Below are 72,089 nucleotides of genomic sequence, written 5' to 3' on the forward strand. Positions count from 1 at the left end.
TTGAATGCATAATACCACAGAATAAAGGTCATATTTGCTACAAATGTGTGTGTTTCTTTTTAGAATGCATTTTGTGTTTTGTGATTTTTATTTTATTTGTGATCATTTATTACTAGTTGCAGTTTACAGTAGGGACTTTAGGAATTTTGACCATATCGCTCTACACTATACACTCTAAAAAGTAACTCAGATTGATTTAATACATGGACAAGTTAAAAATTGTAATTAGTTAATTTAGATAAACCTTCTAAGTTGCAAACTTTATTTTATTAAGTTGTGATCAAATAATAATTTTGTTGATTAGATCAAATTAATTTTGTATATAATTTAGACTTTACAAGTTTAGGTTCCCTCTCCTACCCACACAACGTGCCTGGACTAGTTCTGAGTAGAGACGGTGTGTTAGGAGGCTGAACAACCTTGATAAAAGCAACATTTCATGCTAATGTTACCCACTGTCACAGCCACAATTTAAAAAAAATAAATAAAAATTGTTAATTCACTTGTATAGCTGTGTTGTTCACAATTGAGGTTTGATGTTTCTGTGAGAGGATCCAAGAAGTAAGCAAACTATTTCTTTTATTTTGTCTGCCTGTTTAAAATCTGGAGAAAGATATTGTAGTCATGTGATTGCGGTTTAACCGTGTAACCACCTAATGTTACCCCACTGTCACAACCACAATTAATGTTTTGTTTTGTTTTTGTTGTATAGCGGTGTTGTTCCACTGAGGGCAAAGTGGGGTTTGATGTTTCTGTGAGAGGAATCAGAGAGAGAAGCAAACTATTTCTTTTATTTTGTCTGCCTGTTTAAAATCTGGAGAAAGAGATTTTAGTCATGTGTTTGTAATAGCCATGTAACTGTAATGATGTAATCTTAAAAGACTTTGGACAATCTAATCAGATTTACATTTTGTAAAATTTCCCATTGTTTTCAAAGATCTAAAAAGTGTGGAACGAGCTTTGTCGTTTGAAGCCATTCTGAAGTCATTCTGAGTCATCGGAGGGCATTTCACGACTTATGGGAAACTGAGGGAGGGAAGCACAATTATTCACAAAAACTAATACAGAGCGTGAACAGAATGTGAATAGGTGAAGTATTCCTTTAAGCTACATTTCCTAAATAAATTGTGTAAATTTACTCCACTATTATTACCTCTAACTGTCGTTGTTACTCGTTACTACCCAATAAAATCAGGAGAAGAAGAGTTGGTAATTATACGGAGCTTTTCTAGTCATGATGAGCTGCTTTTACACCATCGTTCATACCCATTCACAAGCAGCAACATGAGGTTAAGAGTCTTGCTCAAGGACAAATATAGACTCGCAGAGCCAATAATTGAACCCACAACCTTCCAGTTGAAAGACCACTCACTCTACCACTGAGTTACAATGACTTTTGATAGTACAGTAAATGTCATATACTGTAAGACTTTTACTTAAGTAATATGATAAAAAGTGACTTCAGCTTCTATCAAAGTCATTTTCTGGCAAGTATCCCTTTTAAATACTTTACTTCTACCAAGTTAATTAATTAATAATAAACAGAAGAGGAGTTAGACCTTAAAAAAAACACCAACTAATAAACATGAGCAATAATACAGAATTAAAGAATACTGGACTGTTAAACATAAAGCCACAAATGTATTTAAACTAATGATCCTCATATTGATTTATTCTGCATAACAGAAGAAGAATATGTTAGTTTAAATTAAATGATGCTCTGCACTCTTAAAGAATACACACTTCCAGTTGTTGTTATCAAAGCAGAACGTGCCCCCACATTTTTAAATCCCATCCCCACTCACTGTTGAGACTCACAGTTGAATTCAGGGGGAACATTTGAGCCACTGCTGTGTGTGGAGGTAGATTTAAAAAAACACGTCTCATCTGTGTCCCCCTGAAGCCTTTCATGTGGGGGACTGCAGAGCTCTCTGAACTCTGCCGAGCTGAATAGGGACCACAGTGTCTGGAACTGGCCGCCACTTGCCTGCCAATCAATTTGTTTAACTCCCCAGGCAAGGGCAGTGATTGGTGGACCCTGCCCACACACTCCCTTCCTGCCAACAAAGCTGCCCATTTGCCCTCACAGCAGGAGCCCGGCCCTAATATTGGGGCCCATGCATTTAGAGACCCAGTTATAGGAATTTGGAGCTAATGGGATGAAGGGACGACCATCAGTGAATTAAAGCAGTGAACAAATCGAGTGGAATGCACATTCAGGGTGTCACTCATCGCCCTCCGTCCTGCACCGCTCACAGCAACACTGGACCACTGACAGTGTGTGGCTTCAACATTTGAACATTTTTGAAATAACAAATGAGTAGAAGGTGTTTGATGGTCCACCGAGTTAATGTAGCCTTTCTAATATAGTTTCATGTTAGCTTTTGATGCTGCCCCATCAAAACATAATTCCCAAGAGACAGAGTTGGTTTTACAGAGCAATTTAAGACCTGAACATTTGTTACACATGTTTCAAGCCCATGCCGAGCACTGGATAAGAAGAAGAGGCAGTAGATGACATTAAAAGTGTTATGAGTGGACATAATAACGTTAATTATATGTTAAGGATAATTCAATGAGATATTTGAACCGGAGCCATTTTTTCATAAACCTTTGTCAAGGTACATTTATGCACTCATGACTACAAAACAGGAAACTTGTACAACAGGAAGGACTACACATAACCAGTGAACATCTTTAGAAATTCAGCCAAATCCCTGACAATATTTTGTGATCATTATAATTAATCTGCTCATTATATGCATTTAACTTTGATGCATGTTCATGACCCGACGAGACTTAATCAGATTGTGGTGACAAACATTCTGGTAATATTCTATGGATTAATAAAATCAAGCCAATTATAATCTAACCCTCCAAACATATTGACACCAGTGGATTTGAGAGGATTTGTGGGACAGAACCATTGCTTTTACATCTGTGGGCCATTTGACACCTTTAGGTCTCCTCTTAATCACAAAGCTGATTGTTTTCACTCCACAAAAAAAAAATATTTGAAAGAAGTTGCTAATCAGCTTCTCTTGCAGAGTCTGTTTCGGTCAGACATAATCTCCCGGAGTCTGATTGAACTACCTAATCCCTGGATGAGGATATGCTCCCCCCCCCCCCCCAGCCTCTGTTGGATATCTGTGTTGGTGGTTGGTGATGTGACCCCACCTCTCTCGCCTCTGGCATAGCTTCTCTACTGTATGAGTCTGCCCCGGGGGCTAAACAATATGCCCCTATTTTTTTAATTAATCATAACCTAAATCTGTGTCTCTGGGAACAGATCTGAACTGTGACTGATGATGCTGATGATGCTGAGATGCCTGATAATTGGTCTGCTGTTTGTCTTTCCTTTTGGTCTATCACTCCTTCCTTCTTTCCTACTTCATTCCCCTCGTCTTACTCTTTCCCAGTTACCTGGCCCTCTGTGGACTTCCCTCCTTCAATATCGACCCATTTTCTACATTAGCCCTAACCTTATCTTACCTATTTTATTTCTTGTCCTTTGTAATTTCACTCTCCTCCCCTCTTCTATCACTCTCCTCCCCTCTTCTTGTCCATTTTCTGCAATAAAGCATCTGATGAGGAAATGATCTGGGGTCAGTGTTTCTAGTGTCCACTGGGAACAGTGAGCAGGCACATTGCATAACAAATCCCAGATAAGTGTAAAGTGCAGAGCGCTGCACTGTCAGTGTGCAGCCGTTAGAGATGCAGTGATGTGGAATTGACTGACAGCTGGGCTGCTCAAGGCATTAATGGAGGATCAATGACACATATCAACAGACAAGTCTAAACTGCTGGGAGGGGGCAGGGTGTGTGTGTGTGTGCGTGTGTGTGCGTGTGTGTGCGTGTGCGTGTGCGTGTGTGTGCGTGTGCGTGTGTGCGGGTATTACTAATGTTGTGGGGACCTAAAACTGTTTACACAGTCACATTATGGGGACTTGTCTTTCTTGTGGGGACAAAAATCAAGTCCCCACAATGTAAATGACTACATTTTAAGGTGAAGACATGTTTTAAGGTTAGGTTGAGGTTAGGGTCAGGGTTAGGATTAGGATTAGGCCAGTAGTAATTGTGGTTAAGGCTTAGAGTAAGTCTCCAGGAAATGATTGTAAGTCAATGCAATGTCCCCTCAAGTCATGAATGTCCAACATGCGCGCGCGTGTGTGTGTGTGTGTGTGTGTTACCCTTAAGGACCTTTTCTGGCATAAACACTGACCTTGTCAGGACCAGTAGTCCACATGGAGACCATGACCTGCTAATAAGGCCAAAACCTAATTTCTGAGGAACTTGTTGAGTTTAGGGCTAACATTTGAAATATGCTTAGGTTAAGGTGGGTGTGCTGTCCAAATAAATAGGGGTCAATGCAAACACTTACTTAGAATCAGTAGCCATCATGAGGACCAAAAGTGTTTGGTCTCCATAAGTGATGAACTAATGATTTGTTCATTTCTTAACATGCTTCTGGCTGACCGCATCATGTTAAAGAAAACACACGTAGCAGCATCGTCGTGTGTGGTTTGATGCCAAAGAGGATTTCATAAGATCATGTTCTAGTAGAGACAGTATAAGTTTTGACTTTCTGAGGGTCTGTTTGTCTTGCAGAACTGTTGCAGACCTCTTTACTGATATGGCAAAAACATATTGAATATGTTTAATGTGAGCAGCTGATGTGCATGACGACCTACAACATACATTTGTTTGGGGCTGGATCAAAATATCTGTCACTCCTCTCCCCGAACATAGATTTGTAACAGTGTGCAAATACTTTACTTGTTTTGAATTATGGTTTATTCATGTGGTCCTAAACGTGCAAGAGCTTCCACTTTTACTGTTTAAACCATATCAACCCCCCTCCTCTGACTGTACACTGTGCATTGTTTGTTAATGCTACATTTTATTTATTGTATTTTTTTAAATAAAGACACGAATACACTGAATAATGACACTTTCATTTATGTGTATTCTGTGTCAGTGCCATGACAAATACATCCAGACCTAGTTTCATTCAGTTCATGCACTTAGAGCAACCTCTTCTGGCTACTGAGGAGATTTCATTCTATTGTCCCATCAGTCAAAACTACCTATGTTGCACCATCAATCATTTAACTTATGGAGGCTGGAAAAAAAACAAAAACAGCAGTATCAAAACTCATCTGCAAGGAGGCTGCTGCTGGTTCCTTTTTTTCACTGCTGAAATGGACTGAACAGTGTGTTCATGTGCATTAAATTTCTCTAAAAAGAGAAAATAACTGGTCATTCAAATGTAGCTCGAGAGTAACTTGGAGATACCGTACGTGCCTGTTAAGATATATCATATGAACATGTGTATTAGGAGGTGGTGATGTGACTACACTCGGTTATTTTCAGTCAAATTCAAGTATTATTATACATTTTGTTCATGGCAACCAAAATTGTTTACAGGATCAATCAGAGGAGGCTGAGGAGACCAAGGTTAATACATTTTAAAAGTGAAATGTCTTGTGGTTGGAAAATAACCGTAGAAGCAGCTCACAAAATGTATATATCCAGTTAAATGAGTAAATTCAAGGTATTTCCTGTTTTTATGGGAATATGGTTGGTGGGTTTGCTGCTGTCTTTTGTTAAAGGATGAAGTTGACTGGGTTAAATACTGTCAGACCACACTGACTGAAGACAATGGACCATCTGTGATGAAGAACAATGGTATTGTCACCACAGTTTAGACAAAACACACACACACACACACACACATAGACCGTCGGAGGAAAGAGAGTGTGTGTGTGGGGGGGGGATGGAAGAGAGGTAGATTGTGCCATTGACAGTTTAAGACAAAGAGTAAACCAACACATCATGATTTAGGAAAGACTTGAGTCATTCTTCATTAGACTGTATGGCTCCCTCTAGTGATCACAATAGTATACAACAACATGAAATGCATGATTAGATTAGATTAGATTAGATTAGATTAGATTAGATTAGATTAGATTGGATTAAATCAGTGTTAATCCGAGCCTCTTTGATTCCACCTTCAGAATAAACTCTCACATACTGAAAACCAGGTACATACAAGTCAACTACTTTTACATATTCAACTGAAAGAAATGTAGATTTTGGAGGAGGAAAAACTCCATAAAGAAGATTTCTAACAGAGGGAAAAGATGAGGAGTGACAGAGGAGGGATCCCTCTCCCAGGATGGACAGACATGCAGACATGCATGTGTCACATGTACAGAAACATGTTCAGCACATTACAAAAACATCAAATAGTAACAGATAAATCACACACATGTAAAATGTAGAAGATTGCAGTATTTATGACAGAAACTAATAGACGAGATGCAAAGTGGCAATACATGTTCACAAGGTTGTGGGCGGTCCACTAGCTCACAGGTCCATCCCAGGAAAATGGAAACACACTGGTGCAGGTTTTGTCAGATTGTGGTCTCATCAGAATCATTTTTTGCAACCCAAGATGCTGCCATACAGAATGAAACCAGCAACTGCTGTTGAGGACTGGAAGAGGACAGACTACAAACAAAATATCAAACTCCTGAGAATAAAACCATCTCTCTGCAATTTGACTTCTTGACAAACAGGCCACACATTGTGAGAATCTGTGGCCAACACAATTGCCAGCAATTTCATTTTATTAGCACTTTGTCAATTGGGTATGTTCACAAGCTAAGACCCACAATAACCCCAGTTTTACATTCAACCTCTACTCCACCCCAAGCCACGCTAAGGTTCTAAAGGGCACTAAAATACCTCCCCAAAACAACTGTGACAGCCTCGTCCGCAACTACAGCCCCACAGGTTAATGCAGCTGCCAAGAAGGACAAGCGACGTCCAATACAGAACAATGCCTGTTTCAGAGTGTATGCAGGACTAGATTTAGGAAAATAACAACTCTTTGATCTATTAGACACCAACAGCAGTGCATTCCCCATACTCTGTCACAGTCAGGGAGGAAAGTGAGTCATATTGTAGCGGAGTCTCTCGGTGGGAAGACCAAGACGAGATTCCAACTCCTCCCAACGTTTTCCTCACTTCAGACCTGTGGCCTATAAGATGCCTCCTCTTGACACCGATGCTCATATTCTTATACATTCTGAGCTTGCATAAGGTACATGAACAGTGTAATGGGCCTCACAGCTCACCGTACGCCCAGAACCTTGACCTTGGCTGGGTCATAGTTGGTGATAGGGCTCATGGATCACTGGGTGGCACCGCAGCCCTTTCGTTCACCTCACAAACCACTCCCTAATAACAGAGTGCTGGCCTCACAGATACGCTCCTTTCTCCAGGGTTCATTCAAAAGTAAACCTGACATTTGTTTTATTTTTTTATTTCACCTTTATTTAGCGGGGCCACACGGTGGTATAGTGCTTAGCACTCTCGCCTTGCAGCGAGAAGACCTGGGTTCGAGCCCCGGTTGGAACAAGGGCCTTTCTGCATGGAGTTTGCATGTTCTCCCCGTGTGTGCGTGGGTTCTCTCCGGTTTCTCCGGCTTCCTCCCACAGTCCAAAAACATGCAATGTGGGGATTAGGTAAATTGGACACTCTAAATTGACCATGTGAGTGTGAGAGTGAATGGTTGTTTGTCTGGCTCTATATGTGGCCCCGCGATGGACTGGCAAACTGTCCAGGGTGTACCCCGATGTAGCTGAGATTGGCACAGCACCCCCCGCGACCCTCTGGCAGAGGATAAAGCGGTAGATGATGACTGACCTTTATTTAGCCAGGAAAAACCGCATTGAGATCAAAAATCTCTTTTTCAAGCATGTCCTGGCCACGACAGGCAGCAGCCACAGAACATTGACAGCTGTGTCTGCCTCCGAGTTGTCCAGGGTGAGACCAAGCCTTTAAGGTTCAAATCTTTCTGCTGTCTTGTTGTATAAAGACATACATTAAATTATAAAATAATTTTCTCCATGTGAGGTCTTCTCTTTTTGTTTAGATGTCTTCCAGTACGGCAAAAATTGTAGTTGCACATAGCTGATTTATTCCTTTGTTTGTTTTTTATTCATCCATCTCTAAGAGTGGCACAGCATATCATTGGATTAGTATTTGTTGCAGCCATGTTCTATGAACATAATTTAAGTTATACATTCTAATTTTGTTACGTGACAGTTATTTTCTAAATTCATACGCTGTGTTGCAAATGTGATGTAGAAAAGGCAATATTGACCAGTGACTGATGGCATTTAAAATAACTCTGGGTCTCATGATTTAACAGAGGAGTCTAATCTGCAAGTCTATACTGAAGTTCAGACTGAGTCAGACTGAGTCTGCGCTCTGGCCTTGCAGGAAGTACAAACTAATCTTGTGAGGAATGATTCAGTTCACTAAAAATAACATACTTTTCTTTTGGCCAGGCCGTGTATATTCTGTGTGTGTGTACTTTCTGTACCATTTCTGGCACAAACACTGACCTTGCCAAGACCAGTGGTCCTCAAGGAGACCAAAACCTGGTTCTAATGAGACAGAACCTCATTTCTGAGGAACTGATTACATTTTGGGCTAAGCACCAGATTCAGGTTAGGTTAAGGTAAGGGTTAGAAATGAACTGGTTATGATTAAGGGTTAGGGATAAGCCTGAATCTATCCAAATAAATGAAAGTCAATGTGACGTCAGAGTAGCTGCACAAACCTGTGTGTTTGTGCGTGCATGCGTGTGTGTCTGCTGTGACTAGTGATGGTGATGGGGGAAGGGGTGAGAGATGTGTGAGGAGGAGAGAAGCAGAATGACGGTTGGAGCAAAAGGAAGGAAAAGCAATGGAAAGGAGGGAAGGAGAGAAAAGGAAGGACATTCTGCTGCTTTGACTCTGACTCACCCCCCCTCCCTCTCCATCCTCACATTGGTGCATTCTGACTGTACCTATCTATCACCACACACACACACACACGTTCACAGATGCAGCTCCGCCTCCTCTGCAGTATAGACCCAGCTAGCAAGGGTAGCAATGGAGGAGCCTGCAGTGCAGCAGGAAAAAATAGAGGGATTGTGGGAAGGAGGACATGATGAAGGGAAAGCAGGCTGGAAGAATGACTGCTCCCTCTCCTCCCTTCTGAAGCATTCCTGTTTTCTCTGCTGGTCGTCTCCCAGGGATACTGATGTCGTGGAAACTGATGAGAGAGTCCTCGCCAAAGTGGCAGAGATCAGAGTAAGAAGACCGCAGCATCTAGCACTGGTGTGTGTGTGTTTGCATGTGTCTTATGTAACTGTAATGGTTTCTGTTCATTTCATTAGCCTGGGTGTGTTTGTGTTGGAAATGACATTGTAAATAATGTGACTGTAAATTGTGTGTGTGTGTGTGTGTGTGTGTGGACTGGTTCCCATGATGCTGAAATGATATGTCATGATGTCTGTGGGTCAACGTGACTGAATTACAACCAGGTGAAACTTTGAAGTCCTCTGGTGAACTGTCTGGTATTTGTTGTGTGATTTATGTTATTCTTGTTGTTTTCGAGGGAATTGTTAAGTTGTGTTTCACCAGTGACCATTTCTTTCTCTCTAGTACAATATAATGATCAGCATCTAAAGGCAGCTTCTGCATCAAATAATTGTCATATCACAAACAGGGACTGCTGCTGCACGGTACAAAACCTATATGTCATATATATCTATATCTACTATCTATATATATAGATAGATATATAATTAGAAATATATTCAGGCATTAAGGGGTTAACAAGGCTCCTCGCCATATTAAGCCAGAGCAGTGCAGAAAGATTAGATTTTACAATGCAAAGAAAAACAGGGATAATCAGAGTGAGAGTAGTGGGATAATCATCACACAAACATGAAACCAAGTGAAGTACCTAACAGTGGCTCAGTGGTCGTACAAGCTGTCTTTCATTTGGGAGGTTGTGGGTTTAATTCCCGGCTCTGCTAGTCTACATGCTGATGTGTCTTTGGGCACTTAGACACTTAGTCCCACTTTGCGTCTGATGGCTGTGCCAGCAGTGTGTGATGCTGCACATAAATGGGTGAATGGGTGAAAGCTATAGTGTTAAAGCAACGTTGAGTCATCAAGACTAGAAAAGCGCTGTATAAAGACAGAGCATTTACTTGTGTGGCACTTTTCTATTCTGTATGAAGTGTAGCGGAACCGGGACTCAAACCCAAAACCTTCCATTTGAAGGACGAGCTTGCCCACTGGTCTACTGTTGCCTGTGTGTTTTTTTGTGACTAGACATATCATTTGAATGATTGTGTAATGTGTTCCAAACATCATTATTACTCATGCAGTGTGAATTCTCAGTGATTGTACAACAGTCTGTGTCGCATGGGATACACAGCAATGTAACCACTATGAAAATCACGTTGTGTGAACTTGGCTTCACATGTGTACGTGTTTCATCGTCATCAGATAGAGTGTTTATTCTGGTCATGAAGTGTGTGTGTGGTTGTAGGAGCTGGAGAATGCAGTGGAAGTGGAAAACCTGGAGCTGCAGGAGCAGCAGTCGGACCGTAAGGAGCTGGAGGAGACTTTGGTTAAATTAGAAAGCCACAAAGAGAAGCTGGTACAACAAATAAAGGCAACCAGACAACTATGCTATGAGGAGAGTCAACAGGTACGATCAACTGCTATTACTTCTGTCTCACAGGGAACACCATGAATACATACCCCAACACCCATCTCTAGAACTTTGGGATGCTTTGCAAAAAAAGCAAATCTGTGATTTGTCATCTCCCTTGAACCTTAACGTTAATGAAGTAACATTAGTTAGGGTTCTAGTCCAGGTTTTAAAGACCTACATCATGCTGTTCACGGGTCAAACTAAACCTAAATAAGTAGCATTTTGTTTGTTTGTTTGTTTGTCTTTCTCAGATTTTTTTTTTTTACTGCATCCACGTTTCCTGTATTTTCTGGGAGGGGTCCAATAAACATTGGGAAATAATTAAACTGCACAGTCATTATAGCATCGCTCAAACTACAACAAAAGCAGTAAAAAGTTGGAAAAGAGTTTGCAAGACTGTACAGGTTACACATGTAACACTGTTCTGGAACGTTGAACAGGTGAGGATCTAAAAGGATCATCCACATACACTAGATCGACTAGATTTCATCTTTTTGTGCCAATTGTCATGAGAGAATAGTTTGACAGTGTTTCACAGTGCAAACATGTAAAGATGTAAAGGGATTGTTCAGATTTTGGGACATTAAGTTTGACTAGTAGAGTGGATGCAACGCTGTCAAATCATTTAACGAGTCTCCAGTTCAGAGAACCCCCCCCCCCACACCCACCGGTTCCCCCAGTGGATAAAAAGTTCTTCCAGGAGAGAGCCACAAACAATGGTGCATATGTTACATACAATACAATATGTCAATACATTTGAACAATAAAATTACCGTCCATCAGTATGTCAGAAGACTTTTTGGCACTATTTTAAGGCCTGTATCACTGAAGTCACAGGTGTATCACTTTCATCACATTTAACAAACAAAAAAATCGATGAAGACGAACCTTTTAGAGACGATTCTTTATGAACCAGATTACAAAGACATGGAACTTCATCAGAGAGCGAGAGAGAGAGAGGGGAGCAACAGTTCATTTTCTGCTTCAGCCTGCATCACCGACCACAGAGAGATCCTTTTTTTCCAACACTAGCAAAATAAACTGATAGAAGCGTCCCCTGTCTTTAGACTAAGAGTTAACAACTCTTATAATATATCATTTATTCACGCTCAGTTAATTACTAGAGACTATTCACTATCGACTTATTTTATAATAAGGGTCGACTGATACCCTGACTGATACCAGCCAGCCTATATACTGGGCCTATATTTGCGTTTTTTACGTGTATCGGCATCGGCCGATTCGCGGGTGCGTTCGCCGATCTATTGTGCTCTTTTTCTTTTGTCCTGCGCATTCACGTAGCGCTGTGTTGAGATGCTGGAGAGCACTGAAGCATATATTGCCCCTAACTCCGTGGCAGAGAGCAGCTGGGAGTATTGGAAGCTTGCCAACAACAATTATCCTCCATGAGAGAACGGTAAGTTTTCAACTTTCAATGTATTTTTAATGTCTAACTTAGCTGTATTATTGCATTACACTTTGAAAGTCTGTCTGTCTCTGTGTCACTCTGAACAGGAGTGTACGTGTGTCTCTGACTGAGAGCGGGGGCAGAGCAGCCACCACAGCGCTGTGTTTCTTTCTCTTTCTCTCTGCCACTGAAATTAGCGGGTCGACGCTGTTTTTTTTTAACTCTGGTCGAGCCGCTTACAATCGTCATTGAGCCCCTTTCTTTCCCACTGGCTAAAAAAACACGTCTGATCTCCAGCTGGTGAGATGGCACCACTGCGTGTCTGCGCGTGCCCTGGCTACAGAATACGACACATTTATCAGCATGCACATGAAAACAATTACCTATCACTACGTGTTTAAACAGCATCTAACTTTACATAAAATATAGTCCACACTGCAGCGGTGGTCAGTGTTTTTTGTCCTCCTCTTTTACCCCACAGAACATGAGAAGCTCTTTTTTCTCGCTGTGACACGTTGATTGAGTGTGAGTCGTGATGCGGGTCCCACTGCCGTCAGAAGTTAGCAGGTTTAAACCCTAGACTGTGTAGAAAGAAACGTGAGTTTTGGACAGTGGGAGAAACTGAGACCGGAGCAGAGCCCCCACAGCACTGTGTGTGTGTGCATCTCTCTGTCTGTCTGTCGCTCTCTCTCTCTCTCTCTCTCTGTCTGTCTCTCTCACTAGCGAGACAGACAGACACAGGTCTGTCTGTCTCGCTAGTGTGTTGTCTTTGCATAATAGGCGACATGTAGAAAAAAAAAAAATAAAAATATTCAACTCAAGATGTAATTAGATAAAAATATACTGAGTTTGTGTTCTTGTTTCTTCTTTTTAAAGAAATGGCTGAAAAGAAGGGCAACCCATTGTGGCAACATTTCACTGAGCCAACAACAGGCAAGACTTGTTGACATTGGTCAGCATGGGGGCTGATACAGGAAAGAAAAAAAACACTTCCAATATGTGGACTCATCTGAAGCGCCACCAAATTGAGGCCTATAACGAGACACAAAAAAACAAAAGAAAAAGTAGCTGCTTCTTCTACAGGCAGTTCAACACAGCCCACAGTCTTGCAGATGTTTGATGCCCAAAGAAAATGGGCCAATTCTGACCCTCGCTCAAAAAAAGTTGATGCTACAATAACTGAGATGATTGCCACAGACAATCAGCCATTTACTGTTGTATCTGATGTTGGTTTTCAACGATTGGTGGCATTGCTAGAGCCCAGATACACCCTCAAAACAGTGAACAGCATCCATGATGTCGTACCGACATCATGGATGCTGTTCACACAAAAGTACAGAACAAAATCAAGGAGCTGGTTACAGTAGACAATGCAGGCCTGTATTTGTCATTTACAACAGATTGCTGGTCTGGAGAGACAGAATCTCTAATGAGCCTGACATGTCATTTCATTGACAGAGACTGGGAAAGGAAACAAGTTGTTCTCAATGTCAAAGCCACGCTTGGCTCTCACACTGGTGAATATATCAGCAAGGTGTTCCTCAGTTTGCTGAAGCATTGGGACATTGACACAGAGAGTTGTGCTTGTGCTTCGCGACAGTGGCGCCAACATGGTGAAACGGTTAAGGCTCATTGAAATACCCAATCTCAGCTGCAGTGCCCATACATTACAGCTGGTTGTTAATGGTGGAATCAACAGCCAGCGAGTATTGGTGGACATTGTAGCAAAGTTAAAGTCATCTGCTTCCCATTTCAACCACTCTGTCCTGGCCAAACGACGTCTGACGGCTATTCAGAAAGAGCTTGACCTCCACCAGCACAGAATCATCCAAGCTGTAGCAACACGGTGGAACTCAACTCTACACATGTTGGAGAGGAGGCTGGAGCAGAAACGTGCTTTGAATGTGTATTCCGGTTGAACATGGAAAGATATCAACGCTATCAGCTGATCAATGGGCTCTAGTTTCCAATTTGATTGCTGCACTGGCCCCACTTGAACAAGTGACATTGGAAATGAGCAGGTCAGACGCCTCTATCTCCTGCATCATCCCAAGCATTGCTGTGCTGAAGATGGTACTTTGAGCAGATGGCCCCAATACAAAGGGGATCAAAACACTCCGGGATACCATGCTGAAAAGTTTACAAACAGGGTTTGAAAACGCTGAGAAGACCAAATGTTTGGTGCTGGCCACACTCCTGGATCCTCGGTATAAGGGAAATGCCTTAGCTCTGGGCACACTGAGCAATGCAAAAGAATGGATAAAAGAAGAGGGTGAGAAACTGAAAAGTTTCTAGTGTTAAAATTGTTCATTATTATATATTTAAATGTTCTCACGAAGTTGCATATTTCATTGTTAAAATTGTTTGTTTAGTGATATTATAGGTAAGGGGTTGCTGCAGTTGGTCAGGTCTAGGTGCAGCAACATTATGTGCCCAAAGAATGAGGTCAGCTGACTACCTGAATATAATAAATGACCAGATTATTCCATCAATGGATTTTTTTCTTCCCTGATGACATGGGCATATTCCAAGACAACAATTCCAGGATTCATCAGGCTCAAATTGTGAAAGAAGGGTTCAGGGAGCATGAGACATCATTTTCCCACATGGACCTTAACCCCATTGAGAATCTTTGGGATGTGCTGAAGAAGGCTTTGCTCAGTGGCCCGACTCTCCCATCATCAATACAAGATCTTGGTGAAAAATGAATGCAACACTGGACGGAAATAAATCTCGTGACATTGCAGAAGCTTATGGAAACAATGCCACAGTGAATGAGTGCCGTAATCAAAGCTAAAGGCAGTCCAACGATGTGACCCTTTTTTTTTTAGGTGGCGACTTTTTTTTTGGCCAGGCAGTCTATTTTGTTAATAAATATTTAGTTTTTTGTTTTAATTGACACTTGTGTAACATTTGTTACCATTGTTACATTACATGTCATGTCATTTAGCAGATGCTTTTATCCAAAGCGACTTACAATAAGTGCATTTAAACATTTGGGTACAAACAAGAGCGAGAAGTAAGTAAGAGCGAGAAGTAAGCCAAACTATAAAGTGCTAGTCATAAGTGTGATGTATAAGCAAGTGATTTTATTTTTTTTTTGTCATCGTCTTAGTTGAGGTAGAGTTGGAAGAAATGTGTGTTTAAGCTCATTGTGTCATTTTTATCATGTAAATGGAGGGAGAAAATGCAATATCAGCTTAAAAAAAATTGGCCAAAAAAATCAGCTGCACGTATAGGACATCGGCTAAGGCTGATGTAAAAAAAAAACATAGTATAGTTTCAGTTACAATGTTAACTTCACAGTTATATTTTCCACCCACCAGCGGCAATTTTACCATTTTAGTGAATTAATATGAACTCACAATAAAGACTAGTACACATTATGTGTATGAAAATAAATTACAAAAGTCTAACTTACTGCAACTTCTCACTCTCTTGAAAGGAGAATAAAGAAATCAGCCGACATGTGTAAAACCACCTGCATGCTCCTGTAGCCTAGCTTATGAGCCACGGCTAACAAACTGCTAAACCACTGTACTTGATAAAAAAAAATACATTTACACAACAAGATAAACATTTTACAAGAGCAACAACATTAGCAACTTATACAAAGTAATATACAAGTCTCTGTATAGCATTTTACCGTGTTTTACACAACAATGACCGGAGTGACGATAAAGTCCGACCTCTCCTCAGCAGCGCCTCTAACCGACGGAGCGAAAAAGTAACACAGCGAAAAGCTAGTGTCAAAATAAAAGATGTCTAACAAAATAAAAGCTCCTCAAAAAAGTGAACTCATTCAGAACTGACTGTACAATGCATATGCAATAAAACAAAAGGATTTTGGTAGAATATGAACCTATCACATGTACACATGGGCTACAGATACATGCATGAGAATTGCAAAAAAAAAAAAGGAAAAAAATTCTCATAAGAAATTAGTAGTTGTAAATATGATTGCAAGATACAAGATTACTATGATTTTGCAGACATTTTAACTCAAACACAAATGATTTTGGGCATTTTTACTTGAAAACTGATGCCGTGGACCACATCGCTTAGTGAGACTGATCACTACTGGTCATTTTATTAGGAATATAACAATGCGTCGCCATTACCCCATAGTAATATTGAGTAATGAATGAACACTCGGGATAGAAGAACATTATTGGTTAATAGACTGATATTTTCTGATGGAGACACTGAGTTTTACCTCGTGGGTTCATTTAAAAACAACAGCGAATGAATTGATTAGTTACTCAAGGATTAAAAGTATGCTAGGTGTAATGCAGCGGTGAATTCACATTGATCCTGATGTTACAGAAAACAGGTAAACCTACCTCTGTCTGTGCTCCTTCTCCAGGCTGTTCAGCAAAAGACTTCCCCGGGGGCTTGAGCACCTATAAATAGATGTTGTACAATTTGTAAATTATAATATAATTGATATGTGTGGGGCAAAAAAATTGACATTCTAGTCAGTGGAGAGCATGTAGAGCAGCCCTATAAGAGTCAGTCAGTTTATATTTGTGTGTTGATGCTGTCGGATTTTGTTGCGCACGGTGGCCGAATAAAAAAAAAAAAAAAAAATCCCAACTTTACCAAATGCTTTTCCTGTCTTTTGTTTCCTGGACCCCAGACGTAAGGTCACAGGGAACACCACAATTACACTGGTCAATTTATTAGGAACGCCACATTGATTCTGGTCAGTTTATTACATCACATTACATTACATGTCATTTAGCAGACGCTTTTATCCAAAGCGACTTACAATAAGTGCATTTGGGTACAAATAAGAGCTAGAAGTAAGTAAGAGCGTCAAGTAAGCCAAACTATGAAGTGCTAGTCATGAGTGTGATGTGTAAGTTTTTTGGGTTTTTTTGTTTGTTTGTTTTTTTTTGGTCGCTGTCGTCTTAGTCAAGGTAGAGGAACATTATAAGGAACAGCATGTTAAATAAACTTATAACCCACATGACTGGTTTCTTGCCAGATCTTGGCTCTGCAGACAGAGGAGGTGCAGAAGGAGAGCCAGGTGGAGGAGTACGAAAGGGAGCTTGCCAGAGCCAGGTGGAGGCTGAGGAGGCTTAAAGAGGAGGTCAAACAGGCCAAGAGGAAGGTGGAAGAGGCTGGTGAGAGGAACACGCCTCTGCAGGACTCCATCAGACAGTCGTATGAAGAGATCCTGCAGGTAAATACACATTCACATGTGTGTTTATATGATGTATGGTCAAAGTATATGCTACACAAATTTACATAAATTGTGATACACAAAATAAGTTTATGTGTACACATAAACAGGTCTGTGCTATTTCCTCTTGATTAGATTAATATAGCAGTAAACATTTCGGAGGAAAACGTTTATTTACTGTATGTATTTATTTATTTATTTATGTAGCCCTTAGAACAGAGAGCATTCCGGCAGCTTTTTCCATTACTATGTTGAAACGTACAGTATATACAGAGGCTATAAGAATGTGCCGTATAGAGTGTCTTATACAATTTTTTTATCCAATTATTGCTACTTTACATCACTACTAAAAATGCAATATAAAATGAGACATAACTGTGACTCAACAACAAAAAAACACATACAGTGGGTGAAAAAGTTTGCCCCCTTCCTGATTTCTTATTTTTTGCATGTTTGTCACACTTAAATGTTTCAGATTATCAAACAAATTTAAATGTTAGACAAAGACAACACAAGTTAACACAAAATGCAGTTTTTAAGTGATGATTTTATTTATTATGGGGAAAAAACTATCCAAACCTACATGGCCCCATGTGAAAAAGTAATTGCCCCCCTTGTAAAATCATCAGGTCACTGTGGTTAGTCAAATTCTTTGGAAAATGTAACTTGCCACACACAGGCCTGATTACTGCCAGACCTATTGGATCAAGAGACCACTTAAATAGAACCTGTCAGACAAAGTGAAGTCGGCCAAAAGATCCCAAAAAAGGAGGACATCATGCCGTGATCTAAAGCAATTCAGGAACAAGTGAGAAACAAAGTAATTGACGTCTATCGGTCTGTAAAAGGTTACAAAGACCTTTCTAAAGCTTTGGGACTCTAGTGAACCACGGTGAGGGCCATTATTCACAAATGGAGAAAACATGGAACAGTGGGCAACCTTCCCATGAGTGGCTGGTCGACAAGAATTACCCCAATAGTGCAGCAACGACTCATCTAAGAGGTCACAAAAGAACCAGAACAACATCTAAAGAACTGCAGGCCTCACTTGCCTCAGTTAAGGTCAGTGTTCATGACTCCACCATAAGAAAGAGACTGGACTGAGTTCCAAGACCAAAACCACTGTTGGGCAAAAAGAACATTAAGGCTCGTCTCAATTTTGCCAAAATACATCTTGATGATCCCCAAGATGACTTTTGGGAAAATACTCTTTGGACTGACGAGACAAAAGTTGAACTTTTTGGAAGGTGTGTGTCCCATTACATCTGGCGTAAAAGTAACACCACATTTCATAAAAAGAACATCATACCAACAGTCAAATATGGTGGTGGTAGTGTGAAGGTGTGGGGCTGTTTTGCTGCTTCAGGACCTGGAACACTTGCTGTGACAAATGGAACCATGAATTCTGCTGTCTACCAAAAAATCCTGAAGGAGAATGTGTGGCCATCTGTTCGTGACCTCAGGCTGAAGCGAACATGGGGTCTGCAGTAGGACAATAATCCGAAAGGCGGTTCATGTCCAAAAACCCTCTAATGTGGCTGAATTACAACAATTCTGCAAAGATGAGTGGGCCAAAATTCCTCCACAGCGTTGTAAAAGACTCATTGCAAGGTATCTTAAACGCTTGATTGCAGTTGTTGCTGCAAATGGTGGCCCAACCAGTTATTAGGTTTAGGGGGCAAACACTTTTTCACACAGGGCCATGTAGGTTTAGAATTTTTTTCCCTCCCTTAATAATAAAAATCTTCATTTAAAAAACGTATTGTGTTTACTTGTGTTGTCTTTTACTAATATTTAAATTTGTTTAATGATCTGAAACATTTAAGTGTGACAAACATGCTAAAAAATAAGAAATCAGGAAGGGGGCAAACACTTTTTCACACCACTGTATATACAGAGTTGTGTATTATTCCCACAGCAATTTAGAGCACAGTCGTGGGGCGATGGTAGCTCGGTGGTAGAGCAAGGCGTCTTTCAACTCGAAGGTTGAGTTTATAGCAAATTCTACTACAGTCCCTTGTTGGGCGTTTGTGGGCTTTTGTCATAATAATAATAATTTCAATAACTGAATGATTTTCCTCCTGACTGAAAGTCAAAGAAACCAGTGATTGTAAACATTAACACACAAAAGCATTACACCAATAAACGGTATATTGAGCCTTTGTTTAAAATGAGATTGTAATATGTTGTTGACTCACTGCTCATGTGTATTTGGACAGAACTTTTAATTTACTAACAATCAGAATCAGCACGCCTTCATCTTTTAGTGTCAAAAGGTTAATTTCATTTGTGTTGCTGATTTAATATTTTACTGAGAAATCTTTCTAATGAGTTCATATTCTCTGAATGATCACGCTCCACTGAGATTCTATACTGTTGTGTTTTAGTTTAGTTTTTCTACTTTTCTGAGAGGTACATTTTAATTCCAGGGAAGTAACTGAGTTAACGACAGGACACAAATGCTGTCAGGAATTGACTTATATAGTTGCATTTGGATAAACAAAATAAAATGCTGCATGTTGTAGCGTCGCAGCCATTCGAGGGACCCAAATATCTCCAGCAACTCTATCATTATATTTACATGGAGGATAATTTTCTCCAAAGAAAAACATGGGCTTGATCTTTTCGTTTCAAATCAACCTCAGGTTTGGAAAAATGCAGTGTTTTCATGTATTCTCATACTGAAATAGGTGTCTTCTGTGGTAGGTGTGTTCTTAAAAGCGTCCTCCTGACTCATCGTCTCCTTTTTCCTACAGGAAGAGAACACTTTGTGTTCACTCTCGGGAAGTGCAGTCACTCCAGAAAGTCAACTGGAGGAGTCACTGTCTCCTGCAGACACAACAGAAGAGGATCCACTGCCTTTGAAGCCATGGGGGAGGAGCCAATCACTGCCTGCCTATGCTGACCTGATAATGGTAGGCTCTTGAGCTGTGTTTTAATTTCACATGACTGCATTATGAACATAAAAAATACATTTATTTGACAGTGAACGCCTGTGCTGTACACGATGACTGCATCTGCTTTTCTTGCACCACTTTTCACACAACAAATCTGCCTTTGGAATTAGCCGTACATTATCTCAGTTTTAATACGCTGCTGTACGCAACAAGACGCTTATACTTAACACACTGAGGCTGTGCATCCACCAAACCCACTCACATATGAGGAGAACCTGCAAACGCCACACATCCCCGAAGCGAATCTACCAACCTTTTTGCTACGAGGCAACGGTGTGGCCTCATTTCCACCAAATGGCAAGTTAATTTCAGGTTGCATTGCTTGTGCTCCTGTAGCCTCAGGATGATTTGTGTGTACTTTGTGTGTCTCATTGTCCTGGACTTGCCTGCTCAGACTGGGCACAGAAAGTAAGAATAATTGTATCCTCCAATGCTCTGGTCGTCTAACTGACAGCAACAATGAGTATGTGAGAAACTCAGCAACTGAGATTTTCAAAGACTTTGCTTGAACAATGTTCATTATTCCAAGTTAGGAATTTTATAAAGAGAAAATTCTCTATATGATTGATGATTTCTTTTTGGTTGAATCATTGATTATGATGAATCATTTATCATGTATTGTTTTTTTCTGTCAATAAGAATGATTCAAACATTTACTGCCTGTGTGTGTGTGTATGTGTGCTGGTGTCTCCACCAGAGGGCCAGTGGGTCGTCTTTCTGCAACAATCTGGCAGATACCAGAGAAGAATTAGACAACAGTGGGAGCAATTCTACTAAGGTAGCATGCTTTCCTCACAACTCCTCTCATCATATGCAACATGGCTCACACCATTAATAAAGCAAATGCTATGTTATCTTGAGCCACAGATGGATAGATCTGATGTAGAGGACAATCCACAAGAAGGGGAAATCATCAAGGAAGGGCAGCAAGAGAAGGAAGAGTGCCCAAACCCCCTGAGCCAGCTGGACTTCTACCAAGCCAACCCATTTGCCAGCTGTCAGAGTGACCGTATGTATCACACATACAGTATGAAGTGCTGTAAACCCACAGCTGAAAGCCTTTGCAAAGCTTCTGAAATTATCATTATGAAAATGTTATTGTGTGTGTGAGCTTCACCACTCACAGCTCGTTCAGAGGAAGGAAAAAGTCGGCGTGGTGGTGGAAAATAATCTTTTATTTTGGTCCAACAGAAAAAGTCCACCAAAAATACAGAAATAATATGCTGTCTCGCTGTCACAGTCGCTCTCTTTCTCCTTTCCTCCTTCTGGACCCAGCCTACTGCAAGAGACCAGAACCAGGTTACAAGTGTGCTTATATAGCTGAATGATTACCTGATTCTGTCCAGCTGTCTGATCACTGGCTGAGCAACTCCTCCCTCTCCTCCAGCAGTCGCCGCTCTAACCATACCCCACTGCCACATATCCCCACCGCCCGACTTAGGCCGCAAGCCCACCCCCCCCCCCCCCCCGTGGAGCGGGAGAGAAAGTCACCCACGACCATGCAGTTACCCGGCCTATGGATCACCTTGAACCGGAAGGGCTGTAATGCCAGATACCAGCGAGTGATCTGCGCGTTGGCATCTTTAATGCGGTGGAGCCATTGGAGCGGGGCATGGTCTGACCAGAGGGTGAATGGGCAGCAGAGGGCACCAACCGCCTACCGTATGGCGAGGCACTCTTTTTCCACCGTACTGTAGTTCACCTCCAGTACAGTACGGGGCGGTCGACCCCCTCCACCTCCTGGGACAAAACGGCCCACAGCCCGCTGTTCAAGGCGTCGGTCTGCAGGATGAAAGGGAGATAAAAGTTAGGAGTGTATAAAAGTCGCTCCCCACAGAGGGCTCGCTTTACCCTCTCAAACGCCAGCTGACACGGCTCCGTCCACTGGATCTGAGGCCCCCTTTCGGGTCAGGTCGGTTAGGTGGCTGGTCAGCTCCGAGAAAGCCGGAATGAACCTCCTATAGTAACCAGCCAGCCCCAGAAACCTCCTAACCTCTTTTTTTGTCTTGGGAATTGGGCAGGCTGTAACCTATGCAGTCTTTTGTATCTGTGGTCGCACCTGCCCACCCCCCAAGTGGTACCCAAAATACCGTACCTCCCTCCGTCCAACCACAAAGCCCCGCCTTCCTCAGGGACTCAAGCACTGCTCCCACCTGCTGCATGTGCTGCTCCCAGGTCTCACTATGAATGATGACATCATCCAAGTAGGCCGCAGCATATGCAAAGTGAGGCCGCAGCACCCAGTCCATGAGGCGCTGAAATGTAGCTGGGGCCCCGAACAACCCAAACGGAAGTGTGACAAATTGGTACAAACCATACGGAGTGGAGAAGGCCGTCTTTTCCCTGGGATCTAGCGACAAGGGAATCTGCCAGTAGCCCTTGGTTAAATCCAGTGTTGTGAACAACCGTATTGACCCATCGTTCCAACACCAGTCGCTGTTGGACTCTTCTATTACCCCCGTCTCCAACATGGCCTGACGTTCTACCTGAACAATTTTTCTTTTGTGTTCTGGCAGCCGACAGGGTCGTGAGCGTACTGTCACGCCTGGAGGTGTTTCTATGTGGTGGTGTATGAGACTTGTGCACCCTGGCAGGGGAGAGAACACATCAGCAAACCGCTGCTGCAACAAGCCCACGTCTGCTCTCTGGCCCGCTGAGAGATGGTCGTCAACAGGGACCGGCGCTGACTGGCGCACAACCTCATAGTCAACATCCCCCACGCGCCGTGTGAGCGGACGCCCAGTAATTCGTATAGCTTGCGTAGTGTATGTGACATAAATGATGTGCCCTGATCAGTCAGATAACTTGAAACAACTCGGTAGATAACTTGAAACAGCGCCTGCGCAACACTCTTCGCAGAGATATTGCGCAGGGGCACTGCCTCGGGATAGCGTGTTGCATAGTCCACTAGGACTAGCACAAAGCGATATTCCCGTGCACTCCTGTCTAATGGCCCAATGAGGTCCATGGCAATTCTATCAAAAGGGACCTCAATAAGTGGCAATGGGCGCAACGGTGCTTTTGGGGTAGCCGGTGGATTGACTAACTGGCATTCACGGCAGGATGCACACCACCGACTTCCGCCCGAATGCCCAGCCAGTAAAATCGGGCCATAATCCGGTTCAGTGTTTTATCATATCCCAGGTGGCCCGCCATGGGGTTGTGATGAGCCGCCTGAAAAATAGTTTCACGACAGCATTTCGGTACTAACAACTGGGTGAGCAGCCCAGCAACCCGAACCACTTGCCCCACCTCCATGAGGGGGCACTCTTCCCACACCGCCAGCACACCTGCCCTGGCCTCTGAGGAGCCCCCCGGGGTGCCAGGTGATCAGACACGTAGGCTGGGCCCTGTGGAACAGCCTAGGGTTATTAGTAGGCCGGAGCAGTGCATGCTCCGGTAGTGTATGTGTGTGTGTGTATGGTGCGCCTGTTGCTGAAAATCTCTTCCTCGGGGCTGGAGTGGGGCGGCCTGCAGGAATCGCCGCTGGCCTTGCCTCCTTCCTCATGCTCCACCGGGGAAGGGAGAGGTGGTCCTCCGTGAGGATGACCGCTGCCTCGATGTTGGGGGGTGGTGGCACTGGACTCAATTGGCTGTGGACGATGGTAACCCCGTCGTGAACTGCTCCAGCACCACCTGACCCACGACGTCCTCCGCAGAGTGGGTCTGGAGCCAGCACCTCGCTGCGTCCAGGAGCTGAAGAATTAAAAAAAATTGTTTTATTAATCCCCTTAGGGAAATTATTCCTCTGCATTTGACCCATACTAGAATTAGGAGCAGTGGGCTGCCACACTGAGTAGGCCCAAGGAGCAATGGGGGTTGGGTACCTTGCTCAGGGGTACCCCAGCCACTTTGGCCAGGTGGGGATTTGAACCGGCGACCCTCCGGTTACAAGCCAAGTTCCCTTTCCACTTGGCCACGGGCTGCTACGCGCATGCAAAGGGACGGCTGGCTTCTCAAACCCCCGGCCGGTGTCCTTCCGGTGTCCTGCCTAGCCGGTCCAAGATGGTTTTCTTCAGCTGGGTGAAGTTGTGACGAGAAGCCGCCGGCAGGCTGTGCGCGGCCAGCTGCGCCACCCCGGACCGCCCTCTCCTCCTCGGGCCACCCACACGCCTCTGCCGTGCCCTCGAAGATGTCCAGGAACACCTCCGGGTCATCTTCCGCGGCCATGCGTTGTAGGGCGACAGACGGAGGCCGATCCCGACTGGGCTCTGGATCGGTACCCTGGGCGCCCGGGCACTGCAGCAGCTCCCGCAGGAGAGCACGATCATCCAGCTGGGCTGCCACGATGTCCGCAAGGACCCGGGACTGCTGCTGCTGAAGCGTGGTTGTGGAAAATAATCTTTTGTTTTGGTCTAACAGAAAAAGTCCAACAAAAATACAGAAATAATACGCTGTCGCAGTCGATCTCTTTCTCGCTCCTGCTTCCTCCTTCTGGACCCAGCCTACTGCAAGAGACCAGAACCAGGTTACAAGTGTGCTTATATAGCTGACTGATTACCTGATTCTGTCCAGCTGTCTGATCACCGGCTGAGCCACTCCTCCCTCTCCTCCAGCAGTCGCCGCTCTAACCAAACCCCACTGCCACAGTGTGTTTTGATGTGAACAGCACCACCCTCTCCCCCAGGACCTGCCAATCAGCCCATCCCCGGCAGCATTAGCCTTACCAAACCTTTCACATTCTACTTCCTCTTACTATTACTAAGAGGAAGTAATTACTATTACTGGATAATGGCGCACATGTTCTGTGTGGTGCATTCTGCATTCTGTTCATAGATGCTACTCTCATCCATAGATCAACATATCCATGCCAGTACAAGGAACACAGAACAACAACACTGCAGACACACAAAACAGACCAAGCCTGCACAACAAAACCAGAGAGGATATACATATATATACATATATACATATACATATGTGTATATATATATATATACATATATATATATATATATTTATATGTTTATATAGGAAACATAATAGTAATAAAGGCACAGCACGAATTAGCCTCTACTTGCTTTTGAATTGTTCTTCTCTTCACAAATGCTGTGGGGGGAGTTTTGTGGTCATTTTAACTCACACCCGGTTGAACCAGATGCTGATGGATCATGGTCTGTTCACAACCAGAATCCAGCAGAGCCTGGTGTGTACCCCCCTGTATACATACCGGTATACGGTACGTCCCTTTCGAACCGGGGGAGGGGTGGAACCACTTGCTCCACCTACATGAGGGGGCACTCTGCCCACACCGCCAGCACACCTGCCCTGGCCTCTGAGGAGCCCCCCAGGGTGCCAGGTGATCAGACATGTAGGCTGGGCCCTGTGGAACAGCCTAGGGTTATTAGTAGGCCGAAGCAGTGCATGCTCCGGGTGTGTATGTGTGTGTGTGTATGGTGCGCCTGTCGCTGAAAATCTCTTCCTCGGGGCTGGAGTGGGGCGGCCTGCAGGAATCGCCGCTGGCCATAGAGTTTTGTGGTCATTTTAACTCACTTATTGAATTGTTTTATTTTGTTATCCTGTTACTTTGTTAATAGTATGTGTTCTTCAAACACCACTTGTATATTTTACCGAATGTGACATTAATTATAAGTAATTCATTTTCCACGTCTCTCTCTCTCTCTGTCTGTCTCTCTTTGAAATGTTTTGTAGATGAACTTTTCAATGAAGACATCTTCCCTAAAGCTGACATATCTAGTGAGTAATATTACATTATTTTATATTACTACTATTATTATTATCATTAGTGTTATTAGAATAGTACTAATATATTGTAATGTTGGTGTACAGCACAAACTACAGCCTGTATGTGGATGTACCTGTGTGTGCATGCGTCTATGTGCTCGGGGATGTGTGTGTGTGTATGTCTGCCGGGAATTTTAGCTATTTTTTCTCTTCGGAAGAAAGCCAGGTTGTCGGTCATACTGCACACCGGAAGATCAACGAGTATGTCCTTTATGTGTTTATTTTCCTTCTTGAGACGCCGCGCTTCCTCAGTGAGGGATTTCACTGACCTTTTCAGAGAATAATTTTCAGCCTGTTGCTGGCTTAACTCGAGAGATTCCCGCAGTGATTGAAACTCTTTGTGCAGGAAAATCAAGTGTCATTAGAGGATATGGTTGGGATAGATGCGTGCCGCCATGTTTGATTTGCACAGGTCTCATGCAGTATTGTGATACCATCCCAGCATCTCTGTTTTCTGTTTTAAAAAATGATTGTAAATTTTACTGAGGTTGGATGTAACAGTTTGATTGGCATGTCATTTTTTTGTTTCATGATCTCTTTGCCAGATGGATTTGGCTCAGACCCTTTCAAAGGCAGTGACCCCTTTGCAGCAGACATTTTGTTTCCAGAGACCAATATTGGCACTGATGGAAATACTGGTGATGAAGCAGACACCAGTTTGTCCTGTGCTGAAAACAAAGCCTCAACAGGAACTCAGTGCTTTGAGTCTGAATTCCCAGATGAAGACAGCGACATAGAAAACAGCTACAGCCAAGAGGAACAAGACGTCATCGGTCATTCTCATGGATTCAAGCCTATTCAGAGTTCATCAGAGGAGCTGGGGCCAGAACCAATCCAGGGCTGGAGATCCCAGGGTCAGTACTCTGTAGAATCAGACCCAAATGGTTATGAGTTGGACCTTGGTGCCATCTCTCCCCCTTCTGACATAGAAGAACACAGTCTGGGATGTTTAGCTGGAGAAGCTACTCCTGAGGCACCATCGCATCTTGAACAAGGTAACTCACACTCTGACACTTGCAGTGTGTAAACTCATGCTGCAGAAGACAAAGACTCTCAGGAAATGAAACAAATACAAGTATTTGAACCCAATTTACAGTGAGTGAAAGAAGGAGAAATGGAGGGAGACAAAAGAAAAAAATGAAATAAGAGCAAAACCAAATGACACCAAAGTAGCCTTACCTAATTGTATGGTTTCTTACCGAATCATCGCACATGACATATTAAAAATTCCCTCCCTTGTACAGCATTTTGCTATACAAAAAATCCTTACGAGACATGTGGTCTAACAGTGTATATAAACCCTTCACAAACAGTTTTTAATGTATAAAGAAAGAAGGAGGATTTTACCATGTAAAAAAACACAAACACAGCTGTAATCCACTGGTGTTTCCTGTCAAGTCAGTGAGTTAAATATATATGAGTTAAGAGATAAAACTGGTTTTATATACTTTATCTGTTAAAATGCACACAATGTAATCAATTCATTCATCATCCACCGTTCCTCCACATGATAGTCAAACAACCACTCACACCTATCGTCAGTTTAGAGTGTCCAATTAACTTCTGCATGACTGTGAGGGGAAGCCGGGGAATCTGTAGAAAAACCACACACACACACACTCACAAACACACTTCATGCAGAAAGACCCTTGTTCCAATAAACAGCACCAGTGCCAGTTTTAAGTGTTAAGAGTTCAATGTGCAGACTGAATATAGCGGATCCTTACAATACCCTTGGGTGCTTTTTATGAGTGTGGAAACAGCCAGAGTGGACATTATTCCAGATCTGCAGCATCACATCTTCAACTCTCTGATCAACGTTCACACATTCTACTCCAGAGAATGCTTACACATCACAATAAAAAGTTATTGAAGTTAAGTAGCGTTTTAGTCTGTAACAATGCTGAAGTTGGCATTCAGACTCGCAGCAAACTTAGGGGAGCCTTAACTTACAACGATCATGTCCATAACTGTTTTATTAATGTCATTAAGGCTTTACATATATGCACTTTAACTTTAACATCAGTAAGTTGTAAGTTGCATTTCCTTTACGTTTACCTTAGTTAACTGCCGACCGGGAAGCTCTAAATCTGGATGTTTTTTGTCCTTCCAGTCTTGACCTCTTCATTGTTGTCTTTTTACAGGTCTGAGTTCTGAACCAGCTCAGGCAATCTCTGAACAAGCTCCCTTGAAAACAGATTGGACAGGTGAAAAAGAGCAATCTATGTCGCAGGGTGCTACCTCTGGGTATTGGGAAGGTTGGTCTAGCAATATGGAAGAGGAAACCCAAATCCCTACAACTCCCCAAAACTCACAAGATGCCCATAACCTCTTTATCCAGCCTGATTTAGATCAAAGCGGGGAACTAAGCTTTGACTTAAGCTATGAAGCGACCAGTCAGTCTTCCTTTGACCCATACGGGTTTAAACTCAGTCCAGAACATTCTAGTCACACACTCCTAGACCCAGATGAAGCCGAACTGAGCCCTGAACCCAGTGAGAACTACCTGGCCTTTGACACTGAGTCATCTTCCTCTCAAACAAACCATCTCAACTTCCACACTTGTGATTTTGACATCAATATGTCCCAGAAAGTACGGGACTCTGACCCTTATGGCTTTAAGCTCAGTCCTGAGGATGAGAACCAGGAGGTACTGGATGTCTGTGGCTATGATGACCATGAGACAATGGACCCTTCCACATATGATAAAGTAGAACCCTCTGGTTATTGTAATCAAGAAGTACTAGAATCTAACGCCAATGAAAACCAAGAAGTTCTTGATCATTGTGGCCACAATAACCAGAAGGATTCACACAACAATGAAAACCAAGAGGTGCTTGAGTCTTCTTACATTGACAACAAGGAAATAGATAGCAATGACAATGGAATTGGCAAGGAATTCTTGGATCATTTTAGTCATGACAACCAGGAGGTGGTTAAGCCCTATCTCAAAATGAACAAAAAGGAACTACTTGAACCTTGTAACCAAGAAGTTCTTGAACCTTGTAGCCTGGGCAACAAAGAATTGCTCCATCCTGAGAATCAAGAAGTACCAGATTTAGATAGCGATGGTAACCAAGAACTACTGGATTTTGATGGCAAAGGCAATCAAGAGGTGCTAATATGTGAAAGCCACAACAACCAGGAACCCATGCGGCATGGTAGCAAGGAAAATCAGGAATTACTAGACTTAGGTAGCCGTGGCAACCAAGAGGTGTTGGATTTGTTGAGTAAAGAACGTTTACCTGAAGCAAACAACAACCAATGTTTTATTGAACCAGAACTCAGTCCCACCAACAACAGCTCAGACAGTGATGTGGCAATAGAAGACCTGCTGGGACTTGAACTCAGTGACACCAGTATGTGCACGGCCAACAATGATGACACCATCAACATCTCTGCCAACCACAACCTGGATACATCCACCAGTCACATATTGGAGGGTGATCTGGGTTCTGTGTTCAGAGCTGGAGGATATATCGGTTGTCCAGATGTAGCTGATGACCTTGAACCCCTGGGCAGAATGCAGGTCAACCCAGTAGCAGAGGCAGTGAAACCAGTAAGACCAGTAAGGCCTCCTCGGCCCTCACTCAAGGTTAGTTGGAAACCACTTGCAACTCACATCTATTACTCATCTTCTGCAGAGAACAGTACAGAGATTTATGGGTCCACTGGTTTTCTCAGTGAGCTAGAATTCATTTTAATCAACAAGAACTGTTTATTTCCTAATGTTGCATCAGATCAAAGTTTTATTCTATCCAAAACTTCCACAGTGAAAGTTAAGAAAGGGCCATACAGCAGCGTAGTGGCAAGCACTGTTGCCTTACAACAAAAAAGGCCTGGGTTCACAATAGGTTTGGGCGATTGGACGAATACATCTGTATTCATGACTGGCTGAGTCCATCATTTTTATTATATTATTATTATTATTATCTTTACCAATTGCTATTGGAGCTGTTTTCAGAGCAGGTAACAGCGTGTCTTCAGCCCTTCACCCCCCTTGTTTTCAGTATTTTGGATTAGTCCAACCCACAGGAGACAGAAAGACTACAGAACGTCCGGTGGTTTTATTTAATGTTGAGCTACAGTCAGTCGTCCTCTAACATCCATGTCAAAGACATCACAGTGTGGCAGCATTTTACAAAAATAGATGGCGATAAAAAAGTCAAATGCTAAGTTTGCCAGCAACAGTTTTCATATCACAGCTCGACTACAAACATATCATATAAAAATAGTAAGATAACTTGTCTACGTTATGTTGCTCCGTCTGTTTTGAATTCATGATCATATCAGAATTGGCATATTTCAATGTTTTAGTCTAATAATCATTGATTCGTGTTATAACTGCAGGAGCACTCACCTGCAACAACGGCAGCGATCTGTTTGTGTCTCAGCCGTGAAGCTGACCTCCTATTTTCAGTGTCTCTGTGTGAAGACATGAGACAAATCATCTAAATATACCTCAACAGTTGATATTGCGCTGATATCAACGTAGTATAGTATATAGTATGTTTTCGGAAATCATGTGCTATGATATTGCGCAGATGCACGTGAAAAGTATACATATATGTCATGCCATTCTGTATCCTGAGTTTTAGTAGCCCGGTGGAGTGGCTCAGTGGTTAAGACTGGTACCGTGTGCGAAAGGCTTCATGGTCGCAATGGCCGCAAGTTCAACTCTACCCCTGGCTGATTGTAATTCCATTGTAAGTTGCTTTGGATAAAAGAGTCTGCTAAATGCAGTAGCGTACTGTGGGGTTTCAGTCAGGGCCTTCAGTAAAAAAAAAACACAAACACACTATTATTCACGAGACAGTTGAAAAAGTAATTGAATTTAGACACGTTCAGACATACACTTATTTGATTATTAAAAAAAATAACAATAATAATAATAATAATAATCATAAAAAAATACTTTTTTCATACTGACAGCCCACCACTGGCTAAATGACATGTAATATGTATTATATGTCATATATTGATTTAACATAAATACCTTGTGTGTGTATTCATTGCACCTTTCTGTTCTGTTTATTGTTATTTGAAGCCCATGGTTATAATTATTCATAAATATGCAGTGTCATAATAACTACATCTCTGACGTTTATAACAAACCAAACCGTTTGAAAATCACTAGAAAATTTAGCAAGTTATGGTTATTTAAAAAGTCTACTTCAACACATGTTATGTGGCAAGATGGCTGCCCTGTGCAGACGTTTGACACTCCGCCGTAAGACATCTAGCCTTTATATATATATATATATATGCATGAACAGCTCAATATGACGTTCCCAAGGACGCAAACACTATATTCAGCACTGAACAGTTCCTGCATAGAAATACAGTAATAATAGGCAATTTACAACAATACCTGTGTACAAACACGCAGCTGGGGTGGGGGGGGGAATTCCAATGAATTGAACGAATTTTGGGTCACTGTAAATTCATTCAAACTTTAGAAAAAGCGACAGTCACAAATACTCGTGCAGACTGGTTATTTTGGTCTGCTGGCTTTCCTCTTGCGTCCGGTTTCTCCCTAAAACCGGATGCAAATGCTCCCAAATAGGGGATTTTGTGTTCTTCTCCAACAAATGCTTCCATAATTGCCCCGCCCCCACCACCAGCAATCGCCCGTTGTTATGCTGCTAGTGGCCGATTGGAAAATGTTTCTTTATCGCCCGAACCCTCGTTCACGACCGGTCCAATCGAGGGCCTTTCTGCGTGGAGTTTGCATGTTCTCCCCATGTGCACACGGGTTTTCTCCGGCTCCTCTGGATTCCTTCCACAGTCCAAAAACATACAGAGGATAATTGGACACTCTAACTTAACCGTAGGTGTGACTGTGAATCGATGAGTGTTGTCCCTGTGATGGACGCTCTCGTGGAGGACAAAGTGGTAGACAATGAATGAATGAATTCACTAAATTTTTTAATGTTGTCTTTCATGTGTGTTTTAGGTAAAGGAGAAGGCTCAGTCCCAGACTCAGGGCATTGACCTGAAGTGATCTGTCCTTGTCAACACTTGAGTGAAGGTCACATCAAGGTTAACATAACAGCAACACAAGAGATCAAGTGGATGAGCAGATGAGTAAGAGGAAGCACGGAGAAATAGAGGAAAGGGGATATGACCGCGAGGAGAAGAAACATAAATAATTATTAATTTTATCTATACCATTCATTTTTATGGTAGGTGGTTGGCTTTAATCCCAGTTTCACTGGGTCACTTCTGTGAGGAATTGTGCATGTTTTATGTGTGTGTGTGTGTGTGTGTGTGTGTGTGTGTGTGTGTGTACTTGTACATAGATCTTTTTGAGGACCAGAAAACTTTTAAACCACAAGAAGTGCGGACATTTTGTGAAAGTGGCGACCGTTTGGCTGGTCCTCACCTTTTTGTCCTGACATGAAAAGTACTGCTCATGGGTGAAGACTTAGTTTAAGGGTTATGGTTATAACTAGGTTTAGTTTGGGGTTAGGTTAAGGGGTTAGGTGATGTATCGTGTCTACGTTAGTCCTCAATAAGAATGCTGTACAAGAATGTGTGTATGTTTGTGTGTATGTGGCTGACTTCAAAGTAATGTATTTATTGATTGATTCTTGGCTTCAGTCTACTTTGAATGATTTAAGGAAGTCAGGGCTGCAAACATCCAGAGGAAGATACATTTTGAGGTTATCATGTTTGCCCTGTCATTCTGATCATCACATTGTGTTCAGATATCAGGTAACAGATGTTGTAGGCACTGAAGCATTGTTCAGTTAAGGTTACATTTCAGTTCACACCTACCTCATCACGACTTAGCTATGACTGCATGATAACACCGTGAACCCTGTGAACGCAAATCTTTATTTTCACACGTGTGAAATCCTGTCATTCATGACAAACCACTAAGACGGTGGAAAGTGTAAAAGTGACTTTAGTTCAGCATGTGAGACTTCTGTTGGTTCTTGTAACCATTGATAATACTGCCTTCTATAGCTCTCTTTTCAGGGGTTGTTTATGTGCTCCTAATTATTGTTTTGAACAATTCATATACATCCACTCACTGGCCACATTTTGCAAAATACTCCCCATCTGGCACCAACAACTGTGCCATGTTCAAAGCCACGTAAATCCCCTTTTCCTCCCTCATTCTGATGCTCAATTTGAACTTCAGCAGCTTTTCTTCAACATGTGCACATGCCGAAATGCAATGAGTTGCAGATTAGTTGTTTAGATAGTTGCGTTAACAAGCAGTTTAATGGGTATACCTAATAAATTGTCAGTGGGTGTATTTCATAAACCTATATTAGAGTTGTATTTCCTTGACTGATTTATGGAGCTGTTCATAAAATACAAAACATTTACAAGCTTCTTGAGAGTTGAGTTCATTGGAAAATTTTAAAGAGGAACTAAACCCCTGGTCTGAGGCTGACTCCGCCCCAATGCCTGTTTTTGAAAATCTACAAAAAGTGGGGAGTGGGGAGGGGAAGGAGGCATGACTGAGCACCGCAGGGGGCCTGAGGATCGAGTGACAGCGGTATCTCCGGTCGCAGCTTAGAGCTGCATTCAGCGTGAGACACACACATTTCATTAAGTTTACACACTTGCACGTCACACATGACATTTCTCGCACATACATTTGTAGTCTGTGAGTCGGTGGCAGAAGGCAGATTGCGCTGCGTAGTTCATTCATACAGCTGTCTTGAATTAGCGACCTGATCGGCCAATCAGGAAATAGCACTCACTGTTGTCGGGTAAATACACTGGCTGCAGAATGGACTCACTGCACTCTGGTGCGCTCAGCTCCGCCCCAGTTACACTGCTTATGTCTCACGTCCGCCCGCCTCCACGCAGCTGCACAGCTGGAGTCAGAGACTAGTTATCTTTTAGTCTGAAAAGTAAACCGGATGTTTTATATTCCGACTTCCTCTCTCGCTCGTGCTCAAGTCTGCTGGATTTCTGTGGTTCTTCAGAAATAGAAGAGCTGTGTATACACTCCGCCCCCTATAATAGGGGGTGTGGCCAGAGGAGGACAGTTGGTGAACAAAGCCCGGGATGAGCCAGCTAATACGAAGACTGGCATGTTTAGCCAGAGAAGGCACACATTCGAACACAAAATATGTCATTCCAATACCAAGAGTGAGACCTGGGTCAGTGAAGAATATTACTAGATAACCTTATACACTTGTTTAAACCTGAAAAAAAAAGTGGTTTAGGGGTTTAGTTGCTCTTTAAGTTGATAAAATAAACACTTTATGTTTTGGGGTGAACTGGGAAAACAAACAGCTAACAGGTTAAAACACTAATCACCTTCTCAATGGTTTCTCTTCATTTTTATTACTTTCTACAATGTAGATTAACACTGAATAGCCCTATTAGGCTGTGTGTGTGTGTGTGTGTGTGTGTGTGTAAGAAAGAAATATTGAATACATCATAATGTAAATGAAATACAGTATGTGGTCATTGCCACAGAGAGAAGATAAATTATATATATATTATTAATGTCTTTATTGTATTTACTCATTATCAGAAGCATCCACAACATCCAACCCAGTGCTGAATTGAAACTCCTCCTTGTTCTCCTCATGCCAAAATGTAGTTTTAAATGTTGAAGTTTGATTTTATGAATTGATTTTAATATGTATTTTCCATGGGCAGTGCAGGGATGGAGGTTTTTCTGAAATAAAAACCTTGTTTAAAAGCAGGCATAGACGTTAGACTTCCAAACACCTGAACCATTCACATGCTAATTGTCCATCAACAGAAACTGGTCTGGTGGTGCTGCTCTGAACACGATTGTGTTATTGCTCTGGCGAAAGTAACAGTAAATACCGTCCTTGTGTACAACAATGGTGCTAATAAAACAGAGTCCACTTTATCAGAGCCTTGTTGTGGTGACAGTTGTGTGTCCACAGAAGAATATCTCTGTAACGTTTGACCATGTTTGTGTTTCCAGACCTCCTTTTCCTTCAGATAAAATATCTTTGATGTGAGCAAATAACATCACTTCATATCATCATTATTATATGAGCAGTCCTGCCTAATGTTTTACTGTGGCTCATGTGTATTAAACATTCAGAGACCAGGCTCCACTGCTCATCCTGACCTAATTGTTCCCCCTTATTGTCATTATCCAAACAAAGCGTATATCTAGTTTATGTACCTGTTTGATCTGGGATCCAGAGATTTCCAAATAATCAGTCATGGGACCAGATTTAATTTCACTGTGTTCTAACCTGAGTTGTAATATATGATATCATACTATGTTTTAGTGAACCTGCCAGCTTCTAAAGCTTTTTATCTGATTATTGATAAATGTGGACTCTGTTTTCATTACTGCTGACATTTATTTACTTGGTACTCCTTCAATTATTTTTGTATTCAATTACTTTAATAACGGTTTGTGAAATTGCTCACATGATCAGAACATTATCAAACGCAGCCAGTGGAATAGCAATATACAGTAGTTTAGGAGAAAGACAGAGGAGGTGAAGTTTGTGTGTGTGTGTTTTCTATGATATACTGTAGGTGTATGCACTTTAAGAGCCATGGTTGAGTGAAAAGACGTGTCGGCCAATGAAAAGTTATAATGCATTTGCGTGTGATGTAGTATGTGATGTGTTTAAATGTGACATTCTGTGTTGGAAAAAATCAAACAAATAAAACTCCATAATCGTCACATGGTCATTTGATTTGTGGTTAGTGTGAAGTGTGTGTGCTGTGTGTCACACGGTAACTTCTTTTCTCAGATAGACAAAGGAGGAGTGAGACGTTCAAGTCTTGAGAACAGAATAGAACGTTTCGATTGTCGTTGCACAAGAATATGCAACACAATCTGCAAGAAAACACCTTAAAAAACACACAAATCTATCATGGTTATAAATACACAGCAGAACTGACGTTCAGCAACTGCGTTTGCATTATACATTCTTATTCTGTGCCAATTGGGAAACATTATAGTTGAACGTGATGATAAGAAAACAGCAGGATGTGGAGCATGTGAACGTGTCTCGTGTTTTATTACGTTGTCATCCTTTTAACCAACAAAAGTGACTGTTGTGAGACAAACTACGCACACTAAAATCACAAGCAAGGAACACCACAATGGAATGATAGCACATGAAAAGATTTGTTTTCTTGGACGAGTTACATGATCAGCTGCAGTGTGGGGGAAATCTTTGCTGCAGACAGAGGTGTGCCCCCCTCCCTCAGAACTTCAGATATAATGAATTACCGTGTGAGGACAGAAGTAAGTAAATGTATGATTGTTTTTCTGAGCAACAACAATTACATATGCATTATAAGCTAACATAGTTGTGGTTTGATGGCTCAAGACAAGTTCTCGTAGTGGTTATTTGTTATATTACATCTGTAGTGATATACCTTTAGTCACAGTGGAATATGAGGACAAGCATGTTTAGAAAAAACGAACATGAGGTAAGATTTGTGGACGAAGATGTGACATATACTGTATACATGCAGTCTGGCATTGAATCAAGCCTGCTTGTGATGAACATGTGCAACCTTTTCTCTAAAGATATTACATTCCCACATGATTAAACTGAATTCTCAACCATGTCTCATAAAGTTGTTCTGAAACTTCTGAAAATGATTCAGACATGATGCTGTTTTTTTGAGGCACCTTTGGCTGAATTTAGGAAATGGGAGTGACGATAAACCTTTGTAGTTGGGTGTTTGGGCAAGGAAATAAATAAAGAAAGAAAAAGTATTTCACAAATGAGGTGGTCTGCAACGTGAAATACTACGTCACTATTATGACGTGTCCTTGAAACATCAGTGAGAATGCAGTTTAGTTGTTGGAAAACAAGGTCATGCTGTACATGTACATGTACATGATGATGATGCTCCGACGATTGTGGGTCCAGACACAATATTCAAAAATAAACATGTAGAAGCAGTGCTGAAAAGGTAGATATAACATAAAGGGTAGTAGTTTTATAGCGACATCACAGCTAATCTGAACACTCACTGTCAAAGTAAGCTCTATTTAGGGCCAAATACACTAGTAAAAAACGTTCCTATAAAAAAGGTCCAGGAGATATATTAAAAAGAACACCTAAAAACACACTTACACACTAACACACATGCACACACATGCACACACACGCACACACACACACACACACACATACACACACTAAGCAGGTGCTGATAACTGAGCTGTGTAGGGGGCTTTGTTCCTCTGTTTGCGTCTTTTGCAGCAGAGCACCGTCACAGTGACGATGATGATGACAACGGTCAGCACGATGAACACGGCACCGACCCACGCTCCAACGCTCAGCTCTGCAGGAACAATCAGAGTCACAGGCGCACACAGTTACACGTCACTTCACAGAACCACATTCCCTGAAACGGCCCCTGTTTGTCAAAGGTTTGTCTTCTTATGTTCTTTAACTCTTGCTTCAAACGCTGTGTATATGATAAATGGTTTGTATTTATATAGCACTTCTCTAGTCTGCTTATCTAAGCTGCTTTACTTTACAGAGCCGGGAATTGAACCCGCAGCCTTCGAGGTAAAAGACAACACACTCTACCACTGATCCCAACCTTTGCCCAATTTGTTTTTTTTATATATATTTTTCCCTCATTTCCAAATACTGACTTTAGACAAAAAAAAAAATCAACATTAACTTTTTACTTCCCAGTTTTCCCTTATATGCTTAAATCAATCATTTAACAGACACTTTTTTACAACCTGCCAGGGGTGAAGTTCAACTTGTGACCATGATGTCTGCGCACACGGGGTACGGGTCTTAACCACAGAGCTACCCCACCCCAGTCACTATCACATCCCCCTATTAAGTATCGTTATTTTAATAAGGAGGCTATACACATACAATATTTAATTAAAATAATAAATCATTTAATTTAATTAATAATAATAAATAATTATTTATTTGTTGTTTTGGTACTTTATGCACTTGTCTTCACTTGCTCTGTAAATATGTTTTGCACAAAAAAACACATTTAAATAAAAAAGAGTTTGTGCATGTGTGTGTTAGGCATTTTTTGTAGCTTTTTTTGTTTCTGTGCAACAATCAAATCACAACACAATGGAAGCATGCGTACTCCACTGCAGTGCCCGTTAAGGTCCAGCAGATGGCGACATAGGTACATGCAAAAAGTGCATATGGAGCACTGACGCTTTCATCACATCATCCATCGTCCATTGTGACTGTGATTGTCTGCTGTAACATTTTCCATGTTGTGATTTGATTTGTGTTGCAGTGAGACATCATACAACCCCGGAGACTGACGCACACTGTGGTCACTGCGCTCATCACCTTCTTATTAGTGCAGTTACTGCAGTGTTTTTGTAGTATTAGCCATATTTTATTTTAGCTCTATCTTAGCATGTGCCAGTTCTGTTACACTGCAAATGTGTTGTGTTGTGTTGTGAGTGTGGTGTGTGGTGTGTGTACCTTGCAGGACAGTTCTGGGTACATGATTACACAGCTGTTTACTCCAAGCTCCTTGCTGGGTGCTTTTCGGTCTGGATGGGATGAAAGCTGCGACCATGAAACAGTAACTCTCTCCTGCGTCCAGCTGTGACACCTCTGCCACACTCGAGTTAGATATGACGTCTCTCTATCAGATGAGAATGGAACACATCACTCTCATATGGGATGCATTGATAGCAATACCAAAGGACTTGCCCCTAAATAGGAATTATTATTATTATTTATTTATTTATTTAACTCTAATTCAAGTCTATCCATTCCTATCATTTTGCTCATCTAAGAGTGTGGTGGTCTATTACAAACGAGCCTATCTTCTAAGTTTTCTCAATGTATCCTGAAAATAAAGTTATCCTCACTCTACCAATACCTTGGAAAGAGGGGACTGTAAATGTTAAACAGCAGCAATAGTAGTGATCAATACAGACCATTAGCTACTATTACTCTGTGAAAGACAACTCAATCCAGTTTTAGCATGTACCATGTGATCACTCTTTGAACCTGTTTAACACGTTTTCTGACATTTTCCGCTTTTCTTCCATTAAGAAATGTGAAAAAAATTTGATTTCAAAAGTTTAATTTTGTTTCCAAAACTTTCACCCAGGATCAAAAACACACCTTTAAGTATCCCACCTTTCTTTTGATAATCATCGACATCGACAGTAACCTATCAAACCGCTCTATTTCACTCACCTGATGACTCCATTAATTAGTCACGTAACATAAACAACCATAATGTGTTGACAAAGGGAATACTCACAAATCACAAATATTTAAAAATAAACTATGATATTTACATGCAATAGTCATATCTACGGTGGCCCAGAAGACACACACATGCAAAAACACGATTGCCTCTACCTCCTCAGACACTGGAACATACTGTAAAAAAAACAACAACCCACAACTGCTGACGATCATTCGTGATTTTGCTTTTGCATTCAAGTCTTCTGGGCCACCGTACATGTGGCAAAGTGTATCAACTCAAATACTGTGTTGTAATATACGGAAGCGCATTGCATTCATTTGAAGAAAAAACATTTTTGGTTTGTTGTTTTTTTGAATATTTTTTTTCCTGTTTTTCTGTCAAATGTGTTTTTAATGAGTAATTTTTTTTCTGTTTTTTGTGCTAATTTTTTTCCCCTCCTGTTTTTCTGAGTAATTCTTTTCCTTGAATTATCGAGAACTCTCACGAGAACCTCCAACCTGCAAGTGACTCCCATATTTTCAGAAGTCTCCTGATCGTCTCTTGAGTCACCACGTAGCCAGATGCCTGAATGCATTTCAAAGGCATCATCTTGTATCCATGGAGCCGTATCTGTCCAACTGATCATGGCGAAACATTGCTATGTCTAACAGATCTGAATGAGCTTTCCTTCTGAAGAACCGCAAAGTCCTCAGGTGCCTGCGTAAAGTCGACAAACTAATGTTGATACCATCTATGTGGCTTAAGGACAGGACTATCTCCCAGTGTCTTAAACCCAGGTCAAAGTAAAACTTGATTAAACTAGACGAGCCGTCCATGTTGTTATAAATCAAACTCTCAATAAAGGAATTAATGTGTTTATTGTTTCAAATGTGCTCTAAACTAGCACAAAAAACTGAAAAAATAATTACTCTGAAAAACAGAAAAAAAAATTACTTCAAAAAACGGACCGAAAAAATTTTTTTTTTTTTCAAGTGAATGTAATGTGCTTCAGCAGTAATAGGATTAATTCAACAGACTGACACTTCTCAGTGATCATGGTTATGCTTCATTCATTCAGGTATTCAATGAATCAGAATATTCTACCTTGCCTGTGCTTCCAGACTTGTAGTAGCTGATCTTGTACTTGAGGTCATTTTTCAGGATGTCTCTGATGGTGAGCTGCTTCCCATAGTCATGGATGCTGGTGAGAGGATCTGTGATGTTGACAATGACTGTGCGCTCATCTTTAGCTGACACGGTGAATTTCACAGCACTGATGTTACCTGAGGAAAGCAGAAATATTGATGTGTCTCTCTGAGGGGTGTGATTGGGTCACTGGCACTTTGTGTGTTCACAAATGATCACAGCATCCTTATCTGTCATGGTGGTGTAGCTCAGTGGTTAAGACCAGTCGCAAGTTCAACTCCACACCTGGCAGGTTGTATTCAATTCCCTTGTAAGTCGCTTTGGATGAAAGCGTCTGCTAAATGACATGTAATGTAATTAAAAATTTGACTGGTGGTAGCAGTGACCTGCACAGAGTAAGGTAGATAAAGTGACAGAGCCAGGTTCATACATTACTGTGGCAGAGATAATTTATGCTTCTTTTTTTAGATTTCTGCTCATTCTGAACTTGGTGGCTGAAAATCGTTATTTAAAAGCATTTTGAACCTCCTCCTGCAATTGTTTTAGATGACAGCTTTGACCTGAGCTGCCCTCTCGTCAGATGAGCACAAACAGACACACTGTACACGAAGATAACGCTCAGCCAAAGTTACAGAGAGCCGAAGCAAGAGGCAGAACATACGTATCCGGGATAACCAGAATCCATTGAAAGTGGACCTCCTGAGTTCTTCTTGAAGCTGCTGTGTGAGGTATTTAGGAACATCACACTGCCCTCACCACCAGAACTCTTACTCTGCACCAGTCATGGTCCCAAGTAAGCTTAAACACCATCTCCAAACGAAAACACCCTTCGCTTCAAAACAAGAATGCGGACTATTTTGTTCGCCTGCGTGAACACACGGACAAACAGGCAACTTTCATGAGAAAAAACACAAAGGTAAACGAGAGAGTTTTGGAAAAGATCCATATCAGTAAGGAATTTGCGTTGCAACTTGATGAGTCTCCTGATATTAGTGGACATGCTCAACTCTTGGCCAATGTGCGTTTTGCGGATGGAGACGCAATCAGAGAAAACTTCCTATTTTGCAAGTCATTGCCAGAAAGAACAACAGGAGAGGACATTTTTCGGGTCACATCAGAATATCTTGAAAAAGAGGACTTAAGTGGGAAAACTTTATTTGATTCCTATTCAAGACACTTTGATGAGAATGACTGTATATTGTTTATATGGGCTACAGAGTTTCATTTTTTAACATTTTCGGCTGGTGGTGTGCCTCGTGTGCCTCGTTGAATGAAAAAAGTGTACCTTTGGCTCAAAAAAGGTTGAAAAACACTGAGCTAAACCACTCTATTAAAATGAAGAAAGGTCTTCTCACATCTAAAACAACTTAAAACAGAAATAGCTTTCCTACAACAAACCAAGAAGCAACAGATCATTCCACACTTTAACCAGCGCTGTTTCTGTGGGATGATTGATCCGGACGGTAATTACCCAAATAATTTACATCCAGGCCTGGTTTCTTCAATAAAGTCTTGATCACAGCAGTTTTAAAACAAGCTGGTTTTAAAGTGAAAAGTGCACATCTTCATTTCATACCTTCGTAATGAACATTCAGCCCTGCACTTTTGTTATATTGAAAAATTATTTTATAAAAATATCTAAACACTCTAAATCGAAAGCCTGATAACCCATGTATTTGAATGAGGTGTGTTGAAGCAAGGAAACATGCGGGGCAGAATTTTTATTTGTCTCTCTATATGTTGTGAAACCTCCTTTCGCCCTATACGTCAGCCCCCTGCAACCCTGATTTGGAGGATAAAGCGGTAGACACAGTGAGAGTGAACTAATTCCAATTGAATTGAGAGCACAAGTAATAATCCTAAGGAAAGCAATTATTTTTTGATGTTTCTTGTAAGTGACTTGCAAGTTTCTTGTAAGCTTATTCATTATTCACGTTCCTTCATTGTAACCCCGGAACCTGTATGGCTAGCTCTGTTTACATTTCGTCACTGTAAGCCCGGGAGCGTGCTAGTCTGCAACTTTTCTTTCTCCCGGCTCTTCACATTACCTGAGCCTCTGTTCTGGAATAAGTTAGCACATGTAGTATCATCTTGGTTTGATTACTACTATTGATTACTACTATTTTCACATTTATTACTTGCTTGTACTTCGTGTGTTGTGCATAATTCGTCTTACCTGCGCTGTAGTTGTGTGCCGTTTTGTTCGTACTTTGAAGAGGCCATCAAACTCTGGCTTGATGGCCACACGTGTGGGTTTTTGCACCCTCTGTGAGCGGAGTGAGGTGTGTCTCTCTTGTATATTGTGTGTGTGTAAATTGTAAACAAACTTGTGTTAACTAAGCCTGTTCTGAAAATTGTATGAAAGAGCAGGTGATTTAAGCGGATCCAGCCACTAGGGTGGCTGGATGTATACATATACATATATATGTATGTATATACCTGTCTCGTCTGACAGGGTGGTGTCTCAGAGAGGACAATCCTCCTCCAAGAGGCTGTCCACAGGCTGCAGCTTCAGGGAACTCCAGAGAGCCTCACCCTGAGAAGAGTTCAGGAGGATACGAGAACGATACATGGTTCATCAGTGACCTTCAAAATCTCTCTGACTGGTCAGCCATCAAAGACATTTACGATTGAGAGAGCCTTCACTGCAGGTGCACTAGGTCTGGCTGAACACTCTTACCCAGTGAAGGGACTTCAGCGCAGATATAAGCACCTCAAGACGCTACCCCTGCAGCCGTTCACAGACATTCACCCACTCATCTTGATAGGTTCTGACTGTCCGCACCTGGTGACGCCGATTGAACCTGTCCGTCTTGGCCCACCTGGGGGCCCAGCGGCAGGCTTGGCTGGACACTGCAAGGACCTGTTAAGTCTCTATGGCCACAACCCTCTGTGAGTTTATACTGGAATGAAGCAACATAAAAGGGATCAATGTTTCCTGCTTCATTCTTATACAAGTCTTGGGGGAACATTCTAGACTGTGTTCTAAGAGACACACACTACGCGATTGCAAATCAGGGAAGCCAGCTACAACTTTCCAACCTCCATCACAAAGTCAAATCTAATTATTGTTGTTTATTATTTTCGAAGTACTTCTATGTGTATTGTATAGTTGGATTTGGATGCACTGTGGTAATGAGATTTGTCAAATTTGTGTCATTTGTAAGTGTTATTAATTAAATTCATTCTGTACTTATTTTTAGTTTTCACGGTGCTATAAAATAAAGAGAATTGCACCTGTCGAGACTCTCTGCCATTATTAAATACATCAAGGGCTGGTGAACTGAATCATTGAACTGAATCATTAGAATCAGTGAATTAATAAGATTGAATCAAAAGATTTGCATGACCACAACAAACTCCAGTTGTGGTTCAGCTCACAGTTGCCGGCTTTCGGCAGTGCTCTCCCTAAATACCCCAGGCTCCTCTGTTACATATTGAGATTTTGAAATTTCCTTGTGATTCATGAATGACACAAGCACAATGACGTGCCTGAATAATGAATGCTTTGGCTATGAAGTAATGCCTGTGATGCTAATGATTGAGCAATTCTCTGAGGGTTAGCACATCATCGGCCGGACAGGAGCTCATTCAGATGATTCAGCAACAGATCCATCCACACTACACCACAGAGCCACTTATATGGATTTGATTTTATTTGAGATTAGAAATATGTATCTATCACACCACCAATCAGAAACTGGAGATTTAATACATCATTACTAGATGATCCAAATTTCATCAAATACTTTGAAAAAGAGTGGTTAATATTTCTAGAAACAAACGACCTACCAGGAACACCACCAGGTGTCCTCTGGGATGCAGCAAAAGCAGTTATGAGGGGTAGAATAATCTCATACTCCTCATTTAAAAAGAAGAAAGAAAACCTACTGGAATTAGAACTACAACATAAAATAAAAACATTAGAGACTGCCTATGCTGCATCCCAAGATGAGAACTTGCTGAATAATGTAAGAAAATTAAAACTTGAATAAAACAAAATAATAGAAAGGAAAACGCAGTTCCAACTGGAGAGATAACGCTTGGAAAACTTTGAGCATAACAATAAATCCAGTAAATACCTAGCTAACCAACTTAAATTAAACAAAGAAAAAACAACTATCCACTCCATAAAAGACTCAGACGGTAAACTAACCCATGCACCGGGAGAAATAAACAACATTTTTAGAGATTTCTATAAAAACTTATACTCATCAAACAATAACTCATCAAGTACAGACATAAACACATTTTTAAACTCCATAGATCTACCAAAACTTAATAAGGAACAGGTTAAGTCTATGGAGTCCCATATCACAATAGCTGAACTAAATGAGGTCCTACACCATATGCCAAACAGGAAAGCCCCAGGACCAGACAGATTCCCAGTGGAATTCTACAAAACATTCTGGTCCATACTAGCACCAACATTCTATAAAATGATAATAAAAATCAAGGAAAGTAACACTCTCCCCACACACATAAATACAGCACATATCTGTCTTCACCTCAAACCTAAAAAAAGACCCGTCACTCCCATCCAGCTATCGCCCCATCTCACTCATAAACGCAGATCTTAAAATCATCTGCAAAGCCTTAGCTAGGAGACTGGAAAAAATTACCCCCTTCATAATTCACCCAGATCAGACAGGATTCATTAAGGATAGACATTCAACTAATAATACACGCAGATTAGTAAATATAATAGACTACTGCACAATCGATAAATTTAGAGCAGCAGTGGTTTCACTAGATGCAGAAAAAGCATTTGATAGAGTAAACTGGAAATTCCTACTTGCCACAATGGAAAAATTTGGATTCGGAGAAAAATTCATCTCCTGGATCAAAATTTTATACAGTTCACCCAGTGCCTCTGTCAGAACAAATGATCAAACTTCTCCAAGCTTCACTCTCCAGAGAGGCACCAGACAAGGCTGTCCACTCTCTCCATCACTATTTGCCATCTTTATTGAACCACTCGCAGCGGCTATTCGCACAAACACAAATATCAAAGGTATTCAAACAACAAAACTACATCACAAAATAAGCCTCTATGCTGATGATGTATTACTTTTCCTCCAAGATTCACAAAGCTCTCTTTCCGAGACTATTGCACTTCTTAATAAATTCTCAGCCATATCAGATTACTCGATAAACTGGGCAAAATCGATCATCCTACCAATCAACCATGACTTCAAATCATCAACATCCTGTCCTCTGAAATATTTTGGTGTAAATCTTTCCTCCAGGCTGTCAGATCTAGCACAATTAAACTATACTCCACGACTTAAAACAATAGAGGATGACCTCATGCGATGGAATTCCTTACCTTTATCACTTATGGGAAGAGTTAACACCATGAAAATGATGATCTTACCAAAAATCAATTACCTCTTCTCAATGATCCCAACTAAACCCATTAAATCCTTAGACTCTGCCACAAAATTCCTCTGGAAAACCAAACCAGCACGCATCAGTTTAAAAACACTCCAAAAAGCAAAAGCCTATGGTGGTCTGGAACTTCCAACTTCCACAACTACTTTCTTGCAAATAAGCTTCACTATGTCCAAAAATGGTTTCAACCCAAACCACTGGACAGTCTGTGGCTAGACATTGAACAAACACTCTGTAAAGAAATTAAAATCTCCGATCTGCCATTTATAAGCAAAACCATCAAACGGCATCAGTGCTTTAAAAGCATAAATATAAATACCCAAATATCTGCACAAACTGCAACGAAAACACAGCAGATAGCTACATGCATGCTATATGGCTATGCACACCGGTGTATACATTCTGGTGTAGGGTATGCGAGGACCTCTCAGCATGTCTCGAATACACCATACCACTTTCCCCTACGCTATGCATACTGGGTGATTTAAACGGAATACATATAGACATGGAAAAATCACACATATTAATCACTAGCCTAAGCGTCGCCAAGAAAACTATCCTCCTGAATTGGATAAACAAGAAAAACTGAAGTTTAAACCAATACAGAAATTTTATTTTAGATCACATCTCTATGGAGAGAATGTCTGCTTCCATAAAGAAACAATTATCTATCTTCGATTTGACCTGGACACCTCTAATTGATTTTATTTCCTAGGGCGGGTTGGTGACTGTGTCTTCCCTGGTCGGTTATGCGGTGGTGCTGCGGGCGGTGGTTCTGCGGTGGTGCTCTGTGGTGCTGCGGGCCGTGCATCTGGGGTGCCTGGGTTGTCTGGTGGTCTGTGTGGGTTGGTGGCCCTCGGTCTACCGTCCCTCGGTGGCTGTGGGTCTGCCCTGCAGGGGTCGGGGTGGATCTGTGGGGGGGTGGGCCGTGGGCTCGTGCTGGGCTGGCGCCGTGCTGCGGGTGGGGGTAGGGGCTCTGGGTCTCTGCGCGCTGGGGGGTGGGGTTGGCCCCTAGCGTGGGGGGGAGGGTGATCTGGGATCTGCCCTCTGGGGTGGCGGGGCAGTGCGTGCTGCTGTGCCCCTGCTGCGACTTGAGCGTCCTCTGTCCCTTGGGGGGGCATGGTGGAGGGCACACGGGGGGGCGCCTTGCTTTGGGGACCTTTGGGGTGGGAGATGGGGTGGGAGATGGGGTGGGGCATGGGCCTGGTCTGGACTGTCCCTGGGCTGTGGGTGGGGCCGGGGTCTGGGGATCGCTGCCGTTGGGAATGCCGTGGTGGCCTGGGTGTGGGTCTGGCCTCGTCAGGGGTGGTGTGCTCACCGGGGGGGGTATCTGGTCCTCCACCCCAGCGGCGCTCATGGGGTGCAATGGTGTGTCCCTAGCCTTGACGGGTTGTTCCCTTCTTGGCCAGGGATGTGGGTGGGATTGGGGCATATGGCCCTGCCAGTCAGGAAGCTGGCACCCTACTTGGGGGGGAACTCTTGCCCACCCCCCAACGCAGATGATACATCTACACACACACAGCTAGGGCACTGGGGGTTGTGTGGCTGAGCTGATGGGGGGTCGGGGGGTGGGACCATCACATTGTGGGGCCGCTTTCCGTTCCCCTCGATGATCTGCCACTCTTCCCCTAATTTTATCGCATGTTAGACATTAGGGCCTGGTGGGCGAGAGACCAGTCGACGGCTCCACTCTCTGCCAGCAGTGAGGCGCCCGTGCCACATTTCCCTCCGCCATTTTAACTGCACATCAGATACCAACATACATCGCATAACACACCACACACGCACACACCTCCAAATCATTCACCGGTGGGCTGGGGTGGAGGGTGGTGGTCGTTGGTGCGCTCCTGAGCACCCGATTGCTGCTCACCCCCCCGGCCGTGTTGGGACTGGCAGTCTGGGTGGGGGCAGCAGTGGTGGCCGGGAGGCGTCGCTGGACGTGGGGGATCGGGTCCCCTGCGCTCGGTCTAGGGGGTGTCCGGGAGGCATGGCTGTGGCCCATCATGACGCACCTCCCTGAAGGTGCTGTGGTGGGCGGCAGTCTGCTTACGCGGCAGGGGTCGTTGGCGGGCACAGACTCTCCTGGATGTTGGGGCACCACGGGGTTGGGCGCGGCGGGTCCTTGGACCACTGGCCCCGCCTCTACCTGGGGAATCTGCCCTGGACTGGCTCGAGGGTCTGCCTCTCTTCCGTCTCTGGGGGCCCCCTTGGCTGGTGGCCCTACGTGGGCCTCCGCCTGTCCCTCCCTGGGCTGGGGGGCATGCGGTCGGCTTCTGGGGGGCGGTGGGGGTGCCTGTGGTGGGTATCTGGCCGTGCCTCCCCGGTGGGCGGTCTGGGGGGGGCTCTGCCGTGGTCATGTCGCCGCTGGCTCCCTCGGGTCGGCCCTGGGTGGGGGGGCTTCCCCCCCGCACTCCTCCGACTGGTCCCCTGCGGGATGGATGCGTTGCTATCCTGGGGGTGGTGGCTGTGGGCCTCTCCTGCCCTGTACGGCTACTGGGCGCCCTAGGCGCCAGGATGATTTTCGGCCCATCGCTGGGGACTGGCTGGACAAATGAGTGCCGTAATCAAAGCTAAAGGCTATTGGAGTGTGTGACCCTTTTTTTAGGTGGTGAATTTGTTTTTGGCCAGGCATTGTATTAACATATTATCTTCAAACCCTGACAATGAGGAGTGCATACATTCAACTGGCCACATCTTCTTCAAATATTTCCAGATTTCCATGTGTTTGTGTGACACAAGCTTAGAAACCACACTTTCAGAACTGCGTGTGTGTGTGTGTGTGTGTGTGTGTGTGCAACACCTACTCTGCTTGTGGGGGTTGAACTTTGCGGAGTACGTGTGAGTTAACTCCTCCGGGTCGCTGTTATAGTCCATGGTAACATGTTCTGTTTGAATGTCAGCAGAGTATGTCCTGTCGAACACACACAAACACAAACACGGTTTGCAGCTATGTGACACCACATGCATTCATCATGATATGGTATTCTTAAACATGAGGTTTTGAACCCTGGCATTTGGCACATGGTAGAATTATTTGACTAATATCAGCTTCAGAGGTTACCGCTTGCTCTCCTAGCTATACCAGAAGTGACATTATTTATTGCTAATGCTATTACATCTCCTACTGCTGCTGCTTTTGTTGTGAAGAGATTTGTTACTGAGGCTAAAGACAAATCCGGCAAAGTACCAGAAATAAGGAAATCAGGAATGTAAAGTTGGTGTTTTTTACTTTAACCTTCTATTAAGATAAGGCAGATTATTATTAGGTCATTTTTATATTTTATTTGTTGTATTTATTTATCTCTGATATACAGCACTTTGTTTCAGCTGTTGTTGTTTTTTAAAGTGCTTTATAAATAGAGTTGGATTGGATTGGATTTATATATTGGACTTTAACCTGCTAGTTTACTGTTGCCTCAGCAAACTTTATTTTTAACCCACCTTGTGAGTTGTATCCTGCACTGGAGTCCAATTTCTGCAGTGTGTTTTAAAGTCAATTTCTCAAAGCATAACATTAGGATTCAAAAAGAAGGTTAAACTGAGGTTGCTCATATCATATTACACTAAAATAAGTTCAACAGCATGAGTCATTTCAACCAGTGCCAAGAAAAATATATGTTTGGTTTAATGTAGGGATGGGAAACATCTGGCCTCCAGCAACATATTGCCCATGAGGCAAATTATGCATTTAAAAAAAGGCCATGAAAGACAATAAAACCAAATCTCAGGCTGTAACAGGGCCCCAATTGCTTGTTTGGAAAAGCACAACTTATAGTTGCAAGTTTAAAACAGTATCAAAGCAGCAACATTTATTCTTTAAGATTTCATGATTGAATTATGTTATTAAAGCATTAAACAACAGAAAATAAATTAAATAGTTTCTTAGAAACTGGAGCAAAGGAAAACCGCTCCCCGGAGACAAGAAGCAGTGTGTTGTTGTGATCTACTTGCATGACAACACTAAAAAGAAAACACATGGCAAGCACCACAAGCATTGTTGTACCACTCCCTCACTCAGGTGACAGATGTCGACGAGCAAAAGCAGACAGGACGTCACGTTATTTTTTACATATGTATATATATATATATATATATATATATATATATTTACATAATAATATAATAATAGTATGTTCCTACCTGTCGAACGGCCTGAGGGAGTTGGTCATGTCACATTCCATCTCTGACACTTGGCTGCAGTCATAGCATTCGAGCCAGTCACCGTCGTCACTGAAAGTCACATGACAAAATACTTTGGTCATATGATTATGTTTTCACAAACGGACATAAAAAAAGTGGTTATTGGACTATCTTTATTTAAAACAATCTTACACAACATTAACTTAAACACAACAATTACTTAAACACAAGATTAACTAAAATACAACATTTACTTAAACACAACATTTACTTAAACACAACATTTACTTAAACACAACATTAACTAAAATACAACACTAACTAAAACACAATACTAACTAAAACACAACACTAACTAAAACACAACACTAACTTAAACACAACATTAACTAAAACACAACACTAACTAAAACACAACATTAACTAAAACACAACACTAAAACACAACACTAACTAAAACACAACATTAACTAAAACACAACACTAACTAAAACACAACATTAACTAAAACACAACATTACCAAAACACAACACTAACTAAAACACATTAACTTAAACACAACATTAACTAAAACACAACACTAACTAAAACACAACATTACCTAAAACACAACACTAACTAAAACGCAACACTAACTAAAACACAACATTAACTAAAACACAACACTAACTAAAACACAACATTAACTAAAACACAACACTAACTAAAACACATTAACTAAAACACAACATGAACTAAAACACAACATTAACTAAAACACAATACTAACTACAACACAACATTAACTAAAACACAACACTAACTAAAACGCAACACTAACTAAAACACAACATTAACTACAACACAACATTAACTAAAACACAACACTAACTAAAACACAACATTAACTAAAACACAACACTAACTAAAACACAACACTAACTAAAACGCAACACTAACTAAAACACAATACTAACTAAAACGCAACACTAACTAAAACACAACACTAACTAAAACACAACACTAACTAAAACGCAACATTAACTAAAACACAACACTAACTAAAACACAACACTAACTAAAACACAACACTAACTAAAACACAACATTAACTAAAACACAACTCTAACTAAAACACAACACTAACTAAAACGCAACACTAACTAAAACACATTAACTAAAACACAACATGAACTAAAACACAATACTAACTAAAACACAACATTAACTAAAACACAACACTAACTAAAACGCAACACTAACTAAAACACAACATTAACTAAAACACAACACTAACTAAAACGCAACACTAACTAAAATGCAACACTAACTAAAACACAACATTAACTACAACACAACATTAACTAAAACACAACACTAACTAAAACACAACATTAACTAAAACACAACATTAACTAAAACACAACACTAACTAAAACGCAACATTAACTAAAACACAACACTAACTAAAACACAACATTAACTAAAACACAACACTAACTAAAACGCAACATTAACTAAAACACAACATTAACTAAAACACAACACTAACTAAAACACAACATTAACTAAAACACAACACTAACTAAAACACAACACTAACTAAAACACAACATTAACTAAAACACAACACTAACTAAAACACAACATTAACTAAAACACAACATTAACTAAAACACAACACTAACTAAAACACAACATTAACTAAAACACAACACTAACTAAAACGCAACACTAACTAAAACACAACACTAACTAAAACACAACACTAACTAAAACGCAACATTAACTAAAACACAACACTAACTAAAACACAACACTAACTAAAACACAACATTAACTAAAACACAACACTAACTAAAACACAACACTAACTAAAACGCAACACTAACTTAAACACAACATTAACTAAAACACAACACTAACTAAAACGCAACACTAACTAAAACACAACATTAACTAAAACACAACACTAACTAAAACACAACACTAACTAAAACACAACATTAACTAAAACACAACACTAACTAAAACGCAACACTAACTAAAACGCAACACTAACTAAAACACAACATTAACTCCAACACAACATTAACTAAAACACAACACTAACTAAAACACAACATTAACTAAAACACAACATTAACTAAAACACAACACTAACTAAAACGCAACACTAACTAAAACACAACACTAACTAAAACGCAACACTAACTAAAACACAACACTAACTAAAACACAACACTAACTAAAACGCAACATTAACTAAAACACAACACTAACTAAAACACAACACTAACTAAAACACAACATTAACTAAAACACAACACTAACTAAAACACGACACTAACTAAAACACAACACTAACTAAAACACATTAACTAAAACACAACATGAACTAAAACACAATACTAACTAAAACACAACATTAACTAAAACACAACATTAACTAAAACACAACACTAACTAAAACGCAACACTAACTAAAACGCAACACTAACTAAAACACAACATTTACTACAACACAACATTAACTAAAACGCAACACTAACTAAAACGCAACACTAACTAAAATGCAACATTAACTAAAACACAACATGAACTAAAACACAGCATTAACTGAAACACAACAACAAAGAGGGTCACACGGTGGGTGTAGTGGTTAGCACTCTCGCCTTGCAGCGAGAAGACCCGGGTTCGAGTCCCGGTTAGAACAAGGGCCTTTCTGCATGGAGTTTGCATGTTCTCCCCGTGTGTGCGTGGGTTCTCTCCGGGTTCTCCGGCTTCCTCCCGCAGTCCAAAAAGATGCAATGTGGGGATTAGGTAAATTGGACACTCTAAATTGACCATAGGAGTGAGTGTGAGAGTGAATGGTTGTTTGTCTCTATCTGTGCCCTGCGATGGACTGGTGAACTGTCCAGGGTGTACCCCGCCTATCGCCCGTTGTAGCTGAGATTGGCACAGCACCCCCCGCGACCCTCTGGCAGAGGATAAAGCGGTAGATGATGACTGACTGACAACAACAAAAATGTGTGCATGTAAAATCAACAGCAAGGGGCAGGGAAGCATTTAACCTCAGCGCACTCTTCGGAGAAGAATTGCGTTTCATTTCTCACACCGTCTGACTTTCATCTTCACGTATGCAGTGGCTGCACTCCTCGAATGCAGAGACACAGCTTATAAGTTTAGTCCAACATGCAATAACTGCAGCTGACAACGACAGCAACAGACAGGAAGTTAGCCAAAACAATGACATTGCTGAGAGCGTCTTTATTGAACCCCTCAGTGGGAATTCCGTATCGTCAGTGAAGGCATCATTGTAAACACGAGCCGTATCAAGCATTGTCGCTCCACATTATGGCTTTGCTTGTCCTGTGGGCAGTGAAAGTTTCAAACTTTCAAATTTGGCATCATACAAATAAACAAATACATTATAATATAATGATGAGGAAATATTTGTTTTATGATAAAGTGATGTAGTTGTGGGTTCTAACTCATAGGCAGCCTGGAGCTGTGCATGCCCCCTGCTGGACATGTGTGCCTATAGAATCAGCACTGGACTGAGAAGCCATAGATTTTATGATGTGTGCCCTTTAATGAGTGGCCAACATCTGTTTTCCTTGTGTTTCCTCTGACAGCCGGGACAGCCAGTCACACCTGGTTCTCATCAGTGGGGGCAAGCAGAGGGTGTGCACATCTCAGACAATACTGGCAACTCATAAAACCACACTTAAAAATCCTTCAACTATAATTTTACTAAAAAAGAAAATATAAATATATGAAGAACTTAATAAACAACAAAGACAAATATCTTGCTTGTTTCATTGGCTAAAACTTTACGACTGAACTGCTTAAGAGGGTTCTATATATTTGTTAACTGTTTCTCTCGTGCACAGCGGCTTAATTTCTTTGAATATTTTAAACGTTATATCGTTAACAAGACCAATTCAGATTTATCTGGAAAAAAGTCACAATAACAGTATTAAAATGTGAATAACACAGATAAGAATTAGGAATTAAGTTTATAGTCTAAAGGTTATCATAAAATGCAGACAGAAACATTCTGTGTGTGTGTGTGTGTGTGCGTGCTTGCGTGCTTGCGTGTGTGTGTGGTCACCTGGAGTACAGCACAGAGAATGTGTAGTCAGGACTTGCTTTGGTAGTCCAGGTGAGGATGGTCTTAAAGTCCAATGAAAACCAGCGAACGTTCTCTGCTTTTGGAACCAAGTCCTTCTCTGTGGATGAAACGGTCACATGATATTCAACCTTCCAGCTTTAGCTTTTCAGTGAGTGAATGGAATGTACAAATCCCATTTCCACAATAGTTGAGACACATCCTAAAAGTCACTTTATTTACCTTTATTTCACTGATCAAACTACAAACCAAACAAAACATTAAAAAAAATGTAATACGATGCTTGCAACGCACTTAAAATAAGTTAGGACTGAAAATCAGTTCAAATAAGTTAAAAGAGTAATGTTGTTCTGCAAGTAGTAGGTTAACCAGTAACACATTCCCAACTAACCCTAACCCTGTTATGAGTGTGCAGGCATCAAATTCTAAAGTTGTTAATGTTACAAAAATAGAATAAAGCTTGTCATTTATTTTATTATAGCAAGGGCCTTCAGTGCATTCATTTTAATTCATTAATTACAAAAACAAAAAAGAACGTGTGAACGCATTTAATCATGTTTAATTTTTCAATCTAGATACTAAATACCACACAGACACAGTGACGCGCCAACGGTCACTGTGTCTTTTGGTCTTCAGTAGAGCGTGGACACAAGTGTCTTTGGTCTTCAGTAGACAGTGGTCTTCAGTAGAGAGTGGACACAAGTGTCTTTGGTCTTCAGTAGACAGTGGACACATGTGTCTTTGGTCTTCAGTAGACAGTGGACACAAGTGTCTTTGGTCTTCAGTAGACAGTGGACACATGTGTTTTTGGTCTTCAGTAGAGAGTGGACACAAGTGTCTTTGGTCTTCAGTAGACAGTGGACATAAGTGTCTTTGGTATTCAGTAGACAGTGACAAGCCAACGGTGTCTTTGGTCTTCAGTAGAGCGTGGACACAAGTGTCTTTGGTCTTCAGTAGACAGTGGACACATGTGTCTTTGGTCTTCAGTAGACAGTGGTCTTAAGTAGACAGTGGACACGTGTCTTTGGTCTTCAGTAGACAGTGGTCTTCAGTAGAGAGTGGACACAAGTGTCTTTGGTCTTCAGTAGACAGTGGTCTTCAGTAGAGAGTGGACACAAGTGTCTTTGGTCTTCAGTAGACAGTGGACACATGTGTCTTTGGTCTTCAGTAGACAGTGGACACAAGTGTCTTTGGTCTTCAGTAGACAGTGGACACATGTGTTTTTGGTCTTCAGTAGAGAGTGGACACAAGTGTCTTTGGTCTTCAGTAGACAGTGGACATAAGTGTCTTTGGTATTCAGTAGACAGTGACAAGCCAACGGTGTCTTTGGTCTTCAGTAGAGCGTGGACACAAGTGTCTTTGGTCTTCAGTAGACAGTGGACACATGTGTCTTTGGTCTTCAGTAGAGAGTGGACACAAGTGTCTTTGGTCTTCAGTAGACAGTGGACACATGTGTCTTTGGTCTTCAGTAGACAGTGGTCTTCAGTAGAGAATGGACACAAGTGTCTTTGGTCTTTAGTAGACAGTGGACACAGGTGTCTTTGGTCTTCAGTAGACAGTGGACACACATATCTTTGGTCTTCAGTAGAGAGAGGACACACGTTTATTTGGTCTTCAGTAGAGAGTGCACACAAGTGTCTTTGGTCTTCAGTAGAGAGTGGACACATGTGTCTTTGGTCTTCAGTAGACAGTGGACACAGGTGTCTTTAGTCTTCAGTAGACAGTGGACACACGTGTCTTTGGTCTTCAGTAGAGAGTGGACACAAGTGTCTTTGGTCTTCAGTAGAGTGGACACAAGTGTCTTTGGTCTTCAGTAGAGAGTAGACACAAGTGTCTTTGGTCTTCAGTAGAGAGTGGACACATGTGTCTTTGGTCTTTAGTAGACAGTGGACACAAGTGTATTTGGTCTTCAGTAGAGAGTGGACACAAGTGTCTTTGGTCTTCAGTAGACAGTGGACACATGTGTCTTTGGTCTTTAGTAGAGATTGGACACAAGTGTCTTTGGTCTTCAGTAGAGAGTGGACACAAGTGTCTTTGGTCTTCAGTAGAGAGTGGACACAAGTGTCTTTGGTCTTCAGTAGACAGTGGACACAAGTGTCTTTGGTCTTCAGTAGAGTGGACACAAGTGTCTTTGGTCTTCAGTAGAGAGTGGACACAAGTGTCTTTGGTCTTCAGTACAGAGTGGACACAAGTGTCTTTGGTCTTCAGTAGAGAGTGGACACAAGTGTCTTTGGTCTTCAGTAGAGATTGGACACAAGTGTCTTTGGTCTTCAGTAGAGATTTGACACAAGTGTCTTTGGTCTTCAGTAGACAGTGGACACATGTGTCTTTGGTCTTCAGTAGACAGTGGTCTTCAGTAGAGAATGGACACAAGTGTCTTTGGTCTTTAGTAGACAGTGGACACAGGTGTCTTTGGTCTTCAGTAGACAGTGGACACACATATCTTTGGTCTTCAGTAGAGCGAGGACACACGTTTCTTTGGTCTTCAGTAGAGAGTGGACACAAGTGTCTTTGGTCTTCAGTAGAGAGTGGACACATGTGTCTTTGGTCTTCAGTAGACAGTGGACACAGGTGTCTTTGGTCTTCAGTAGACAGTGGACACACGTGTCTTTGGTCTTTAGTAAACAGTGGACACAAGTGTCTTTGGTCTTCAGTTGAGAGTGGACACAAGTCATTAATTAGATTTTAAAAAATAATAATAATAATTGAGTCCCACCACTGCTTATAACATATACAACAATTTAAATTCGTATTGCATTTTTAGAAAGTGTCTTTTCTGGAAATGGGTTTTGTATATCAACATGGTAAATCATTCTCTGTTTTAACAGTCGAACGCACAGCCTGTCAAACAAACATTCTGGAAATCATTTCATGAGCTTCAGTTCTTGCTAAATAGTAAAATATCTTGTGGAATATTTTGATTATTTGCTTCATTGGTTCATAAGGTATTGCAAACAGAATACCGTGTAATGCTAAAATACTATCACAGCAAAAAGTTGTCAAAGGAAATGAAAGGAAAGGAAATGATTAACGTTACAGATTACCAGGAAGGTAAGTGTTATACTAGCATACAGTATATTGTCAGAAAACCATTAACAATTTAATGGGCATTACAGGAATAAATTATGTTCTATTTCTTCCAGTGGAGCATTTGGTAACAGCCACACCCTTTTTCTTCTTCTACTCTTAATAAAGATAGTTTTGGAAAAAATTCGGATCATCCTGTGGCACAATGCTGTGGTGCTTCATCCTGGTTTTCTGCCCTGTCATAGTTTCCAAAGGATCTAAAGAATACAGCATTAACGCGTACATTTTAACACACTGATGTAAGAGGTCTACTGGCTTCAAATTAAATCAGCTGTCTGGGGAAGAACAATCTAGACAGAGTATGATGAGATGATACTTCATTTCTCCTTCCAATCTAACTTGTTAAACATATGATGTGTTTCCACTGGCGTGACTCGCCTCGCCTCGGCATGGCACGGTTATTTTGCGTTTCCACTGGCACTCTTTTTTAGTACCTGCTCTGGCGAGGTTCCAAGCGAGCTGATGAGATAGTGTGCGTGACATTGCCAGACTGCCGGGCACTGATAGTCAGAGTGCCGTCACACGAAGAGGCGAGCAAGACATCCGACACAAGAATCGAGCCGAACAATGCCGAACAGTGGATCAGTAAGACTTAAAATCCTAAAAACCTGGGTTAATCTCCAACTACTGCCAGGAAAATGTCTAAAATCTCAGTATTTAACAGAGAGCGAGCGGCATCACAAACCCTGTCGCTGTACTTCAGTCCAGTGACTGTGTCAGACGGAGTCTGTGCTCCGGTCATGGAGGAAGTACTGAACAAATAGTTTTGATGAACTGCTTCTAATGATTCAGTTACACTGAAAACAACTGCTTTACAAGTCCCGGTCACTCGTTTGAGTGTCGTGTGTAAGACTAAGTCCACGTTTGGTAGGTACTCCTTTGTAGTGGAAAACCAACCTAAACCGTGTTGTGCCGAGACGATTCGAGGTGAGGGGAGCTGGGATCTATAAACACAAGCAACAGTATTTATAAGACACCTCAATCAATGGTCCTTTGATCAGGACAGAGGTAACGTGAGTTTTCTTTTAAAATCTACAATAAACTCGGCACAATCACTCTACCTCTCTCCCAAAACTGCTGTCAAATTCCAAAATCTATCCATCTTAGAATGTCAGAATGTTGTGGTTTTACCTGCAGTTGTGATCATCCAAGCGTTCAGACAGATTTCCAGATAGAGCACAGTTTTCAGAGATGCCATGTTCTTGAACACCAAACGTTTTTGTTTTTTTTGCTTCCTCAATCAAAATATAGGACTGCAGGAAAAGTGAATGTGTCCACCGTTGTTCTGCAGTCAGTGAATCAGGAGTTGCTCAGACTGAGTGTTGGGGAGCAGGGGGAATGTTTTGGCAGTTGACCCCTCCCACATGCCTCCCTGCTGAAGGGGTATTGTGTCATCGTGTGTTCAGTTTGAATTTCTCCTGAATAATGACGTGAATGTCCACTGACTGGCAGACCACACCTCTTTAAAAAGGTGGACAGTGTTGCTCTGTGACTGGAGAGTGTGCACTCCCACAGTTACATGAATGAGTATTATTAGTTACACCCACCCTGACAAGAACCAAGTGGTACGTACCTCCTTGAATGAGGGAGAGTCTCAGTAACCATATACAGTGCAACACTGGAGACTGGTTTTCAGCAGCTGTTCACAATTTTTGCCAGTTAAACATTTTGGATCAACCTCAAGGAGACACAAGGAGTAAGGAGAGAAACACAGTGGAGCCACATAATCTGCTGTGAGACGGTAGTGAAGTGTGGTTGTATGAGGTACAGACACACAGTACAGTCACACCCTCAAACTGATGCAAAAAAACTGCAATAGAGTCTCTGTCTGTTTAAATCGAAGGTTATGTCAGGCAAATGTTTGCTACTTTATTTAGACTTTTGTTATGTGGCCAAAATCAGTTCCCTCTTTTTCATCAGCACTCACTACAGCTACACACACACATGCTGTCAATACACACAACCACACTTCAAAAAATAAAAACGGATAGGATTAGCTTAAGCAACACTTTAAGTTGACATGCTGTTTAAGCATGTTTAAGTTTAGCTTCCAACATGGTCCAAGTTAACATAACATTCAGCTCTTTCACACTGTGTTCCTCTAAATGAACAAACTTAACATTTAATGTTACCTTCTCTCTGCATTCTGTTTGATCCCCCATGGGAAAGGGGAGCTTGGAGTCAAGCCAAGGAATGTGGGGCCTAAGAAGTGCAGCTGAAGCACAGTGTGTTTGGGATTCTTGTGGGAATTGATGAAGCTTGTTATTTCGTCTGTTTAGGGCATGTGGGTGAGTCAGAGAGCTGCAGCAAACATGTGGCTCCTAAGTATTCACATATTATAATTGAAGAAATGTGTGGGAACACTGCAGGAATATGTGTCATTTATGGGAAACCGTCTCACTGACAAGTGACTCTTCAGCACACACAGACAGATGCATTCATCACTCACTCTGTGCCCACAAATGACATTAGTTTACATCCTGTCTGTAAACTAAGTTTGACTTCCGGTGTAGTTCAGGTTATCTGAAGTGTTGTGTGAGGTACTGACACATATCAACCTGGGAACCAGACACTCAGAGGGAAAATCACGTACATTTTATTAGCCTCACCAAGTACAACCTACACCACATAAAACTAATTTAAAGTCACAGCACACACATTTTTTAGGATTACTTGTTGAATTGTGTTGTTCCTGGGAGAACACAGCTGTTTTTGATCATTAAACAAAGAACACACACAAGAGCACTCCAAAGATGTCTCCATGTTGTAGCTCCTAGATCTTAACAGGGTTTATTATACAATGACTAAATTGACCCTGAGAGAGTATCCTATAAAACATTTCTGTGCTGTTTCCCACGTGTTGCCCTGTGGATTAGAGTGTGCCAAAGACCTCCTGCTACATTAGGTAAAATGCATTCCTGAGACAGCAAATCTGGATAAAAAGACTGATTTCATATTTGTACAGAATCCCCTCCCACAATTTAAACTGCAATGCCAGTTTCCTGGAAATGTGCCGTGTTAGAGGTGCTCAGAAATATAATACCTTGTATAATTACTTGTATGCTGAGTACTTTTTCAAGGTTGGTATGTATGTGACTGAGGAGGCAGACGTGGTGTATATATACAGACCATTTACAAACACAACATGAAAGATGTTGTCTCTCTCTCTCTCTCTCTCTCTCTCTCTCTCTCTCTCTCTCTTCTCTCTCTCTCTCTCTCTCTCTCTCTCTCTCTCTCTCTCTCTCTCTCTCTCTCTCTCTCTCTCTCTCTCTCTCTCTCTCTCTCTCTCTCTCTCTCTCTCTCTCTCTCTCTCTCACACACACACGCATGCATGCACAGAAACACACACAGACACACACTAGCAAACAAACAAATCATCTGCTCATTCTCTTATGTCCTTCTCTACTTGTTATTATTTTAAACCTTGTAACCTTACAAAATAGATCTGTGAGTGTTTGTGGAAGAGGGTAAGAGAGTAATAAGAAACATGAGCTGTCATGACTGCATCAGATAAACATGACCCCAGTCCAGCCCGAGCCCACATTCTCATGGAAATGACACTGCTCCCAGCTGTGCTTGTTCTCAAGTGCACAGACAGAGAGATAGATGAGCTGAACTGAGGGTTGGGCGATTGCCTGGGAAGAGGCTTTACAATCAGGAAAAAAATTCTCCTTAATACAACTTTAATTTGATGTCTTGGTATTCATTCTCTGAGTGCCCGTCTAGTTGGATATTGGTTAGAAGAAAACATGTAGGAGCATCCCACTGGGATTAGTCCATTATGAGTTTTGACAATGAAACACTTTACCAGCATTAGGTGGCTAAGGAAGCTAGTTGGAAAGTAATATAATAATAAGTAATAAGTAGAAGTCGTGTATTTAAATTCTTCAGATGTTTGGAGATTGACAGGAGGAGTGTGTGAATGCATTTGTCTGCAGACATTACACCAGCCCCTCAGCAGGAAAAACTCTGGTTCATCCAGCATGGGTGAGTCTCATACCTCATGCATGCTCAAGCCAGATTCCACCTCTTCTTTTGGATCCTATGGAGATTTTCATGCTGCTGTGAACATGTCGTCAAGAAATCTGCTGCAACAAACTGCAGAGAATATATCGACCCAAAACGCTCAACATGAACCGTGAGAAGGCTCATCTTCCACTGTTACCTGAAGATGAGTTCCTTCACAATCTTCTTGCAAGACAACAAGGATTTTGAGTGACCAGATGCTCTGGCGGTCATCCAGGATTCATAGAACCGTAGTTACATGCATAACCTTTGTTCAGTTTCATCCTTAAGGACCACCAAAGGCAGCGCTTTAAGCACTAGATGTAAAAAGGAGAGAAGGGCGTTCTCCAGGAATTTACTGGTTATTGATAGAGCGGCAAGGTCTATCAGAAAGGTCACAACAGAAAACTCTCTAAACGGAGGAAAAAAAAGCTCTAAGCACTTCAAAACCAAAACTAACTGAAAAGCACAATCCTATTGATTGGCGATCTTTAACTAACCAAGAAAGAGGTCAAAAACAAAACGCAATCTAAATGATTGGATCTAATCAATCTAACTAATAACAGGTAAGTCACAATCCTAGTGATTGGAGTTCCTAAAAAGGCTGTGAAAATTTACAAACAGCAATCTCTCCCAAGGAGGAAAACCAAAGGGGCTATAAATCTTAACTAAGGTTTCAGCTGAAAAGCTATGATAAGAAAACTTACAAAAGAAAGCGTCGCTCCCTAAGAGGATCGAAAACTTGTGGAATCTGTGGCTGTGACGAGGAGCTCTGGTGATCACGCATGGACGAAAACACAATGGCACTGAAACAAGGAAACAGAGAGTTTTTAAGGTTCACATGGCTTAATTGTCAGCAGGTGTGTGTAATCAGGACCGGCAGGCCCGGCGGAGGAGGGGGCGGGGCAAACTGCCGGAGTGACAATATTGAGAAAACAAACAAAAGAAATCACGAGCCATCCACGGCTACATCAGGAGGAAAATGAAACCTAAATAGTATGGCATCTCACACACACGTGTGGTGCGTTCAATAGCGTAGGAATGGCTATGGTGCAGAACATCGAAAACTCCTAAACAACATGGGCTTTCTAACACAGCCGCCGACGACTGTCTACACAGACAGTCAAATCCAAGATGGAAAGTCCACTCAAGTAACTGGAACTTCTGCCAAGTCTTCCAGCTAAGGGAGCTGGACCAGACTAGCTACTTGTCGTACATATGTCCAATCGTTGACCTTTATGGCAGCGGTTCGGATGCGTCCGTCAGCTCCAGGGTAAGTGGTTGTTACCTTCCCAACAGGCCATAAAGCTCGCGGGAGCTGTGGATCCACGATGAGCACCACTTGATTTGGTTCAAGCTGTTTCCCATCCTTCAGCCACTTCTGTCTCTCCTGTAGGCTGGGCAGATAGGGACTGATAAATCTGGACCTGAAGTGGTCGACGAGGACTTGGCTGTGCCGCCATCGACGACTCCCGAGGGTGTTACTGGGCTCGTAAACAACCTGTGGAAGGGATGCATCATAGCGTCCCATTAGTAGGATGCTAGGCGTGATGGGATCCGGGTCAGCTACGTCTGACGAGACGTAACCAAGGGGCTTAGCATTCAGTATGCCCTCCACTTCTACTAAAACTGTGCAGAGCACTGTTTCAGGCATGGACTGCTCCTTAAGTACCACCTTTAGAGTGGTCTTGACGGACCTCACTTCTCTCGCACTGGGGGGATTGAAGCAGAACTCAATCTGCTGTTCTGCCAACTGTTCCTTCAGTTAAGGACCCATGGCCTCGAAGGCCTCGGGTAGCTCTCGGGCTCCACCAGGGAAATTTGTTCCGTTATCGGACAGGAGCTCGAAAGGTTTGCCTCTTCTAGAGATAAAACGGCGTAAAGACATCAGAAAGGCGTCAGTGTCAAGGCTCTCCAAGAGGTCTAAATGAACACAACGGGTTGTCATGCACTTAAAAACGATTCCCCAACGCTTCTCTGTTCTGCGCCCAATCTTGACTGTGAATGGAACAATCGACTCCAGTCGAATAGAAGGGTGGTCTCTAGAGGCGTAGACGAGCAGGTGATAAATCCACCATCTTTGGGACAGAAGGGCTGGCTCGCCATGCCTGGCATTTCATGCAACAACTCTGACACCTCTTCACCGCTTCCCTCCCCGCAGAATCCAGAACCGACGACGTAGCTCAGCTAGCACTCTTTCAGGTCCAGGATGCAGGAGGGTGTCATCGAAATCTCGAATGATGAGGTTGGTCAGCGGATGTTTGGGGTCTAGCAAGACTGGGTGTCTTGTGGTAGCTGCTCCGTTCTCCGCAACCTCCCCCCGACTTTGAGAAGTCCTGCGTCCTTGTCATATTCGGGAGATAGGGAGCCCAAACGACTGGTAGCTGGCAAAGGTCAGTCTGAGATGAGAGCTTTGACCTCCTCTGGAAATGACTCCAATTGCGCCGTCTCAGGAGGAGATTCTCAGCCTTGATGTAGTCAGCTGCTTCACTGGGTGAGTAAGAATTTGGGTTGGCCGCCCCGTGAAGGGACCGTGCGGTCGTCTGCATCAAGTCCTTCCACGTGGAGAACTGGCTGACATCAGGGAGTTGAAGACACGTGTCGACAGTCACGTGTCCGCAGAAGGAGGATTTCCTTAAGCCCACCCTGACTTTTTTAATCATAGTTAGGACATAACATGAACATTAAAAAAATGCCTCCTTCCACTGTGGTCGGAGTCCGAGTCAAGACCGAGTCTTTGAAGGAACAAGTCCGAGACGAGTCCGAGAAAGCAGAAATCGGTTTCGAGGCCGAGTACTACATCACTGCAGGAGGGTCACAGTGGATGTGGGGGTGGCAACATGACTGTAGAATCTACAGAAAGTGCTTGGTAATGCCTGTGAGGCTGCAGCACATATGTCCCACTGTGGTACGCTCTTCAGGGCTGCCTACTATGTGGAGACGCCCCTGGTAGAGCCTTATATGCATGGGTAATGGTGTCAACAATCCAATAAGACACTGGGTGGGAGCTGTGGCACCAATGCTGAAGGGCCCTGACTGGGCATAGCAACCCCAAACTCTTACCATCCTCTGGTGAGGGAACAAATGAAGCCAGTTGAATAGGCTGGTTAAGGTGCCAGCCAACTCTGCGCCTCCTTGATGGCTGGTATGACGGTCAAATAGGCCCCCAAATGAGAACATGTTTCCCCGCGCTTTGAGAACAGACCATTGAACCACGGACTGTCCTGTTCTGCCACAGTGCTCCCCACCCAGAGGCTGTGACAGTTTCCCAGCGAGATGTGATGGAGCGCCGTGTGTATGCCTTCCATCAAATAGACCCTTTCTCTCCATGGGGGCTCGGGCCGGAAGACACCGTTGAGACACCTTGAGCTTCCTGTGTCTGTGTCACTTGGGGTCCAAGTGAAAGACTAGAGGAACCACAGCTGAGGCAGCTCTCATTTTGCCCAGAAGGCGATGATAGTGTATGTACTGAGCAGATCTGCTCTGAAAAGGCAGAGGAGGTTAAAAATGTTGTCCACACACTGAGGGGCCTGAGATCTGAGCCAGTTGTCCAAGTAAAGGCAGAATCTTCATCCCCTGTGACTGTAGTAGTAGCAGGGCTGTTCCCACACACCTGGTAAACATGCTCAGGTGACACCGAAAGATAAACCCGGTCCACCATGGTCACACTTGACATTTGTCCATAAGGTACTCGACCTACACATGTGCGAGATACTTCCTCTCAGTAAGTGAGTAAGGATGAAAGAGTCATTTGCTTTAGGTTAAAATGTTTGATTTGTTCCTTACTGTGTGGTGATAAATTGAAACCCAGTACAAAGAGTTTTTGCCCACTAAATCTCATTATGTACACCTTCTTCTTCTTCTTCTTCTTTTCCTTTCGGCTGCTCCCTTCAGGGGTCACCACAGTGAATCAACCTCCTCCATCTAACCCTGTTCTCTGTATCCCCCTCTCTCACACCAACTAACTTCATGTCCTCTTTCACTACATCCATAAACCTTCTCTTTGGTCTTCCTCTGGACCTCCTGCCTGGCAGTTCCAACCCCAGCATCCTTCTACCAATATACTCACTATCCCTCCTCTGTACATGACCAAACCATCTCATTCTGGCCTCTCTGACCTTATCTCCAAAACATCTAACATGTGCTGTTCCTCTGATTGACTCATTCCTGATCCTATCCATCTTCGTCACTCCAAAAGAGAACCTCAACATCTTCATCTCTGCTACCTCCAGCTCTGCTTCCTGTCTTTTCCTCAGTGCCACTGTCTCTAGACCATACAGCATCGCTGGTCTCACCACTGTCTTGTATATCTTTCCTTTCATTTTGGCTGATACTCTTTTAAAACACATTGCCCCTGACACTTTTCTCCACCCATTCCAACCAGCTTGAACACGTTTCTTCACCTCTTTTCCACAATCTCCACTGCTCTGGACTGTTGACCCTAAATACTTAATATCCTCCACCTTTTTTATCTCCACTCCCTGTAGCCTCATGGTTCCACTTGGGTTCCTCTCATTCACACACATATATTCTGTCTTGCTGCGACTAACCTTCCTTCCTCTCCTTTCTAGAGCATATCACCTCTCGAGCTTTTCCTCCACCTGGTCTCTGCTCTCACCAAAGATCACAATGTCATCTGCAAACATCATAGTCCATGGAGATTCCTGTCTAACCTCATCTGTCAGTCTGTCCATCACCACCGCAAACAAGAAGGGACTCAGAGCCGAACCCTGATGTAGTCCCACCTCCACCTTGAACCTCTCTGTCACACCTACAGCACACCTCACCGCTGTCTCACAGTTGGCATACATGTCCTGCACCAGTCAAACATACTTCTCTGCCACTCCAGACTTCCTCATACAGTACCATAGTTCCTCTCTCGGCACCCTGTCATAGGCTTTTTCCAGATCTACAAGATCTTGTTTTGTTTTTTATCTACAGTTCATATAATTATTAATTGTAAGCAATTTCACATATATCATTTCACCAGGAAATATATCTTCAATCTAAAATACTACAAATATATAACATATATAATTTAACAAAGATTAAGATTATAACAACTGCTTAATTTACCACCCACAAACCTAAAAACACTATAATGACAGGGTGTCAGTGGGCGGGACGAAAATATTAGCATAACAATGTAAACAACAAGAACTCCAATGTTTTCCCTTTGTTTACATTTAATGAATCTTTCCACAAAACATATTATGAAAAACCTGAAAATGTTACGCTTAAGTTTACCATTTACGTGTGCATTACAACTTTCAGATCACAGTGGATCTACAAAGGTACAAAACATTCAGTCACGGGTATCTGGAACTAAAAATTCTAGTATTTCACATATGATTAGTACATGTCAAGATCTAGAAATAATTGTACTACTCATCTATGTAGTATTCCTGAAACTAAAGTGGGAGCTAATAAAAATGCCCCAGGGACAAATTAGGGATTACTCTATGTATAACTACATCATTGTCGTTGATTATCAGTTGATTGAGATGTTAGATCGCTTATTCCCAGAGGAAGAAAACAAGACAAGACCCTCAAACTCAATAATTTATCTGCTAAATAGAATAAGATGTGTTATTGTTATGCCACAGCAAACTTGTGAGCACTGAACATTGCTTCAGATAATATTGTACTTCACCCAATAGTTGTGCAATAAACCCTGAGCATTCCTCTCTGTCAAATTCCACAGACGTTCATGTTAAGACACAGGTCAGTCACAAATGTGTTTGCTTGGACATTTTCGCCATTATGGTTGAAACTCAAAACCACATTCCTCAATCTTGTGAGATTAGATTCAGGAAACGTTAACACAAGGTTTTACACAATGAGCGTGTATTGTCAGTAAACGCACACCTGACTGTTTCTTTGCATTTGCTGCTCCCTGGTGGCGACTGATTATAATGCTGTCATGTTATCACAATTCAACACCCTCTTAAAATAATGACCGGAGTAATTTTTTAGGTTTTTACACAAAAAACTTTGGGGTTGATTTTGAATATTATAATAACACAAATATTGAATGACATGTTTTACTCAAAAAGGTAATGACAATAGATGACTATTAACACACTAATAACAATGTTTGTCAAGTATGTAACATAAGGGGTTGAATGAGAAGTCACAAAGCCACTCAAAAGTTCCCACTCCAGCTGAAAGCCACTTAACACCATCAGTTTCAGCTGGAATGGGAACTTCTGAATGCTGAGGAGACATGTGCATCTCCTCAATTCTCCCTCCAGCTCTTCTTTGCTGGGTTCTTCACACACAGGGATAACATGCAAACTCCACCACAACACCGGTTACCCCCAACTCCAAACGCAGGCGCCTGGAGGATTCCCCTGGAGCAACTTCATCATCCCACAGTGAAGTTATGGAGATCCTTACCTCCATCAATGCGAAATTTGCCGCTCGACATTCCCTGGTAGAGGTCCTGCACAAACAGTTTCAATCGCTGTGAGAATCTCTGGAGTTTGGCCAGCAACAGGTGTTAATTTGATAATGACTCTCAGGGGGTCAGTAAAAACCCTCACTGAGGAAACAAAGCGTCTCAATGAGGAAAATAGACACATAAAGGACACAATTTTAAGACGTGCAGGGACAACAAAAGAGGTAACCCCCGGGCTCTATTAAACACAAAGAGAGCGGATCTATCTCCTCTCAATAAATCAAAACGATTTATCCATATTTATATATCTCACTAAAATGATTTTCCCTCATCAATTCTGTCACAAATATTACATAATAATATTATCAATGCATGTTTCCATAGTGTTGGTTTTGGTGTGGTTGGTTCTTTTTGTCACTTTGCTTCCCTATGTGTTTTTCATGTTTGTGTTTTTATTTTTTTATGTTCATGTAATCTTCTCTGTCCTTGTCTGTAATACGTATCATGTATTTAATGTGCACATCACGACTAACACCCTGCATACACCAGCACAAACACAATTAAACTATGCTCCACTACTTACATCAATAGAGATCTCCTATGATGGAACTCTTTACCTGTCCCACTTATGGGAAGAGTTGCTTTTTTCAATGATCCCCACTCAACCTTTGACCTTTGGTTTGGAACTTCCAAAAAATGATTAAACCCAAACCACATAAATTTAATTAAAAGCATCAGTGTTTTAAAAGCATACATATAAATACCTCCCTGTCAGCCTGGTGGGAATTCATTAAACTCACTGGGTCCTCACGTATCATGTGTAAATGTACCCCGATCTGGAATAATCCAGACATCCTGCAGAATAAAACAACATTAAAACTAACATCATGGCAAGAAAAATGAATAAAGCATCTGGAAAAAATTATCCAAGATAACAAATGCATCCCATTTCAGAACTTTGTGGAACAATATGGCATCAAAAGTAACACATTTTCTGAATACCTACAAATTAAATATGTAATCCAGGCAAGGTTTAGAACTAGCAAATTGGACCTAGAACCACCTTCAATGTCCAAACAATTACTCAAACTTACATCTCCTAAAATGGTGTCCTGTGGGGTCCTGGTTTGTGCTCATCGGGGACCTACCTCCTAGTCGGGTGGGGGTGGATCTGGTCCTTCTCTCTGGTGGTGCTCGGGTGCTGGCTGGGTGTTTCCCTGGCCTGGACAGGTCTGCCCCCTTCCTGGCTGGGGATCTGGAACCTGGCATCCTGCATGGGGGGTTGCTCCTGCTCGCCTGCTATTGTATTTTATATCCGTTTAACTGTTGGCTGAGGAGTGTAATTCCCCTGTAGTTGGAACAGGGTCAAGACAGTCCTACAAAATCCAGAACCTTAAGGAACTCATCCACCCCCCGGGGCCCTGCTACCAAGAAGCTTTTTAACTACCTCGGCAACCTCAGCCCCAGAGATAGGAGAGCCCACCTCTGAATCCCCAGACCCCGTTTCCTCATTGGAATACGTGCTGGTGGGACTGAGGAGGTCTTCGAAGTACTCTTGCCACTGACCCACAGCATCCCGAGGCCAGGCCTGATAGGCATCCTCTCCTGCCATCGGAGCCAGCAGGTGGTGATCATTTGACAGCTCAGCCCCTCCCTTCATCCGAGTGTCCAAGACATCTGGCCACAGGTCCGACGATACCACTACGGAGTCGATCATCGACGCGTGGCCAAGGGCACATATTAAGAAGATGCAACTTAAGAGTATCTTCACAATGAATTTTGCAGTGAGGACCAAAACTCATGCACTGGATCACACTGAAAGAAAACATGGTCCACAGTCTCACCGTTTATTCCACAGAAACTACAAACATGGATTATCATTCTAGTTTATAATTTTCGTTTCACTAATGTAGCTACACTGGTTGAACAAAAAGGCCACAATTTGTACAGCTGTCTTGATTTTTCTGTTTATATTCTTCTCTTTCGCCATCAACACAAAGAAATCATAAGACACCATGAAAACTATAAAGACAAAACATAAGAGTTCATATGAGTCCATTGAGGCTTATTTTAACAAACCGAAAAATGAAATACAAATGAAACAAAGTACAATTACCGTGTGTGTCTCTTGAACACGGTGCAGAAAAACTTAACACCACAACTTCCTGCCCCAATGACAGTGGTCCCGCTTCTGACCCACAATCCCCCAGTTCAACCTCAAACAGAACCCAGTCATGTGACCATGCACTTTCAAAATAAAATGACCTCACTTCAAGGTATTTAAGTGACAATAAAATAATTTTACAGACATGTATTTATTCACTTTTAAACACTTAATGAACTCTAGTCTGTAACAATGAAATCTGTCTCACAGACAGTTACACTCCCACATACTGTGATTTATGAAAACCTTCAACCTTGAATAAATCTAGTAATTTATCAAACAGGGTGTTAAATACTTTTAGTTACTTTCCACTAACACAACCAGCTTATGAATAGGATGCTCAGTAGAAGGATTAATGAGCCTATGACCCTCCTTCCCTAATTTCCTGTTTCCTATCTGTATGGTGGCTTTCCGCACCAGACCATCATCATCTGTACAAACATCCAGTGCCACCGTTGAATAATGTTTGCCAGATATTATTTCTTCCATCTACTCCAGAATTGCTCTGTCATATATTGTACTCTGCGCCACCTTATTATTGACATGGCTGTTTATTATTGACATGGCTTCATAGAAAAAATTTCTCAAGGAAGCATCATACAACCTCCGCATCCTCTTTCAGAGGACCCAGTTCATAACAATCCTTACTGTCCTGATCTGCCATTCCCAAACACCCCCCATGTGACTAGCATCAGGTACATTCATAATGAAGTCACACTGTTTTTCTGCTAGATAAGCAGCCAATCTCTTTGTCCACTTCTTTTAAAGCCTTTGAGAGTTCAGTCTTAGCTGCAACATGTGTCCCTTGGTCTGATCTGATCTGTCTCACAGCTCAATGGATAGCTATAAAACAGTGCAAGGCATTAATGAAAGCATCAGTTGTTAGATCTTCAAGCATTTCTATGTGGATGGCTCTCGATGACAAACACGTGAACATCAGACCATATCTCTTATTTTATTTTCGACCCTGCTTTGTGAGAAAGGGTCCAAAACAGTCCATCCCACAGAATGAGAATGGGGTGAGGGGTCGATACGATCCACAGGCAGATCAGCCATTTTTTGTATCTCTGTTGGCCTGCGAGCTCTTCTGCATGGTACACATTGTTTAATGGGATTTGCCACAACTTTGCTTCCACCAACAACCCAGAAGCCATTTGCTCTCATTTCATTGAGGGTTTGACCTCTGCCTTGATGCTGAGTTTTTTCCTGGCAGTAATCTAAGATCAGTCGTGTAATTTTGGTAGGATGGCAGGATAGCAGGTCGGTCTAGAGGTAAGGATGGATTCCTCTTTGAAGGCTTCTTTCTGTGCTAGTTTCACAAGCACCAAACCAGCCTCTCTCCTGTCCTCAACCATTATGTGTTCTGATGATTTTTCCTTTTTTGCTAATCGTAGAATCCGAACCACTACATTCAAGGCAGTATGCCACCTCAGACAATCATGTGAATCTCTCCAGAAAGTTGTCATCCTGGACTACATTGATTTGCAATACTTGTGCTTTTTTTACCTCAGGATCTCCCACCATAAGCTCTGGTATTGTTTTTGGGGTGGGAATCTGTCTCTCCCAGAGGAACTTTGTTCCAGAAAACCAGTTTGAATTGAGCAGGTCTGCCACCTTGAGGCCTCTGGTGGCATGATCAGCCGGATTTTGATCAGTGTCGATGTAATACCACTGTGCTGGATCAGTTGTTTCTCTGATTCTCTGGACTCTATTTGCGACGAAAACATGAAACCTCTGGGCTTCATTAGCAATGTAGCCTAGAACCTAGAACTTTTGAGTCCATCCAAAAGTACTCCTGATCCACCTTGAGCTCCAGCTCCTCACTTAACATGCTGCTGATTGCTGAGGACACCACTGCAATTTTGGATGGAGCAGCTCTCTTATAGCAGCTTAGGACATTTTATTAGAAACCCATGACAATCCAGAGTTGAGACCAGGACACAGAGTTGCAGTCTTTCATGCTTCTCTGTGCTTCTTTTCGAGCAGTCACCGATTAAAAACCCCATAGAGACTGTGTCTGTCCCTTGACCTACTAAAGTAAAGAAGAAGAAGAAGAAGAGGAGTTAGACATTCTAACTTAATAAAGATCAGATATTATTTGAGATAGAGTCAAATAATACCACTTTTAAATGTGGACTATTAAATATAAGGTCAACCTCCTCAAAATCTGTTTTACTAAATGATCTCATTTCTGACTATGGTATTGATTTATTCTGTGTAACTGAAACTTGGTTACATGAAGAAGATTACGTTAGTCTAAATGAGTCAACTCCACCCACTCATGCTAACACCCATATTCCTAGAAGCTCAGGCCGAGGAGGAGGTGTAGCAGCCATTTTTAATACTAGATTATTAATCAATCCCAAACCCAAACCAGGATATTCATCGTTTGAAAGTCTTATTCTCAATCTATTTCATCCTAGTTGGAAATCACAGAAACCAATTATGATAGTCACAGTTTATCGTATCAGAGTTCTCTGAGTTCTTATCTGAGTTAGTGCTTAAGACAGATAAGTCATAATTGTAGGGGATTTCAACATCCATGTAGATGTTGACCGTGATAGTCTTAGCTGCGCATTTAACTCGCTGTTGGAATCAATTGGTTTTATTCAACACGTTAATAAACCA

At 42.0% G+C, this 72,089-nt stretch overlaps 2 protein-coding genes across 4 annotated transcripts; one reads left to right on the forward strand and one right to left on the reverse strand.

The window, feature by feature from the left end:
* Positions 1–8,719: 8,719 nt before the first annotated feature.
* On the forward strand, positions 8,720–33,214 carry LOC131465928 (uncharacterized). 3 transcript variants are annotated; one of them, XM_058638941.1, is made up of 10 exons: positions 8,720–9,176; positions 10,402–10,563; positions 16,968–17,165; positions 19,922–20,080; positions 20,820–20,900; positions 20,963–21,131; positions 25,775–25,819; positions 26,413–26,862; positions 28,012–29,462; positions 31,824–33,214. In XM_058638941.1, the coding sequence occupies exons 1-10, from the start codon at positions 8,949–8,951 to the stop codon at positions 31,869–31,871; spliced, it is 2,991 nt and encodes a 996-aa protein (XP_058494924.1). In that variant the 5' UTR covers positions 8,720–8,948; the 3' UTR covers positions 31,872–33,214. The 3 variants fall into 3 exon arrangements, with proteins under 3 accessions (XP_058494924.1, XP_058495006.1, XP_058495086.1); XM_058639023.1 differs by having other exon boundaries at positions 8,721–9,176; positions 20,990–21,131; XM_058639103.1 differs by having other exon boundaries at positions 8,721–9,149.
* A 2,629-nt stretch (positions 33,215–35,843) lies between these two features.
* On the reverse strand, positions 35,844–58,258 carry LOC131466093 (tissue factor-like). Its single transcript, XM_058639232.1, has 7 exons — positions 58,024–58,258; positions 53,788–53,905; positions 49,691–49,780; positions 48,355–48,461; positions 40,115–40,293; positions 38,287–38,452; positions 35,844–37,147 (listed from the first exon to the last, which is right to left on the reverse strand). The coding sequence occupies exons 1-7, from the start codon at positions 58,088–58,090 to the stop codon at positions 37,002–37,004; spliced, it is 873 nt and encodes a 290-aa protein (XP_058495215.1). The 5' UTR covers positions 58,091–58,258; the 3' UTR covers positions 35,844–37,001.
* Between the last annotated feature and the right edge of the window lie 13,831 nt (positions 58,259–72,089).

Source organism: Solea solea, chromosome 1 (genome assembly GCF_958295425.1).
Source record: "Solea solea chromosome 1, fSolSol10.1, whole genome shotgun sequence".
NCBI lineage: Eukaryota > Metazoa > Chordata > Actinopteri > Pleuronectiformes > Soleidae > Solea > Solea solea.

Coding starts and splice junctions, on each gene's coding strand:
- LOC131465928 (XM_058638941.1), top strand. CDS start 8,949: ATGGAGGAGCCTGCAGTGCAGCAGGAAAAAATAGAGGGATTGTGGGAA. Junction 9,177..10,401: donor GACCGCAGCATCTAGCACTG/GTGTGTGTGTGT, acceptor GTGTGGTTGTAG/GAGCTGGAGAATGCAGTGGA. Junction 26,863..28,011: donor ACCATCGCATCTTGAACAAG/GTAACTCACACT, acceptor GTCTTTTTACAG/GTCTGAGTTCTGAACCAGCT.
- LOC131466093 (XM_058639232.1), bottom strand. CDS start 58,090: ATGGCATCTCTGAAAACTGTGCTCTATCTGGAAATCTGTCTGAACGCT. Junction 53,906..58,023: donor TTGGATGATCACAACTGCAG/GTAAAACCACAA, acceptor TTTCATCCACAG/AGAAGGACTTGGTTCCAAAA. Junction 38,453..40,114: donor AGTCTGGAAGCACAGGCAAG/GTAGAATATTCT, acceptor CTCATCTGATAG/AGAGACGTCATATCTAACTC.